The following is a 71,058-nucleotide window of genomic DNA, read 5'->3' as shown; positions in this document are numbered from 1 at the left end:
CTTACCAGGCCTAGATTTGGTGCATGAACAACCTAGGCTTGGTTCATGTGGCTCCAAAACATAGGGTTAAATAAAAATAATGCATGTATATACAAATAACAATTTTGCCATTGGCACAAAAAGTGGGCTCTAGAAGGCTGGATAGGCAATCTAACCACACCAGAGCTTAGATTAGGTTCCATTTAGGGGTGTGCAAAGTTTGACTGAAAAATTCCTCAATTTTCCCTGCAAATTTAGATCATTCAAAATTAACCAAGCTGAAATGGAACAGGTAAATGGAAATGTGAGGGGTAAAATGGAAAACAAGGATTTTTGAATTGATAAAAACTGAACACACTCTCCCTAAGTGACAATGAATTCATTTATATTCTCGGATTGAAAATTGGCATTCCAGACATCTCAAAAATTATATCAAAAGTTACTAAAGACAATGTTCTGGCATAGACACTATAAGAGAGATTAGAAAATTACAAATGTGCTCAATCTGAAATAGAATTGTTTGAAATGATAGCAAGAATAGTCAGATCCACACTGAAGAATATGGTTCCAACTCAATTTGGGCTAACTCACTTGAATTAGGTAGAAATATTGATCAGACATATAGAAATGGGGTTCCATTTCATACAAATGGTTGATACTAGAATTTGAGCTTGAAAGCTGGAAATACTCTGCTAACACTTGAGAAAAACCTATCATGGGTCTAATCAGGCCTGCAGGTTGTAGACATATCAAATTTTACATAGGCCAAAATGGTTGTTTTGGCCTTCACAATATGAATTTGAACTAGTTTTCAAAGCAGGATTTTTTCAATAATTGGGAGCATTTATCATTTCAAAGCTCCAAGAACATCATCCCAGAACTAGAGACCTAGACTCGATCACATAGGTTGCCATCATCTTCAAAAAGATCGTTTTGCCCTTGTGATTACCATTTTTATCCCAAAATCAAGAATTTCAAACAGAAACTCTTAGAATTGGCTATCACATGAGTAATTAGGATAATTCTCACCTTCACAATACAAGCACTCCTAAATTTATCATCATGTCAAATGATCATTTTGCCCCTAAATGTTGGAATATCTCAGAAACACTGACAGTTATTTAGAATAAACTCAAAAGGGTGATTCTTAATTCTACAATCCTCTAAGGCTAGTTGAAATCACCTTACTAGCTCCTTGACTTGCTTACATTGGCTAATCAAAGCTCAAACGCTTCAATGAAAAGAAAGTATTAATTCACTTACTTTAGGTTACCAAGCCCAAATTTCAATCCTAGAGAACTTGCAAGTTTCCAATGCGACAATCTCTATCCTATTTAGCATGGTTTAAGCTGAATTTGAGCTCAACCCTATAAAATGAGCTAAAACCGAGTTAGGATCATACTTATCATGTAGAAATCAATCTTCTTTTAATTCAGGTTGAGTTTATTCATCCCGTTTTGAGTTCAATTCAATTTCAAAGGCCCTGGAGCTCTCTCTCTCTCTTATGTTTTCAAGGATTTCAACCTGATAGAGCAAGTTGACACCAAACTGAAATCATGTTTATCATATATAAATCAATCTTCTCTTCGTGTGGTTTGAGTTCATTAATCAAAGTTTGAGTCTAAACTAGTTCTAAATGTTTTGGAGCTAACTTCCTCTCATGTATTTAGGGTTTGAACTAAACTTGAGCTCAACCTAGTACTATGAGCTAAAAGAGCTAGGATCATTTTTATCATGTACAAATCAAATATTTCCTTAGTTTGGTTTGAGTTCATTCATTCCGATTTGAGTTCAATTCAGTTCCTAAGTTTTGGAGCTTTTTGTAGTACTTGCTAACCCAATAGAGGGAGTTGACACCAAGTTGGAATTATGTTTATCATATACAAATTAATCTTCTCTTTGTTTGGTTTGAGTTCATTCATCTTAGTTTGAGTTTAAATCAGTTTTGAAGGTTCTAGAGCTAACTCTCTCTCTTGTTTTCAAGGATTTGAACTAAATTTGAGCTGAACCCATAGAGAGAGCTGAAAGCGATCTAGGATCATGTTTATCATGTATAAATCAATGTCTTTTATTCAATTTGAGTTCATTCATCCTGATTTAAGTTCAATTCAGTTCTTAAGGTTCTCAAGCTTTTTTCTTAGCACTTGCTACACACTATAAATTTCTATCACGCTCAATTTAGCTAAATCAAATCAATTTTTTATTTTTCAGCATATCTTCACCCTTAAGTGGTTTATCTAAGTACTCCCAGCTGAAATAGTGAAAATTTCTATGATAACCTAATTTTTCTGGCCCTCCTCAGTTTTCCATTATAAATATGATATTTATGGCTTGTAAATTTTAAAAAAGTTGATCTCTAAAACAATCAAAGAAGAATTTTCAATGAAAAATTTTTAACAAAAGCTGATCTAGAAGTAGGCCCACCAGCTGGCCCAATTAGAATGAGAAAACTCATTTGGAGCTCAAGATTTATGTGAAAGGGAAAACAATCATTAATTTTGAGTTATATTCTTCTGCATAAACATAGGCATGTGCCACATATACCTTAGTTTATGGCTTTATTTTATTTTCAAAACCTTAGCTCATGTCAAATCTATGATTTGAGTTTGTTTGAATCAAAGGTCACAGCTAGGGGTAAGACAACCATTTTCTTCTTACCATATGTACTTCACTTGAACCTAGGAATATATGTCACATATGCCTAATTTCATCAAGCTTGTCATCTTCAAACCTTTAGAGCTCCAACTTGAAATCCATTTTTCATTTCAAACACATAACAAGTAATTTAGAATACAACCAAGGGCAAAATAGTGATTTTCTTTTAAATCTCTTGCTCATGCCCAAGCGAAGCACAGTCATTTCACTTCAATAATATCATTATATACTTGCATTATATGTCACATATGCATAAGCTTATAACATTTGGAACATTAATTATAATCTCTTCATCCTCATTTTTAGATCCATGAAGTATTGTCACCTAGTTTTCTTATCTGGAATTTTGATCCAAATCTCATATCACGTCCAAAATCCATTCTCTAGAACTTTCTTTGGATTTAGACTGTGATATAAAACAGAACCATATCAAGAATCCATTTTCTAGAACTTTCTCTACATTCAGATCTTTGTTCTAAATCTTATAACTATATGCATAATCCATTTTCTAGAATTTTCTTTTTATTCAAATCATGATCTGAATCTCATAACCATATATACCAATCTAAAGTCTAAATGTGTAAGTGTGCATATACAAGAAAAATGTCATGTTTGATTTTGTTCAGTATGTCAGATGTCAATCCAGATAGTTGCTCATGACTCATATAGAACTCTGAACTGAGCAAATTTAGTATTCATATGGCTCTGGAATGAATATTTTTTTGGTTGACATGTAACATAATATATGGTTTGATATGTGCTTTCTCTTCATTATATTTGCATCAAAATCTCATTATATGTAACATATCAACATGAACAATTGTTTATGAATCATTCAAAACTTTGAAATGTTTAGCATATTTCAGACAAAATTGATTTTCACAAAGATTTGGGTCCAGAATGAGCAAAATACATCAAAAATATATGTTTTAACATATGGTTTTTGTAGCTACATGAGAGGAGCAAAAATTTCAATGCCAAAAGTTTAGTCTTGTTTTGAAAGTTTTAGAGGAGTTATTCCCTCTCCTCACACTGTAAAAAGGGGTGTCCCCCTCCCTGCTAAGTACACCTATCTCCTTTGATAAATTCCAGTTAAATGCTTGGAAAAACTCAAGTAAAGAGAATTATAATAGTGGCAACCAAGCTAATTGACTAAGGCCGGAATGAGTCAACTTAGGTTATGGCTTAGCCTAGTAGCGTCACAAGTCAAGTAAATTTCTTTTTCCATCTTCTCTTTTTTCCCTTTTCTTTTTAGTTTCCTTAGTTTATATGCTTAGCATGTTTAAGGCAGTTTATTTTTGCTTTGCATGCTTAAATTAGCTTATTTTTTTAGTGCTTTAGCTTATTTTTGTCTTAATGTTTAGCTTGTTTTCATTTTAGTGCTTAGAGTAATTTAATTTCTATTAAGCATGTTGTAGTTTCATTATTTTCTGCGTTCTAAATAGATTTATTTTAAATGTCTCCTAGGTTAGGGACATGGCAGGGTAACCCATTGCTATGTCTATCATGTTTCTTGTAATGTTTTCAAATTTTAATTCATATATGTCTCCTTTAGAAATTAATACATGCCATTAATATAGTTTATTTTCTTGTTTAATCATATATTAGGATCATGCAAATGCATTACTTTTCAAATTAACACCTGGATCTAGGACAATGTTGCAGCTAGGCTAGATCAAACAGTAGCATGCCATGATACAAAAGTCCCGGCATGTGAAACCTCAGCTCAACCCAAACCCATCCTGGGCTCACTCTAAAAAAAAGCATAGTTTTCAAATGCACATTTTCTAAATTCCAAATCCACTTTTCAAAATTTGACATTGCAAAACCCAAGTTTAAGCATGGTCATGACATAACTTAGAACCAAACCTATCTTAAGTCTTCTAGGACCTAGTTCAGACTGGTCCTAGGACCCACTATATCTTAACCTAGACCATTTCCTAGTTGTAGAACCGGAGCTAACCAATGGGACCCTACTCAACCTACTCAAGGCTTGAACTTAGACTCACCTTTGGTTGAGCCCTAACTAGGTTTTCTCTAAATCCACACATCCAAGTGATTTGGATTTAGGATTAATCAAGATCAATTAAATCAAATCATGTTTTGAATCTTAGAATTTTATTTAACTGTAATTCTAGATTGGTTATAAATGTTTGATTGAATCCCAAACTTTGGATCTGCAATGTAGAACTTGGATCATGGATATGACAATTGGATCAAAACATCTTCTAAGAATGAACCATGTGGACTTATATAAAGTCAAAGTTAATTGGATCAAACCTTATTTCTCGAATCTTTGAACTCAAATTTGGATTTAATTTCAGGTTGAATATAGATATTGGATGACATCATTATACTTCGGATGTAAAACTTTGATCTTGGATCATGAATCTTAAAATTGGATCAAGATAACTTTGGATCTTAAACTTGGATCTCAAACCCTACTGCATTTCAAACTGGACCTAGATCATCTCGATTTAACATTCGATCAAGAACCATTTAGTATTGGACCTTTGATATTATTGGCCAAGATCTACTAAATTCAAATTTGGATTATGAATCATGGTATTGGATTTTGATATTAGACTTCAAGTCTTGGACTTGGATCTTAAAATTATTGGATTTCTGATTTTACACCTTTTAGATCTGCACCCTAACACCCTAGAAACCAAGTCTCATCTATGTTTCAACTTAGTTTTTCATGCATCATATTAGACTTAGGTTTCCTTTGTATGGACCAATGATGATTAATAACATGAACTAAGTCCATCAAACGTATTATATATTCATGTAAATCTAAAGTCTGAATGATCTACATAGATCTAAAATAAGATTTTCTAAATCTAGGGCATGTTTATTTCTATTTCAATATGTCAAGACAATAATTTGAACCTACACTTAGGTCAAAAACTTAGATCTTGGTCTGATTACCCCTTAGAGGTGCTAGGATTGGTCCGACATCATACCGACAGATTGGGTCTCATCTCTTGAATTACCGCACAATGAAAATAAACGCAAGAACAAATTTTATTCCGCAAATAGATGGTCTATATGCAAAGTTAAAAATTTTGCATGTAAATATGGGTGTTCTAATACTAAGAAATGATGAAAAATTTGGGGAAATTGACCAAATCTAAACTATTTCTTATCAAATGTAAACTGATAAACTTGTTCTAAGAGTTCCTGGTGACTTGTAGGGATGAAAATAACCCTGATTGATCTTGGTTAAAGCAATTCCCAATATTTTAATAATTATTCTATAGAATTAGAGGGGAAATGGGGCAAAATGGGGTGATATAAACCTTGGTGTCTATTGCCTAAAGTATATGCTTTGATTTGGTGTAGTTCATGCCCCCTACACTTGAAATCCTCATGGAAATTAGTTTAAAATTTCATTTAGGAGGGATTCGATGGTCATTTCAAGATGCAAAAATTTGGGTTGTCTACACTATGTAAATGATGAGTTTAGTTACAAGTTATGGGATCCTAAGAATGATAATAATGTTCACAGGAGTTGTGATCTTGTGTTCAGATAGGATAAAGCCATTGAAGATGTCGTAGTTGGTAGGTAGTCAAATGTGAGTGTTGATGATGTTTATGGGTCAACTGTAGATTATTCTGATGACCTAAAAACTGAAAAACAGTTTATGCACATGGTAAGATTGATGAGGACCATGAGTAAGAAGAAATAGAGGTAGGGGAATAACATATTGATGAGTTTCCTATGGAGACTCAGGTTTATTATGGGCATGAGTTGAAGGGGGGCCTTCCTTCTCATGAAGAATCAATCATAGGACAACCTAAAGAGCAATATGGCAGAGGTAAAAGAACTCGTGTTTCATCCTCTAGATATTCTCCTAACAAATATATTATGCTAGAGAGTTACCAAGGGGCATCAAAGTGTGAGCAAATTGAAGGCGATGCAAGATGAGCTAAATTTATGGAACCAGATGTATGATTTAGTAAAGTCACTAAGAGGCACAAGAGTGTGAACAAAAGCAATAATGGTTGAAGGTGATGTAAGAGGAGATAAATGTATACCAGGAGAACCATATGTATGATTTGGCAAAGCTACCAAAGGGTAGAAAGGCTTCTTTTACTATAGAAAACTCTCACTTTTTATGTAAATCTCTTTCACTTTTAAAATGTCTTCTAGTCTTAACCATTCCTTAGAATTCAATGGAAGCACTTTCTTAAATTATGGTGTTCTCTCCTCCATTCAAAACATTGTTTTCTTTTTAACATACAACACTTGATTTTTAAAATCAAGTTCTTTTTGAACTTGTGTAATATTACAAAGCCCCTCCCTTCATCTTATGATGAATATAAACTATGGTCGCCGCCCCTATAATTTAAGAACTTATTTTTCAAAGCAAAGCTTGAAAATCTTGCTTTTACAAAGAATAACAAGTTGAAGTTATACTTTGCAAAATAAACTTGTTTTCCAATCATGTTTTTTCAAACTAAAAATACGTTCAAGCATAAATTCGCGTTTACAAATGGGTTCTAATGACAATATTTGAAGGGCACAAATTGCTTTAAAGTATCTGCATTTGAACAATCTGTTTTCTAAGCTATTTAAGATTTCTACATTACAAGCACATCTTTCTAATATCTCTATCATTTGAAGTTTATTAAAATACACCTAAGTCCTTAGTTCTACCTTGACAGCACTATAGTTTAGACCAAAGTACATTTAAATCTCTTCAAAATCTCTCAAAATTTTGTTTTACTTGAGCATACATGCATATAGGGGTTGATCATTGTAAAGCAAAGAGGCTAGTTGTTGGTTTGGTTACTCCTAATAAAGGTGTTGGGAATGGCCAAACTTCATACTGATGGGTGAGTCTCTTTTTCTTGCTTTTCAATTAAAAAAAAAACTTTTTTTCTAATGCACTCCAAAAGAATCAATTTTGGGATGCAAACAAGTATGTTGCTTTAATTACTACAGATGTAGAATGCATTGATATCACTAAAACTTATAAGAAGTTGGTTTAGATGGAAAGGTTCTTGGCAGAGTTAGCCATTGAGCAAGAAAAGTATTTGCTCTATTGTGATATCCAAAGTGCTATTCATTTGGAAAATAATCCCAGCTTCCACTCCAAGTCCAAGCATATAGACATTAAGTACCATTTTGGATAAGATATGTATTTGAAGACAAACTGCTTCATCTTGTAAGGATTGCCACAGAATGCGGAAGATATAGACTAAAGCCATACCCATGTCCAAGCAAATTGATTGTTGGCACTTAGCTGGCATATACTACAGATGATATGATGAGATGAAGTTACCCTAGGCTGGAGGGGGAGACTGTTGTGCCTAGCCTAGGTCTTGGACCTAGCCTTGGTCCTCTTTTTGGAATAAAAAGGAGAGCCCAATGTCTCTTGGAGTAGAGAGAGTGTCTGCGTAAGAGAGTGAGAAGTGGTAGGGTCACCGAGCTGCCCATCTTTGTTTGCTTCATGCAATGCATGAGGTTCTTGGTGGAGAATACGAAGGACAAGAAAAGAAAAAGAAAGATAAGATAGAAGAGGAAAAATGTTGAGATATGGTGAAGAGAATGGAGTCCCTTCTTAGTCAAGCCACAAGTTGTCTTTGTTTCCTCTTCGTATTTCTTTTCTATGCTTGTAATGTTAAGGTCGTTGATTGAGGACTGCGAGTAGTGTGACACTTCTTGCGTTGAGTTGTTTTTTCTTTGTAGTGGAAGCTTTCTCCCATATGTTTTTCCCAAATCATGGGTCTTTTCATGTTAAATTTGTGCATTATTTGGTTGTTGTGTTTATGTTATATTTCTACATATATTTATTTTGAAAAAAGGAGTAGTAAGCACAAGATCACAATTTGTGAATAGTCTAGTACCGGCTTGCATAGAAAGTGAAGTTTGATAGCAGTGCATTGTCAGTCTGTAGATAATACATTGTTGGTTTGTATAACTATATAGTGTTGTCAGTGTGTTACCGATGTTTGCCAAATGCGCTCGAACACAATATTAGATTTGCATACCTTCAATTGCATTCCGCTTCCACAACAAGTGGTTCCAGTTTACAACTACTGGCATAAGTTTACAACTATAATTGGGATCTATGTGTGACAACTTGATATTGAAGTCAGACAAATAGTGTGCGATCCCAACCAAAATCAAAGGGATTTGCCTGCGATTATAATGGTGACAGTATACATACATTCTCCATCATGATTCTCCATATTTTAAATGTCTCCTAGGTTAGGGACATGGCAGGGTAACCCATTGCTATGTCTATCATGTTTCTTGTAATGTTTTCAAATTTTAATTCATATATGTCTCCTTTAGAAATTAATACATGCCATTAATATAGTTTATTTTCTTGTTTAATCATATATTAGGATCATGCAAATGCATTACTTTTCAAATTAACACCTGGATCTAGGACAATGTTGCAGCTAGGCTAGATCAAACAGTAGCATGCCATGATACAAAAGTCCCGGCATGTGAAACCTCAGCTCAACCCAAACCCATCCTGGGCTCACTCTAAAAAAAAGCATAGCTTTCAAATGCACATTTTCTAAATTCCAAATCCACTTTTCAAAATTTGACATTGCAAAACCCAAGTTTAAGCATGGTCATGACATAACTTAGAACCAAACCTATCTTAAGTCTTCTAGGACCTAGTTCAGACTGGTCCTAGGACCCACTATATCTTAACCTAGACCATTTCCTAGTTGTAGAACCGGAGCTAACCAATGGGACCCTACTCAACCTACTCAAGGCTTGAACTTAGACTCACCTTTGGTTGAGCCCTAACTAGGTTTTCTCTAAATCCACACATCCAAGTGATTTGGATTTAGGATTAATCAAGATCAATTAAATCAAATCATGTTTTGAATCTTAGAATTTTATTTAGCTGTAATTCTAGATTGGTTATAAATGTTTGATTGAATCCCAAACTTTGGATATGCAATGTAGAACTTGGATCATGGATATGACAATTGGATCAAAACATCTTCTAAGAATGAACCATGTGGACTTATATAAAGTCAAAGTTAATTGGATCAAACCTTATTTCTCGAATCTTTGAACTCAAATTTGGATTTAATTTCAGGTTGAATATAGATATTGGATGACATCCTTATACTTCGGATGTAAAACTTTGATCTTGGATCATGAATCTTAAAATTGGATCAAGATAACTTTGGATCTTAAACTTGGATCTCAAACCCTACTGCATTTCAAACTGGACCTAGATCATCTCGATTTAACATTCGATCAAGAACCATTTAGTATTGGACCTTTGATATTATTGGCCAAGATCTACTAAATTCAAATTTGGATTATGAATCATGGTATTGGATTTTGATATTAGACTTCAAGTCTTGGACTTGGATCTTAAAATTATTGGATTTCTGATTTTACACCTTTTAGATCTGCACCCTAACACCCTAGAAACCAAGTCTCATCTATGTTTCAACTTAGTTTTTCATGCATCATATTAGACTTAGGTTTCCTTTGTATGGACCAATGATGATTAATAACATGAACTAAGTCCATCAAACGTATTATATATTCATGTAAATCTAAAGTCTGAATGATCTACATAGATCTAAAATAAGATTTTCTAAATCTAGGGCATGTTTATTTCTATTTCAATATGTCAAGACAATAATTTGAACCTACACTTAGGTCAAAAACTTAGATCTTGGTCTGATTACCCCTTAGAGGTGCTAGGATTGGTCCGACATCATACCGACAGATTGGGTCTCATCTCTTGAATTACCGCACAATGAAAATAAACGCAAGAACAAATTTTATTCCGCAAATAGATGGTCTATATGCAAAGTTAAAAATTTTGCATGTAAATATGGGTGTTCTAATACTAAGAAATGATGAAAAATTTGGGGAAATTGACCAAATCTAAACTATTTCTTATCAAATGTAAACTGATAAACTTGTTCTAAGAGTTCCTGGTGACTTGTAGGGATGAAAATAACCCTGATTGATCTTGGTTAAAGCAATTCCCAATATTTTAATAATTATTCTATAGAATTAGAGGGGAAATGGGGCAAAATGGGGTGATATAAACCTTGGTGTCTATTGCCTAAAGTATATGCTTTGATTTGGTGTAGTTCATGCCCCCTACACTTGAAATCCTCATGGAAATTAGTTTAAAATTTCATTTAGGAGGGATTCGATGGTCATTTCAAGATGCAAAAATTTGGGTTGTCTACACTATGTAAATGATGAGTTTAGTTACAAGTTATGGGATCCTAAGAATGATAATAATGTTCACAGGAGTTGTGATCTTGTGTTCAGATAGGATAAAGCCATTGAAGATGTCGTAGTTGGTAAGTAGTCAAATGTGAGTGTTGATGATGTTTATGGGTCAACTGTAGATTATTCTGATGACCTAAAAACTGAAAAACAGTTTATGCACATGGTAAGATTGATGAGGACCATGAGTAAGAAGAAATAGAGGTAGGGGAATAACATATTGATGAGTTTCCTATGGAGACTCAGGTTTATTATGGGCATGAGTTGAAGGGGGGCCTTCCTTCTCATGAAGAATCAATCATAGGACAACCTAAAGAGCAATATGGCAGAGGTAAAAGAACTCGTGTTTCATCCTCTAGATATTCTCCTAACAAATATATTATGCTAGAGAGTTACCAAGGGGCATCAAAGTGTGAGCAAATTGAAGGCGATGCAAGATGAGCTAAATTTATGGAACCAGATGTATGATTTAGTAAAGTCACTAAGAGGCACAAGAGTGTGAACAAAAGCAATAATGGTTGAAGGTGATGTAAGAGGAGATAAATGTATACCAGGAGAACCATATGTATGATTTGGCAAAGCTACCAAAGGGTAGAAAGGCTTCTTTTACTATAGAAAACTCTCACTTTTTATGTAAATCTCTTTCACTTTTAAAATGTCTTCTAGTCTTAACCATTCCTTAGAATTCAATGGAAGCACTTTCTTAAATTATGGTGTTCTCTCCTCCATTCAAAACATTGTTTTCTTTTTAACATACAACACTTGATTTTTAAAATCAAGTTCTTTTTGAACTTGTGTAATATTACAAAGCCCCTCCCCTTCATCTTATGATGAATATAAACTATGGTCGCCGCCCCTATAATTTAAGAACTTATTTTTCAAAGCAAAGCTTGAAAATCTTGCTTTTACAAAGAATAACAAGTTGAAGTTATACTTTGCAAAATAAACTTGTTTTCCAATCATGTTTTTTCAAACTAAAAATACGTTCAAGCATAAATTCGCGTTTACAAATGGGTTCTAATGACAATATTTGAAGGGCACAAATTGCTTTAAAGTATCTGCATTTGAACAATCTGTTTTCTAAGCTATTTAAGATTTCTACATTACAAGCACATCTTTCTAATATCTCTATCATTTGAAGTTTATTAAAATACACCTAAGTCCTTAGTTCTACCTTGACAGCACTATAGTTTAGACCAAAGTACATTTAAATCTCTTCAAAATCTCTCAAAATTTTGTTTTACTTGAGCATACATGCATATAGGGGTTGATCACTGTAAAGCAAAGAGGCTAGTTGTTGGTTTGGTTACTCCTAATAAAGGTGTTGGGAATGGCCAAACTTCATACTGATGGGTGAGTCTCTTTTTCTTGCTTTTCAATTAAAAAAAAACTTTTTTTCTAATGCACTCCAAAAGAATCAATTTTGGGATGCAAACAAGTATGTTGCTTTAATTACTACAGATGTAGAATGCATTGATATCACTAAAACTTATAAGAAGTTGGTTTAGATGGAAAGGTTCTTGGCAGAGTTAGCCATTGAGCAAGAAAAGTATTTGCTCTATTGTGATATCCAAAGTGCTATTCATTTGGAAAATAATCCCAGCTTCCACTCCAAGTCCAAGCATATAGACATTAAGTACCATTTTGGATAAGATATGTATTTGAAGACAAACTGCTTCATCTTGTAAGGATTGCCACAGAATGCGGAAGATATAGACTAAAGCCATACCCATGTCCAAGCAAATTGATTGTTGGCACTTAGCTGGCATATACTACAGATGATATGATGAGATGAAGTTACCCTAGGCTGGAGGGGGAGACTGTTGTGCCTAGCCTAGGTCTTGGACCTAGCCTTGGTCCTCTTTTTGGAATAAAAAGGAGAGCCCAATGTCTCTTGGAGTAGAGAGAGTGTCTGCGTAAGAGAGTGAGAAGTGGTAGGGTCACCGAGCTGCCCATCTTTGTTTGCTTCATGCAATGCATGAGGTTCTTGGTGGAGAATACGAAGGACAAGAAAAGAAAAAGAAAGATAAGATAGAAGAGGAAAAATGTTGAGATATGGTGAAGAGAATGGAGTCCCTTCTTAGTCAAGCCACAAGTTGTCTTTGTTTCCTCTTCGTATTTCTTTTCTATGCTTGTAATGTTAAGGTCGTTGATTGAGGACTGCGAGTAGTGTGACACTTCTTGCGTTGAGTTGTTTTTTCTTTGTAGTGGAAGCTTTCTCCCATATGTTTTTCCCAAATCATGGGTCTTTTCATGTTAAATTTGTGCATTATTTGGTTGTTGTGTTTATGTTATATTTCTACATATATTTATTTTGAAAAAAGGAGTAGTAAGCACAAGATCACAATTTGTGAATAGTCTAGTACCGGCTTGCATAGAAAGTGAAGTTTGATAGCAGTGCATTGTCAGTCTGTAGATAATACATTGTTGGTTTGTATAACTATATAGTGTTGTCAGTGTGTTACCGATGTTTGCCAAATGCGCTCGAACACAATATTAGATTTGCATACCTTCAATTGCATTCCGCTTCCACAACAAGTGGTTCCAGTTTACAACTACTGGCATAAGTTTACAACTATAATTGGGATCTATGTGTGACAACTTGATATTGAAGTCAGACAAATAGTGTGCGATCCCAACCAAAATCAAAGGGATTTGCCTGCGATTATAATGGTGACAGTATACATACATTCTCCATCATGAGCTCCAAGATCGCTGTCTCTATGCTTCCCATTATGTTTGAGCTCCTCTTTGATGACTGCTTCCAAATACATTGTAGGATGTAATGCTTTGGGTGTTGTACTGTGAGACGCTAGAAGATTTCTTTGTCTAATCCTAGATGGAGAAATTCAAGAATCTTTATATATATATATATATATAGTCACTAAATGGTTTACATCGCGTTGCCATGATGGAGATCCAAAAGGACAGAGGATTTCACTTCTTTCGCTCTCTTCTATATATATATATATATATAAAACACATCAAAAGGGACATATTGCCCCATCCAACATATCAGATGAACGTAATCGACGGTCAGCATTGCGTTCATCCAACACAAGTTAAAAAACAAAAAACCATGTTCAAAAAAAGGGAAAAGACGTGGATGCAAAATTGCATTTCCCCCTTTCCCCTCTTTTTCTCCCTCTCCCCTCTCCCTCCCGCTTCCCTCTTTCTCCTTCCACAACCCACCCTGCCCCCTCTCCCTCCCCCCTCCCTTCACCCACCCGGTACCCTCCTCACTCCAAAATGCACCCCCCGATGGCATCCTAAATGTCTTCGCACTTGAAAGAAGCAGAAAACAGTGGTGGGCAAGCCCATTCCCCTTTCCACTCATTGTCCTCTCCTCTCTCACTCTCTCTCTCTCTCTCTCACTCTCTCTCTCTCTCTCTCTCTCTCTCTCTCTAATCCACCGATCTGGTGTTGGCGGAAATTTTCTTAAATAGCAAAATGTGGGAGAAACTTTTTTGTTGCATATATTTCGTATGTTTGTGGCAGTTTCAAAATTCTCTACATTCTATCGTTGATAAAAAGGGTTTTGTTCTTAAATAGTCGACAACAACAGAAATTTTTTCCTGTTGTGGTAGATATATCTATGTGGCTATCAATATATCATTCTATGTTTGATTATGGTTTGAACCAAATAATACCATTAAAATTGTTTTCAGATCCAAATGGTACTATTTGATCGATCTAATTTAATTGCATTTATGAGTTTTTTATGAGATATTCTAACCAACTGGAACTAGATTCTTGGCACACATCTACATGATCTACATTGTTCCAAATGCCAATCACAAGCAGGTCCAGGCAGCTGATTAAATGAAGTGTATTGCATTTGCTAAAGAGCATCAAGTCCAAGTTAATTAATAGTCCAAGTTAATTAATAAAAGCAATGAAGCTTTAATCTGAAGCTTTGGCCTTTGAGGCTTTTTTTTTAATGCTTAAGTCAAAACTGCAACGTGCTAAAGTTTTGCTTTGTGTACCATTTCTTTTTCACCTAAATGATTTGCCAACTGTCATAGTAGTTATAAAGTTGATTTTTTTTTTTTTTTTGTTGATGATGAAAGAAAGAGACTATTTGTTACATTTTAGTTGGTGTCCTCATTCTTTTAAGTCTATTATTGGAGAAAAAATTTATAAGACTGCGAGCATGTACATATGGCATGTACATGTGCTGAAGTTAACTTATTGGAGAAAAAACTTAAAAAATTGTGGTGTGTACAGGTGTTGTAGTTATTATCTTCTACCTGGTATAGATGATAGATCAATAAATAATTGAGGAGGAAAATGAACAACTTTCAATAGAGAGATACTTCTAATATCTTGTGGAAAATGCAAACTTCAATTTAAATTGTTACATTATATTAATTGTGGATTTGTTTTGCATTATTCACATTTTATGATGTTAAAGATAAAGGCTTCAAACAGTTCTATTCTTATAATAATGGAGCTTCTGTGGCTACCTTTCCTATGTAAGTTTCTCTTTTCTTGGAATAAGGAGATATAATATTTCATTCTAGTACAGCTATGCAGTCTTCAACCCTTAATTAGTTTCCTTCAATGTAAATTTTTTTAGTTAAATTTCAACTTCTTTGATGTTTCCTTTCTACTAGGTTAATTTCAGCCACACAAAACCAAAGGTTTGTCATTAGCTATTTGTAATATCCATCTTTCAACTCTTATGCTTTTGTCTTTTGGCTTTAAAAAAATGTGATTCATCACTTTCAATAGAGAATGGCGAACTGTGCTGTTTATCAAAGTTGCATTATAAATGTGGATTGTCTGCAATCATTCGGATAGTAAAAAATGGTCAAAATTCATGGATGTTGTTTTATGGATGCCTCAATTAATGCCGGTGTGTTCTTTTTAATAATGAATTCCTCAATCCAGTAATTTATGTGACAGAGTGCAAGCATGGTGTCTGCACCCATCAAATTATGGATTGCTGCTCCATCAATTGTAATGTCATGGACATCAGCTTTGGCCTCAAGCTGTGGACAAACGATGGCCCCCTCCATTATGCAGTCATACTGATATAATCTGTTTTTGAGTAAGTTAGCCCATAAATATCTGGACTTTCATTATTATAATAGTAATAAATATATATATATATATATTTTATGTAGAGATAGTAAAACGGACTGATGCAAGGCCATACCCCTTGACTCAAATCTATGTCAAACCTAAATGTTAAACTTGGTGAATCGGTTTCTTGAAAATGTCAAACTTGACCTGTTCGGAACTACATGTAGAAATGAGTAAGAACACATTCATATCTTAAAACCGTGGCCACAAACAACATGCAGAACAACATCAATATATTTAGCAGAAGTTCACACATATATTAACAAAATATATTCAAAAAGGGATTAAAGAGAGAGAGAGGAAAGGGGGATTAGCACTCCTGCACCCTCGATTCCCCCCCTTTTACGATCATGGTTTTTGTTAACTTGCATCTAACGAATGCAACACCGACTGTAGATAGTTGCATCATCCGAGATGTCAGAAGGGGCGATATGTCACTTCTGATGTTCTTATATATATATATATATATATATATATATATATATATATATATATATATAATCTGTTGTTAATTTAACAGTGGATTGATTCAAGCAATTAAATTTTTAAAACTTTCATTGGAAATTACTAAAAATGACTTCAAAAAAAAATTATTAAGAATAAATCTTTTCAGACAAAAATGTTCAAGCTGTTGATTTTGCAACTCTTATAAAATCTTATCCATGTATTAAAAGACCACATCATTTTTTTATGGATCTATAATACCGCAGGCACGAAGATCACAGACACATAGCGAAAGATAGTGAGATGTATGTGTGTTTGTCTGTCATCTTTTAAAGAACAGAATTTTGCAGGAAGTATTGCCGATAGAAACATAAATGAGTCAATAAAATATTGGATGTCTTAAAACACAAAAATATCATGATATTTTCATGGCCCGACAACAACTTGACCCTTTTATGGCTGGCAAAAAGTGGCAGCTTTCCTGCATGTTCCACAAAATTCGGTGGTGGGCAGCATTTGTCAAGAAGAGGACAGCGGCAGTGATTGAAATCAACCTTGTCCAACTTGGACAGTTTGCCACAATTATCAATTGGCACCGATTTATGAACAAGATTTTCTGTTCGGCACTGCTAAGGTAAGCGGACGGTAAGTACGAATTTACAGGCAATATGGAAATAAAATATGTTCATTCTATATTAACAAGCAAATTAAGCAAATCGAGTCGAGGCTTCAGCAATCATACGCTGCTCACTTAAATATAGAAATGAACGGAGTCATGTCTACCGCTTTGCCTTTTTGTTGATCACGAACCAGCAGTTTCACAGGCCGATCGACCGAAGCCGACGAATTCAGAGCGTACCAGTTCATCTGCTAAGGGTTGTCAGTCTAATATTGCCAGTTGAATTTCCTTAAGCTTTGATTGATTTATAACATCAGAAGAATTACCTATTTGAGTAGTGGAGATTACATCAGAACGGTTCAGTTCCTAACGACAGCCACTTCTTTATTATTTATTTTCTCCAGTCTTTGAGGAAGGAAAAGCCTCAGAAACACGTGGAGCAGTATGATAAAAAGCATGAGATTTCACAAGATGAGATTCAATCGCAATCAACCAATCACAACTCTCCTGCTATCCGGTAAACCTCCACACGCACTCTCTCTTTCCAATTATATATACACCAAGACCACTTTTTCACCCCTGGCTCTTTCTCTCTGCATCTCGATTTCTCCACGAAACATGGCCGCGGAGATGGCTCTCCTGAAACCCATCTCGTTCAGGCCAGAGAGCAACAGTGCTGCCACCAGCACAAGGGCAATCTTCGGATTGAAGGCAACCACAAAGCCACCAACATACGCCAGATGCTTCCCCAGGATGAGCGCCGGCGCCGCCACGCCGGCGAAGGGGAAGCCCGCTAGTAAGAAGGGGAAAACGGCAATCAAGGAGACGTTGCTGACACCGAGGTTCTATACGACGGACTTCGACGAGATGGAGGCGCTGTTCAACAAGGAGATCAACAAGAACCTGAATATGAAGGAGTTCGAGGCGCTGCTGCAGGAGTTCAAGACGGACTACAACCAGACGCACTTCGTAAGGAATAAGGAGTTCAAGGAGGCGGCGGATCAGATGCAAGGCCCGCTTCGCGAGATCTTCGTCGAGTTCCTCGAGAGGTCCTGCACCGCCGAGTTCTCCGGCTTCCTTCTCTACAAAGAGCTCGGCCGCCGGCTTAAGGTACTTAAATTTCCCAGACTCGTCGCCCCATCATTGGTTATGTTTGCCGTCTCCTTGCCGTCCCCATAAAAGAAAAGATTAAGAAAAATAAGTTACTGAATCTTTTGGTGGTCGTTCTTAGTGGGAGACGCTCTTTACAGGGGAACCTTTTTGAGAGGAGTATGGCCTTAAAACCTTTTTGAGAGGAGGAAGAATAGCTATCCTTTCATATAAAATGGGCTTAAAATTCAAACCGATCACCTTATGTCGTCATTGTATGTTCAATGTGGATGGCCTTAAAGTTCAATTTTCTAAACAGAAGAGAACAAATAATTTGCACTTATAAATCTCATTTGTTATTTCGATGCTGAAACAGAAAACCAATCCGGTAATTGCTGAAATTTTTGCACTCATGTCAAGAGATGAAGCCAGACATGCAGGGTACGCACGTTGACCACTTTGTGCTTCTTGCTTCAAAGGAAACAGAACCATGTAAGAAATTGTAGAATCTGGTCTCTCCTCCTTCCTTCAACTTGTATATTATTCTGCAGGTTTCTTAACAAGGGTCTTGCTGATTTCAATCTGGCACTGGATCTGGGTTTCCTTACCAAGGCTAGGAAATACACATTTTTCAAGCCGAAGTTCATTTTTTATGCAACTTACCTGTCTGAGAAAATCGGGTACTGGAGATACATCACGATTTACAGGCATTTGAAACAGAACCCAGAGTACCAAGTTTATCCGATCTTCAAGTACTTCGAGAACTGGTGCCAGGATGAGAACAGACATGGTGATTTCTTCTCTGCGCTGTTGAAAGCTCAACCCCAGTTCCTTAATGACTGGCAATCCAAACTATGGTCAAGATTCTTCTGTCTCTCCGTAAGTCCTTTCTCTTGTACTGAAAACTCACAACCTTCTGTGTATGAATACATGGATGACAGATTCTCATCTCTAGCTCTCTTTCACCAGTAGACATGCACATGCAAAAATTATCTGAAACATTTTTTTCGTTTTTATGAAACAGGTCTATGTAACAATGTACCTAAACGACTGCCAGCGGACTGCTTTCTACGAAGGGATTGGCCTTAACACTAAGGAATTTGATATGCATGTTATCATAGAGGTAAGCATACCATTTCAGACATTTGTCCAAGCGATATGGAATTCTCTATCTGTACACATGCAGACATCAAAGTTTCAGAAGTCAAAGTTCGCTCAGAGCTTTCTTTCTTGAATCATGTTATACCCTGTTTCACCAAATCTAGCTCAAACACCAAGGGAGAGACAGCCATTATTCTACCCATATTAATCTTGAACCAAGAATAGCGGAAATGAAAATAGGGAAAACACAGCTAACTACTCACTTCAACAAAGATTGGGATGGCCTATTGGTGTAATAATCAATTACCAATTTCATCTGGGCATGTTCGCCATGAGGCCTTGGTTTTTTATCATGTTATTTCAACAACCGAAATCATTTCCTACTTTAGTAATAAGTCATCTATAGAATCCAATTAATATTCCTATCCTTTATCTGTTCCCTGTTTCAGACAAATCGGACAACTGCTAGAATTTTCCCAGCTGTGTTGGATGTGGAGAACCCAGAATTCAAGAGGAAGCTGGACAGGATGGTGGAAATAAACACACAGCTAAGTGCCGTAAGCAGCAGCGATGATCCTGCTTTTGTCAAGAACTTGAAGAAAATTCCCCTGGTGGCTGCTCTAGTCTCGGAGCTTATTGCAGCTTATCTCATGCCTCCAATTGAATCTGGATCCGTTGATTTTGCAGAGTTTGAGCCGCAAATTGTTTATTAATTAGGTGGAAGAAGTAGAACCACTTTTTTGTATTTGATGAACTTGAATACATAAAACTTGTCCGCATCAGAGGTTCCATTGGCCACTCCTTCCAGGTCTCTCTCCTCATATTTTACTGAATAGCAAACTAGCCTTAGAATATCAGTAGATGAAAGTATTTGAATTGGAGCAGCGACTCCGGCAAAATCAACCTCATAATTAACTCCACAAATAATGGGTGGAATTGTTGAACTAATCTGGCACCAAGTTCCAATAGAGCTGTCCCAAGTCGACATCATGATATGCTTGATGTTAAACGACAAGGTAATACAATAACGGCGGCCTTTGAAAATAAAAAAAGCTATTAGAGCTGGAAACTTTAAGCGAAACGGAAGAGATGTGGCCAGCACAAAGTGCATATCTGAATCCCCATTAGAAGTGGAAAATTTAAGTGACTGTTAAGCTCATTCCTTAAATGCTGTATCCGACAATTCAGTTCAAAGTTGATTTTGCAGGGTGTCGCACAATTCACTAAAGCAACACTATTAGCAACTCTTCCAACCTCAAATGAGAAGAAAAAAGTAAAACAAGAATAGCCAGATCTCAGGGATGATAAACATCAGGGAGCCGAAGACCAACATTAGCGGCAGACTTGCTGATTGTTCTCCTCATTTCATCAGCCCTATCCACGGCTATGTTGTAAGAGAAAAGTAGGTGCTGCAAAACACATTAACAAATTTAGATTCTGGCACATAAGCATGAGTTGCAGTACTTATCATACACTTCAGAATTCGGAGGTTCTCTGCACTGAAACATTTCACCTTAAGATATTTAGACAGCCTTTAAAAACTAATCAAATAATATTATGCAGTTGGATCTCCAAGTTTTTACATCATGCAAGGAAAAGGGCCAAATCAAGCATGCAAAAGGAACGACTATTTGGAAACAGCTACTTGAGCATGAAATAGAGTAAGATCCCCAAAAAACTCATCCTGACGGGCAAAAACATAACAAGTTTTTTTAAGATAAAAAAGAAGTCCAAAAGAATGACAAGAAAATAAAAAAGACATCCTGCAAGAAACAGAAAATGGTTGAATAGAAGTGTTCACAATAGGAACAGAGCTCAACAATAGATAATCCCGAAGTACCTTATGATGGTGTACACTATTAAGCATAAATGAGTAATCCTTTGCAAGCTTTATCTTCTGCTGAATAGCATGTTGATCTGATAGATTAATGCTTTTTCTGAACTCCTGAACTATAAAATCTCTAAAGTGTCTTTTAGTTCCTTCCCCACCAATGTGTTTGTCAACAGCTTTAAGAAGATGGCGGTATGCAGTAACAACTTCCATGATTTAACGGCTGCAGGTCACAAATACAAACATATTATACAGACAAATGGAAGATATTTCTGTGAATGTCACAGGCAACTGCAGTTCTCAAGTTGAGAAAAACATAGCAGCTACATGTACAAATACTCAAAATTTCATAATCATGCAATTTTAGAAGGTTTTATAAAATTAGAACTGTCTTTGTTGGATGAAATGATAAAGGAGTACGTGGACACACGTGCAGAAAACAAGAGAAGCTAACATAAAGATTAAAGATATAAAAAAGTGAAAAAAGAAACCAAAGTAAAAGACAAGGAGAACAAATTACCATTGGCAATAACGAGAATCACATTTTCCCTCTCACACAAACGATGGGTAAGAAGACTTGACCAAAAATGTATTAGACCAGTAAATTTTCAGTAGACCTGGATAATAGTCAGTAAATTTTCAGGCACTGCACTACAGCTTCAAAATTGTACTTGTTCCCAAGTTTACCCCATACATTCCATTTACATATAACACATATATGTATGTGTTTGGGCCTTTGGGGTTAAATTAAAATTTCATGTGATTCAGCAGACGGAATATATGGCAAAGTCATAGTCTTATTTTTTTTTCAAGTCTCTACAGTTAATGTCCCCTGCGAATTTGTTAAGTTTCAAAGATGCTTGCCAGAAAGGAAGGTGAAGAAGATGAAGGGCATGTGGTTCGAGTTAGTAACCTTTTAACAGTAAATGTACTGCCAGTAGGGCAAGAAGTTACATTTCCATCAAACCTATAAGTAAAACATAGCAAAGTGAAGTCGCTAGTTCTCTTTTATGCTTAGCAGATACATTTACATATTAACAAGCAAAAACATATATCTTGCATTATTTCCATGTATGATGCTGCATCCTTCTCTCGATTCCTGAACAAAATGTGAATATGAGGAAGAGAGTGGCAAGTCCCACTGAGACTGATAAAGAGACCCAAAAATTCAAATCACCTCTGTACGGGGCTCATTCCTTGAGGATAAGCCACACAAACAGCTTGCCAACCTGCCATGAGCAAAGCAGAGCTGGTTGATTTTCTGAAGTATATTCTTTTTCAGACTGATTCTTAAAATCTAGCAATATACATGCAATCATGCATACGCAGTGTAACTGATACCTACCAAGTATCTATCCACCTTCCTCTCTGTTTTAGGTCTCTATCTTAAGCACACAATTAACACAAAGCCCAGCTTCGGTAGTAATCTCATTCATTCATTAGGGTTTTAATTCCCCCTAAGGTGTATATATATATATATGTGTGTGTGTGTGTGTGTGTGTGTATGTATCTTGTGCGAGTGGGTGGGTTTATACCTGTGAACTACCTGTGAGTACTGAAACAGACTCAGAACTAAAAATGTAAAGACGTGAGCAAGGCAGTGTTAGGCCTAACAATTCCCACACACCACCCTCCCCCCACAACCCTTTTCAAAAGCACCTTGTCCTCAAGGTGTGAAACTGGGAAAGCTGGCAATCTCCTCCGCATGCTCCCAGGTTGCTGGCATGTCTTCATTGTGATTCCATTCAATTAGCCATTCAGTGGTGCAGGAACCATTATTGCTGTTCTTGCAGATGCCCAGACGCCTAAAGGGTTGAGGTGTGGTATGGTCCTCAACAATGGGAAGAGAAGCTACTGCGTCCTGAGTAGTTGGATGGTTAAAAACCTTCAGTTTTGAGATGTGGAAGACAGTATGAATGTTACTTCCTTCAGGGAGCTGCAGTTCATAGGCTAAAGTTCCAATCTTCCTAACGATCTTATAAGGTCCGATGTAACGAGGGGCCAGCTTATTGTATCCTTTGGGTAGGCGAAACCCTGCACCATGAGTGGGTCTGCGCAAGTATACCCAATCTCCTTCTTCAAAGTGCTGCTTGCAATGTCAGCGGTTGTATTGGAGGACCATTGGATTGCGAGCTGCTGCTAGGTGCACCTTCAGGCTTTAAGTCCTTACGGACTGCATCTCGACACCTGAGTCGAGTGTTCAACCTTTTGTTCCCTGGTAGTCCCAGGTTGGCAGCAACGAATATCTGGAGGAGGCCTGCCATAGAAAGCTCCGAAAGGGGTGGTTCTAGTGGATGAATGTCAGGTGGTATTGTAAGAAAACTCTGCCCATGGTAAGTGATCTACCCACAGTCAGGGTCTCTGCACTGGAAAACAACGTAGTAAGTTTCAAGACAACGGTTTACAACCTCAGTTTTGCCTGTTTGTCTGTGGGTGACAACCGGTGCTCATCTGCAGCGTTGTGCCTTACATGCAGAAATACTCCTTTCAAAAGCTATTGAAGAAGACAGGGTCCTTGTCACTAGTTATCGTTCATGGTATTTCATGAAGTTTTCCCACATTTTTGTGGAAAGCAATGGCCACAGTCTTGGCGGTATAAGGATGAGACAGGACAACGAAATGGGCATATTTCAAGAGGCGGTCTACCACAACCAGTACGACTGATTTGCCTCTGGACAAGGGTAATCCTTCTCCAAAATCCATGGAGATATCCTCCCACATGAGCTCGGTGTGGGAAGAGGCTGTAGCAGTCTACCTCATGGTTTCGTATTTATTCCTTTAGTAGACGTCGCAGGCCCGTATGAAATCCCTTACAGATCACTTCATCCCTGTCCAATAGAAAGTTTGGTGCATCCTCCTATAAGTGGCCTCCACTCCTTCGTGCCCAGCAGCTCTGTCATTTTGATAGTGCTCCAATAGCACTTGAGGTAGGGATGTTTCTGGTGGTACATAAATGCACCTTCTGTGATACAAATAGGGGGATTTCCATTCACAGTCGTATACCTTGAGATGATTGGTTGCTAACTGATCCTTAAGTCGTTGAACAGACACAGCTCCTTCTTGTGATCGTAGGATCTGATACCACAACTGAACCTGCACTTGAGACAGAGTTAGTAGGCTATGCATCGGTGATGGTACTGACCTGGAGAGGTTGTCAGCTGCAGCATTTTCTTTTCCTTTACGGAAGTGTACCTCAGGTCAAAGCCTATTAACTTGAGGAGCCATTTCTGTAGCGCCAGTGTCAGCGCTGGTTGTTGCAAGCAATACTTGAGAGTTTGATGATCTGTTAGCACCATGAATCGCTGTCCCAAGAGAAAATGCTTCCACTTGAGGACTGCGGGACAATGGCGATCAACTCCCTTCCTCTCATTGCTTTACTGAAATAGGCTATGGGGTGGCTGTTCTGGCTCAAGACAGTACCCATGCCTAGGTCTGATGCATCTGATTCCACAGTGAATGGCTGCTGGAAGTTGGGTAATTGTAAGACAAGCACTGTGGTGACTGCCTGCTTCAGCCGTTGGAAGGATTGGTCTGCCTTCTCAGTCCACACAAATTTTCCCTTCTTTGTCAACTCAGTGAGGGTTGCAGTTACTGTGATATAGCCATAGACAAACTTACGATAATATCCGGTGAGTCCCAAGAATGCATGCAGTTCTCTCACTGATTGGGATGTCCTCCATTCCTTAATAGCCTGAACCTTTTCTCTTTCCATGCTAACTCTGCCCTGACTGATCATGTGGCCCAGGTAGGAGATTTCCCTCATTCCTAATGAGTATTTTGATGGCTTAGTGTGAAGCTGGTTCTGCTGCAATATGTTAAGCACAGCTCGCAGGTGCTGTATGTGGTCTGCCTTTTCCTGCTGTAGACGATGATATCATCAAAAAAACACCAAGACAAAGCATCGCATGTAAGGGTAGAATAGGTCATTCATCAGTGACTGAAAGGTCGAGGGAGCATTCATTAGGCCGAAGGGCATGACAGTGAACTCGTAGTGCCCATTGTGAGTATGGAAGGCAGTCTTGGGAATGTCCGCCACTGCTACCCTAATTTGATGGTAAGCGGAGCACAAATCCAGTTTAGAGAAGAGGGGTGTTCCCTGTAGTTCATCGAGCAAATCCTCAACCACAGGGATGGGATACCGGTCCTTAATGGTGATGGCGTTCAAGGCGCGGCAATATATGCACAACCACCAGTTGTTGTCCTTCTTAGCCAACAGGGCAAGGGACGCAAAAAGACTCTTGCTTGGCTGAATGACCCTTGATTACAGCATCTCTTGCACTAGTTGTTCCACAACACGTTCAGCTATAGCGGTAGGGCCTGGATGGACTGGATTTCACTGGTTTCGCCCCTTGCTACAGTCACACTGGTGAGTGGCAAAAAGACCTGTTGAATTTCCTGGAGCAAACCTTCGAGGGCTGGGATACAAAGGCTTGTCCGCTGTGGTCGGGGTTCACCGGTCCCCTGTTTCGGCAGTAGCAGGAAAATAGCTGCTGGTCCTTTCAGCAAATACATAGCCGATTTTTCTTTGCAAACCTTCTTGGGAGCCTCCGCGAGTGTTAATTTCTCCTCTCCCAAGCCACGGAACCGCATCTTCATGCCAACGAAATCCCAGACCACTTTTCCAATGTCACGCAACCATTGGATTCCCAAACCAAGTCGGCTCCAGCCATGGCGAGTGTGTACAGTTGGACAAGAAAGTTGCGGCAATGTATTTCAAGTATTTCCTGGTGGGATCTGCCCTTGCACTTGAGTGTACCGCGTCCCCAACCACCACATCGAAGACGGGCTGCGTCTCGACACTACACCCCATAGCATGACAAATTTCTCAGAAATGAAGTTGTGTGTTGATCTAGTGTCGATCAACACACTTACCTTCCTGCCACGAAATCGCCCTTCAATTCTCATCAGTTGGGAACCTCATCTCCTACGAGCACATGCAGGGAGAACTCCGTTAGTGCCTCTTCTGCCGGAGTTGTTGTGTGTTCAGTTGTGGGGGTATTTTCTTCTTCGTTAGGGGGCTCCTCCCCTTCTTCAACCAAATACATATGTAACCATCGGCAATTATGCCCTGCTGCCCATGGGCGATCGCAATTGAAGCAGATAACCTAATGCCGCCTTTCCTTTATTTGCTCGGGCATCAGATGCTTCACGACTTGTTAAGGGAGGTTCCTCGCCTTGGCCCCAATCGCTGCATAAGGGAGAGTTTCTGCCTTTATCGGGCCTCGCTGAATGCTCCTAGTGTCAAACCAATTCTTGTCGGCGATGTGCAATCGTCCGTATTTTTCCTCTACCGTGGGAGCAGTTTCGAAACATTCTGACAAAGTTTGGGGTTTTCATCGTTTGTACTTTGATTCGTAGCTTGTCCTTAAGAACTTCGACAAATGCCCCAATAAAGACCTGTAGGGGTGTTAACACTCCAAATTTTTCCACCTCAGTTGATGGAAGCAATGTCAAAATTTTACAAAAGAATTTCACAAAAAGATTGTGAAAATTTGAAATTTTAAAGTCAATTTCAAATCTAAGCACAATTTAGGTTCAAATCATGAATTTGACTAGTCACACGAATCCCAAAGCATGATTACGAGCCTAGATCCTAATTCAGTACTCAAAACCGGATCCAAATTACAAGTGTAATTTGAAATCTATATCCAATTACGAAATTTAAATCCGGATTTAAATCCAAAATTACATTCAATTCAAGATCTATAAGGCTATGTGGGACCCACGTGTGGCCTCCACTGGCTCGTGTGGTCAGAAGCCCACCCAAGAGGTCACGCACCCCCCTTTTCAAAATATATTCTCTCAATTATTTCTAACAATCACCACATTGTGTTATCTGAAATAGAGGCCAGGTGAGAGGGTCAGAGATTTCATTCAAAGATAGAGGTCTTCTTGCAATAAGATGAGAGAACCAATCTCTCAATCCCATGCATTGGCACCAACAATTTGACACGACCACTAAGGAGCCTCATTTCTAATGCTCCAATCAAATCTTTCATTGATCTCACTGAAAGTGTAGAATGCATCGAGGCAGGAATTGAAAATGAAGTTTTTGATGTTGTTATCCCGATAAAGTTCAAAGATATAAAGAAAAGCAGCATGAGCTATGTCACATGGGTGCGGGTACGATACGGGTATGGACATGCCAATTTTGAAAATTTTGAGTATGACAAATTTTATATTCTCAAAAACGATAAAATGAAAAAAAAAACATTAAATTAATAGTTCACTCTTATAATCTCGTAAGAATGTTTGTTTTATCACAAAAGTGCTGAGTATTTGAAAGGATTGTTCATGGAAATAATTGGATGCATCAAAAAAATGAAAAAATGAAAAAAAAACATTAAATTAATAGTTTATTTTTTGGCATGTCCCACCCGTGTCTTGTATCCAGATCCGCGTGTCAGCATATCAGAGCGGGTATGTGGGCTAAACCCATGTATCTGTGTGATAGACAGCAAGAGTCAAAATGCTCCAATCAATATCAAAACGCTGCCACCTTCAAAAGGGAAAGAATAAAGGAGTAGCACACAAAGCCAACAACAGTGGCACTAAGAACAAACATTCCGGATGGGGATATGACAAAAAATTCACCCTGTTGGAACAAAGTTACGAAGAAATCATGCACGAGCTGATTCAAAGAGACACTCTGTTTCTCCCAAAAGTTTCTAACCCACCACCAATGATGGGAAAAAACAAAGAAAAATTTTACAAATTTCATCGTGCTCCAGGACATGATACAGAGGATTGCTTTGTGCTAAAAAATATTGTACAAGATGCAGTTGACAAAAAAATAACCAAGGAAGTCAATGAACAACCAAACATCATCAAAAACCCTTTTCCTAAACATGGAAAAGAAACAGCTGCAATGATCGGATTTTCAACAAATTATCAAGTCATGGTGACAAACAAAAGGGATAAAGCATCCTTGTATTTCTTTAAATTGTTTTCCAAACATGACAAAGGATCCATCAATGAACTAACTAGACAAAGCAAGCAAAACAGTCATATAGAGGTTGATCAAAAGAAGCAAATATGAGATCCTGAACCTTTGGAAGTTATTTTCAAGGAATTAGACCACCTATCTCAAATCAAGAGGGAAAGATTTAGCCCTAACCGGAGAGATGAATGGGCTTTTGGACTATACGAAAATGATCCAATCACATTTTGCGACAAAGATCTACCAAACGAAGGCACATTGGATAATGATGTCTTGCACATAGTGGTTGAAACAAGATGCATCAGAGTCTTCCATGTTTTAATTAACGGAGGAGCCGGCCTGAACATTTGTCCACAGCAAATAGCTCGTGCATTAGGAATAAAGCAAACTGACTATACCCTATCATCAATTTTCATTCATAGATATAACGGATTGGGACAACTTTGCATAGGCTGTGTATGTCTTGATCTGAATATCTCTGACACATATCATCAGGTTTTATTCATAGAATCCTCATTCAACTTGTTGCTCGGAAGACCATAGATTCATGCTACAAATGCGGTTCCTTCCACTCTACATTAATGTGTCAAATAGACTCACAACATGAATACTATAACAATCTATGTAGAGGACAGGCAAAATCGTCTTGTGCATCTAATGATTCTGGTACCAACACATTGTTAAAATATAAATCCTTCACCAGCACGTTGAAGAGGAGTCTCTTAGGATTCCACCTCCTTGTAGAATGTGTTAAGATATTTAATGTCCTTGTAACATGTGAAGAGTCTCCTAGGATTCTATGTTGTAGTTAATATCCTTGTTATATGGGAAGTCTCCTAGGATTCTATGTTGTAGTTAATATCCTTGTAATATGTGAAGTCTCTTAGGTTTCTATGATGTAATTAATGTCCTTGGAGCTTGTGAAATCTCCTAGGATTCTACGATTGGAGACTCTTAGAATTCTGGAAATGAGATTATAAATAGAGGTCGTGCAAACCATTTTTGCTACGGCTTCTTCTCCTCAGTTTCTTCTTGTTTTCATTCTCTCTCTCCCTCTCTCTCTCTCTCTCTCTCTCTCTCTATCTCTATCTTCCTGCGTGAGTGTTGTTTTCTGGTTACAGATATTGGTGCTAGATTTCTATCACATATACAATTGAAGTACCTAGCATTCGGATCTACAAAAAAAAAGAATTATCTCAAGGTCTCAATGAATTGGTTATTCAGAAACCAAAGAAACAGATACGGATGGAAAAAGATACCAAGTCAAATTTGTCTGAAACAAATTACAAGAGTCACATTCATAACATCGCATGACAATAGGTAGTGCCTCAATTTTTGACATATTCATACCAAGGCTAAGCAAGTTTTTTCCATGTGAGAGTAATCCTTTTCATACTGCACAACTTCTTCATATTGTGCTAAAAATTCACCACGGCCTGAATTGTTGACTGTAATGTAAAGACATACAAGTTTCGCCCAAATTGGGGGTTTTTAAATTGGTGGGCAAAGAAGATATTTCTTGATCTTTTCGAATGAGGCCTGACATTCATGTCTGCATTCAAACTTTACTCCTTTGCGCAGTAAATGGCTAAAGGGTTCACATCTCATGACAAGATTAGATATAAACCTTTTGATTGACTGAATTTTGTCTTGCAAGCTACATAACTCCTTTAGATTTGTATGCAGTGACATCTCAATGATCGCCTTTGCCTTGCAGGCTACGTACCATTTTCATGTTTGCCAAGGTCAGCGAATGGCCAGTAGCCCTGATGCAGGAGCAAGTATAAACCTTTCTCATTCTGGCATAAATTTATGAATAATGGGTGACTCTTGTAACTTGTTTCAGATAGATTTGGCTTGGTATCTTTTTCCATTCATATCTGCTTCTTAGGCTTTTGAATAGCCAATTCGCTGAAACCTTGAGATAATTCTTCTTCTTTACAAATCTGAATATTTGGCACTACCTATTGTCATGCGATGTTAAAATTTTATTAATCCACTCAAATATATCCTCGAGCAGCCATTTCTAAATGAAAAGATAGCAAAGTAACAACTTCTGTTGATGCAATAGGATTTGGAATATGTATCACAGAAATCAATCAAGGGTCAAGCCATTGCAGATCAATTCTGCCTTGCAGGCTACGTACCATTTTCATGTTTGTCAAGGCCAGTGAATGGTTGGGAGCCATGACGCAAGAGCAAGTCTAATCCTTTCTCATTCTGGCAAAAATTTTTGAATAATGGGTGACCCTTGTAATTTGTTTCACACAGATTTGACTTGCTATCTTTTTCCATCCATATTTGTTTCTTTGGCTTCTGAATAACCAATTCGTTGAGACATTGAGATAATTCTTCCTTTTTGCATATCCGAATGCTAGGCACTTCAATTGTATATGTTGGTACCAGAATCATTGGATGCACAAGACGATTCTATTTGTTATCTGCATAGATTGTTATAGTATTCATGTTGTAAGTTCATTTGACACATTGATGTAGAGTGAAAGGAACCACATTTGTAGCATGGATCCATGGTCTTCCGAGCAACAAGTTGAATGAGGGTTCTATATCGACCACATGAAATAAAACCCGATGATATGTTTCGGAGATATTCAGATCAAGACATACACAGCATATGCAAGGTTGTCCCAATCCGTCATATCCATGAATGAAAATTGATTATGGGGTATAGTCAACTTGCATTATGCATAATTCGCTAGCTATTTGCTGTAGACAAATGTTCAGGCTGGATCCTCTATCAATTAAAACATGCGAGACTCTGATGCCTCTTGTTTCAACCACTATGTGCAAGGCATCATTATGCAATGTGTCTTCGTTTAGTAGATCGTTATCATCAAATGTGATTGGACCATTTTCGTATAATCCAAAAGCTCATTCATCTCCTTGGTTATGGCTAAATATTTCCCTCTTGATTTGAAGTAGGGGGTCTAATTCCTTGAAAATGCCTTCCAAAGGTTCATGATCCCATATTTGCTTTTTTGATCAACCTCTATCTGACTTTTTGCTGGACATGTCTAGTTGGTTTATTGATGAATCCTTTGTCATATTTGGAAAACAATTTAAAGAAATTCAAGAATGTTTTATCTCATTTGTTTGTCACCATGACTTGATAATTTGTTGAAAATCTGATCATTGCAGTTGTTTCTTTCTCATGTTTAGGAAAATGGTTTTTGAGGATGTCTGGTTGTTCACTGACTTCCTTGATTATTTCTTTGTCAACTGCATCTTGTACAATATTTTTGAGCACAAGGCAATCCTCTGTATCGGGTCCTGAGGCACGATAAAATTTACAAAATTGTTCTTTGTTCTTTCCTATCATTGGTGGTGGGTTAGAAACTTTTAGAAGAAACAGAGTGCCTCTTTCAATTAGCTCGTGCATAACTTCTTCGTAACTATGTTTCAACAGGATAAATTTTCTGTCATATCCCCATTCGGGATATTGTTCTTAGTGTCACTGTTGTTGGCTTTGTCTGCTACTCCTTTATTCTTGGAATAGTCTATTCTTTCCCTTTTGAAGGTGACAGTGTTTTGATATTGATTAGAGCATTTTGACTCTTGTTGCTTTTCTTTATATCTTTTTTGAACTTTATCGAGATGACAACATCAAAAACTCCATTTTCAATTCCTACCTCAATGCATTCTGCACTTTCAGTGGGATCAATCAATGAAAGACTTGATTGGAGCATTAAAAATGAGGCTCTTTAGTGGTTGTGTCTAATTATTGGTGATCAGTCCCAATGCATGGGATTGAGAGATTGGGTCTCTCATCTTATTACAAGAAGACCTCATCTTTAAATGAAATCTTTGACCCTCTCACCTGACTTCTGTTTCAAATAACACAATGTGGTGATTGTTAGAAATAATTGAGAGAATATATTTTGAAAATGGGAGTGTGTGACCTCTTGGGCTGCCCACACGAGCCAGGTGGGGCCCACACGTGGGTCCCCAGAGCCTTTTAGATCCTGAATTGGATCTAACTTTGGATTTAAATTTCGTAATTGGATATAGATTTCAAATTACACTTGCAATTTAGATTAAGATCTTAAATCCTAATTTGGATCCGGTTTTGCGTATTGAATTAAGATCTAGGCTTGTAATCCTGCTTTGGGATTCATGTCACTAGTCAAGCTCATGATTTGAATCTAAATTGTGCTTAGATTCGAAATGGTTTTAAAATTTCAAATTTTCACAATCTTTTTGTGAAATTATTTTGTCAAATTTTAACATTGCTTCCATCAACTGAGGTAGAAAAATTTGAGGTGTTAACATGGGGCCAGCCAGGAACAATGTTCATAAGTGCCTCGAAATTTTCCTGATACTCTAACACCATGCCCATCTGCCTAATTCTCGAGAGCTCGACATTATAATCAAGGTACCCTGAGGGCCCAAAGCGGGCGGTGATCTCCCTGAAGAGGGTTTCCCAATCCGGCTTCCCCTGGTGTGACAATAGTCAGCGATACCAATGGATCGCCGCTCCTTCGAAGTAGACGGCCGCTTGATTCACCCTCTGCTCTCCCACGATTCCCTAGCATTCAAAGTATTATTCCGATCGAGACACCCAGCTAATGGGATCATCTCTGGTGAACTTCGGAAATTCCATCTTTGAAGGTTTCCAGGCAGATCCCTCTGCTCCATTCAGCAGCTAGGTATTTCCCCATCGATCATCGGTCTACGTCTACCCTGAACTATGAGAGCATTGCGTGCCTTGTCGGAGGCTTTCACATAGCAGGGTCGCCATTGTCTGTTGCTCATCGACCAGGGTCTCCAAGCGTGCATCCATTCCATCCACGTATTGGTCCATCAGGTGCATCCGCACCTCGAAAGCTCTATCGCCGCTTCCACCTAGTTCCGGTGGTGCTCCAAAGCCGCCATCACCTCCCTTGCCGTGATACTCTCTGCCATGGTGTTTGCGGTCTGATAAATTGATAGCTACCAAGTAGCTATCCACCTGCCTCTCTGTTTTAGGTCTCTGCCTTAAGCACACAATTAACAGAAAGTAACATAAAGCCCAGCTTTGGTAGTAATCTCATTCATTCATTAGGGTTTTAATTACCCTTAAGGTATATATATATACATATGTGTGTGTGTGTGTGTGTGGATCTTGAGTGGGTCTATTACATGACCTAACTAGTCACCCGACCCGTGAACTACCTGTGAGTGTTCAAACAGAAACATAACTAAAAACGTAAAGACATAAGCAAGGCAGTGTTAGGCCAGCAGCTAACAGTGATATATAAGAAAGTGTATTTATGCATGACAAATGTTCAAAGTACATGTAAGATACATAATATAACATCAATGTCACAGAAAAGGCGTCCTATTGGAAAAAACCGCATATGATATGCCAAAACATAGTCAGTCGTATAAAACATAAAAAACCGCATCTTTTCAAAAAATGCCAGAAAATAAAAAACGTGTATTATAAGCATATTATACGCATCTTTTGTATTTTTATGATTTTTTATTTTTTTATAATTTTCAGGATTTATTAAATGTTTTAAACTTTTTAAAAATTTGTCAAGATATTCCTGAGATATACAACTTTGTCGTATTATACCCAAAAATTCCTCGCCATATAATACACGTACACGTTTTTTATGACAATGTATAACATACATCTAAGATATGCAGTATGTTTATAACGGATTGCACAACCTATATGAACAGAGCATATAAGAACAATTGTGGCTCATACTTTGCTCTTCTCCACATGGTGAAGGGTCTTAACACCGCTTGCAAAAGCTTTGAACGAAGAATGAGTTTTCTCATGATACAAGGCAAGCCAACCAATGAGATGCTCAGCCTCGTAAACCACCTGAAATTCCTACAACTAGTGGCAAGCTCTACAAATTTTAAACATCTTCGCCCACAAATTCCAATAAGCAATCCATTAGTGTACATATCATACAAGCCTTCACTAGAAGACCTCGATTGTACAATCTCTAGAAGATGCCATTTTGCCCAAATAAAATAATCAAATCCTTTTCTCCGTTACTAAGAAAGTAAGTGGATCTTATTCCAGATTTGTTTGAAGCATTTCGTTGAACTCTTCCAGGCATCAAATATAATGGCCAGAGTTCTCAAACCTTCTGCCAAGAAATATCCACATGAGAAAGAAAACTATAAGGGTCTTTTGCTCATATAAGTCATTATTGAAGCAAGCAATGGAAAACAGGCATGTTAAAAGAGTAACTCCACACAAAATGGGCCAAAGACTTAGATACCGAAATAGAAAACATAGTTGCAGGCCTTTTGTCTGCACGGGGTGGCAAATTTTGATGAAAATTGATGTAAGTTCAACCTAGAACCTCAAAAAAACAGGAATTTCATTCACAGTTGCACGAGCCAAACTGGTCGAGGATCATTCATTCATTCGTTTAGCAGGCATTTGATACCTTAGAATTATAATTCTGGAAAGAAAATTCCTGAATCAACATTCCAGTTGTGGAATGGGATGAAAATTCCAGGTTTCACTTTCCTAGTGTATTTGATGGCCTGGAATTTTCATTCCAGAATCAAAATTCAGATGCTTGATGCAATACCCATCAAAATTCTGTAATTATTTTTTCTGTTGCTTCTGGATTTATGAGGTGTGGGACACCACGAACATCTTACACAAGTAAAAAAAATGCTGACCAAAAAGTTTAACTTCACAATACAATTGCAAGCTGAAAATCAACGTTCAGCACCATCCAGCTTTAACAAAAATTGCAACGAAATTTTTTAAGAGGTCAAAGAACATGCCCTTAGGTTGGTAAACGACAGACCAATTAACCAGTGTTTTAACTGCTCATGTTTCACTTCGTTGTTGGTTCAATCTAATAAATTAATAATCTAACAATAGAACCAAGATGCACGTTTCTGGCCTAGAAACTTCGTTCTTTTCCTAAACAAATAACGTTTTAACTGAACAAGTTTGATGAATTTTTCTTTGGCAACAGTAAGCTGCAAGCTTATGAACTTTGTATTAGAAAATTAACAAAGGATCGCGTTTAAAAGGTGAGTCAAATACTGTAGTTGGTTTCTCTGAGATATTTCCTCAAACACTTTAAAGTGTTCATAGTGGACACAATCAGCAAGAAATTTTTTACGCAGGAATTTTTCTCGAACACTTTTCTATGCAAGAATTTTACTACGCACAAACTCTTCATTTCTGTGTCACATAGGTGCGGGATGCAGGGCACGCGTGCCGGAGCGGCACATCTCAGAAAATTTAGGTGTGGTGGTGTGATGAGGGTATTTATTATTATTATTATTATTAATTGATTATTATAATATAGATATATATATGTGTATATCTACTGCAGCTATTCACAATAAGGGAATAAATATTCACTTCATCAATATAAAACAAAAAGAAGTAAGAAACATCATTAAAACTTGCTCGACAATTTTTCTCAATGTAGCATAACTGAAACCAGGAGAAGAAGACCAATGATGGCCCTGGATTAACAATTTAACACATATATGTTTCACACTTCACAGAAGCCAAAATAGCCATCAAGCAAGTGGCGGTTTCATTAACACATTTTAAGAGCTAACGAACAGTACTTTGGCTGAAAGAATTAAACAGAAGCTAGATGTTCACATAAGCCAAGTATATATACATAGCTATGCTGCCTGCGGCAGAGAGAGACGAGACAGAACAGAGAGAAATCAAAATCGGAGCGCGATATCAGAATCAAACAATAAAAAGAAAAAAACACACTGCTCCAAAGAGTGAAAGAGAGATTTTGCCTTCCTAAAATGCAGCTTCTTTCGTGAGTGAAGAAAAGTGGAAAGATGTGAAAGAAGAATAGAGCACGGGAGCAGTCAGCAGTCCGATCGTTCTTCTGAGGACAACCAACGGCGATTAAGCCATTTCAGGACGGAGAAGATGCCGCCGGTGAAGGTAGAAATCGGATAGAGAGCAGCGGATGCCGGACGGAGAGGATGCCGCCGGTGGAGGACACGATCGATCAGAATATGGAGAGAGAGCAGCGGACGGAGAGAGAGGTATGTGTTTGTCTAAATCAGGACGGAGATGATGCTGGCTGTGGAGGTAAAAATCGGAGAAAGAGCAGTGGACCCGGACGGAGAGGATGCCGCCGGTGGATGACACGATCGATCAGAGAGAGCAGCGGACGGAGAGAAAGCAGCGGGAAGGGGGCAAAGGGCACGATCGATCGTGCCGGAAGTCGATTTTCGTCAAAAATGAAAATTGAAAGAAAACCTCAAAACATAGAACAAAATGTCAAACCGCCCCTGACTCGCGTTTGACGCGAGGGAAGTGCCCGTCCAAAAATGACGATTATAGTGGGTGCGGCTGACCGCACCCGACTCTATCTAGAGGAAAAAGAGCTGTCTGCTTCACTGTTCTGCGCTTTCATGCTTGAGACTTCATGTAAAGAAAATTTTCTCCTGTTGAGGGCCTCCTGCCCTGGCTCCGTGTGAAATAATTTGTGCTTTGTCTCTACATGGCAGCTCAAAACCGTCCTTTTCAAGTTAAACACTGTAAATTTGTTGTTCACCCCTCCTGGTATCGAATCCAATTTCTTTCTTGCATAACAAAGTTTTGATTTGTTCCAATTCAAGGCCCTCCAAATGCCTCCTCATTCCTTAAATCAGAAGTTCCAACACCCAACACCTCAAACCATGAAACAAGGAAAATGACCAACGTTGGCAATGGCAAGCCAGTGTGTGTGTGTGTGAGAGAGAGAGAGTGTGTGTACCAGAACCTCACCTCACGCACACTGCAAAAGAGATGAGTAGAGCGCAGCACGTGTATCTGGCTGGTTGTTCGTGCGAAAGAGGGAGAGGCGTTCCAATTTTATGGTTCGAGGAGACGGAGAGGGAGAGGCGTTCGCAGAAGGAACCCAAAACAGGAATCACGATTTCAGAATGAAAATCCTACCGCCGAAATCCCATTCCGGTGTTGGCACGTTATACGTATTTTGACACCATCGAGGACGGTCGAAGGCAGGTGCAAGAGCGGAGCCAACCAGCGGTGTTAGTAGCAGTTGGGTACGCTGAGTTGGGTACACCGATTACCACCTGACAGGCTTATGTCCTCCTTACCTGAGGTTAATTTCGGCGGAGAGTGCCGAGAGCAGTAGGACACGGCATTGCGCATGGCCGAGGATGAGCGCAAGCCCAAGAAGCGACTTGCAGGTTGGGCACTAGCACCTATGTGCGTAGGGCCAAGTGCACGCGAGTGAGTTGGACCACACGACACCTTGGCATGGTTCAGGGTTCGACACTAGAACCCTTGGGCATTACTTATATGGCTGCAGTGGGAAGAGCGGGTGGAACAGCTAAGGTAGAAAAAGGTGAGACAGGGTTCGGATCCGTAGAGAGAGCGGGCGCAACCAGATCCAATCCAGACACTCTTTTGTTTATGTTTATTTAATCTTTTGTACCGTCTCGGTTTGAGACATGTTAGAATCGTTTTTTTTTTAAGTTCTTTGTATTGTCTCGGGTTATGAGCTAAGTGAACCGAGATGCTTCTAATGTATATAAGCTTTGAAATTATGGCTTTTTTTTATTACCCTTGAATGAAGAATGAATTGATTTTCGTTTTGGGCATCACTCTCTCTCTCATCCCATCTTCTCCTGAACCAAGTCGACTCGTCTTCCCGACGGCGGCCGGATTGATTTCTTCTCACCCTTGACCAGTGGCGGCTGGTGTCTTTCTTCGATCCGACGGCGTCAATCCTCCTCTCATCCTCAATACTCTTTTCTTCTTTTCCCCAATCGACCGAAGGAACATCTGCCTCCCCTGTTCTTGCGATAAAAGGAGAAGCAGCGGCATATCAGAAAGTTGAAATCAATTTGCCTTGCTAAGCGTGATCTTGAGTAGAGATAGCACCTCGGCAGCGAGGTTCTATCAATTTGGTATCAGAGCCGACACTCACGGCGGCGAATTGAAGCTTCAGACTACAGATATCGTCTTCTCCAAGAAAAACAAGAAACACAAAGACAAAAACCATTGGCGTTAATTTTGTGGAAGGATTTACTGGTCGAGCACTAGACCATTGAATTCGTCTACATCTGAAGCATTTATTAACAAATTTTCAGAATTTTTGAGGCTGTGATTTGCGAGGAATCGATTTTTGAAGAGGCGCGGGTTCTCAAGCGCTGTTCTTCCCCTTCTCTGGTGACCACCAAGCACTCTGGCGTTGATTCCGATCACCAACAGAATCAAAACGTGTTGATGACAATACCAGGAGATTCTTGACAAGTTTCCGAGCAAAACGAGCACAAGAAGGCTCAATTTGGCCCAGAAACGAGGCTGGAATAGCGATTTGAAGTCTGCCGGAGTTTTCTGCACGTTTTTCGACGCAGAGGCGATTTTCCAGCGAAATCAACCTTTCCGGCGCCGTGTTCTTCAGTCACCGCCGAGGTGTCCTTGTTTCGTGTCTTGAGAAGTCGCGGTACTCACGGACACGCGAGTCCCGTTGAGGCCCGCATCTCCTGGAACTCAACGCTCGTCATGTCCCGCCAAGAGTCCCGCTCCACCTCGATGGTAGGCGACACCGAGTCCTGCACAACACGTGTCCTTCTTTCTTTAATGGAAGCGAAATCGTGTTGGCGTGTCCTGGCCTTTTGAAGCACGTCTCCTGGGTAGGACACCACCCGAAGCTCCACTGTTCATCCGTCTCAGACATCTAAAAAAAGCCGAATCTTCTCCAACTTTGATCGGCCGGCGTTGATTGCTCAGAACTCGGATTTATGCGATTTTAGATGCGTTGGAGTCGTCTGGATCTCTACTTTCTGCCCTTTAAATTTCAAAATTTTTGGATATAAATCCAGGGCTCAGCGAATTTTTGAAGGACGACTGGTCTAAGGCATTTCCAGTGGACTGACGAAGCCTAAAACTTGTCTGCGACCAGCAGCTGAGGCATGACTTTGGAGCTCTACGAATTCTGATAAGAACTGAATCTGGTAACGAGCTTGGATGCATTGGAAAGCTATGGAAGTGAAGAATTTTTCAGTCCAAGTTTCATGATTTTTGGACCTTCCAGCAGGGAGATATTGAATTTTTATTGAGCAAAGGTCCTTGGAGCGATTAACAGAGAATATGAGTGCAATGGACTTAGTTTTTGGCGTCTACGCGAGGAACAAACACCTACAAGATATAGTGCTGATTCCGGGTTCAGAAATCAACCAAGAACCGAGGATGGAGGTCTGGACGGCAGGAAGAAACCCTAATTGCGACTTGGTGTTCCAACACCCTAGCATCCACGGGTTCCACTTTGAACTCGAGGTCGACAAGGTGAGCCGACGAGTTTGGGTGACAAACTTGACGCTTACAGGGAAATTAAGTGTAGCAGAGATTGTGATAAGACCCCAATGCACCGAGCAGTTCTACTCAGGTGAGATCCTCAAGGTAGGAGACTCCAACCAGAGTTTCAAGCTAGAAGTGATTTCCTCGGTCTTTGGCCAAGAAGAAGAGAGCTATGACAGCAAGCACCAAGAGTCGTATGTGGACGGTTCGGCGCCACGAGCAATGCAGCAACTTTGTGAGAAAATCATTGAGACCATTGATGAGCTGCAAGCAAAATGGAAGCAAGCTGAATTCGCCATGGGTTCGACGGTTGAGCATGACACCACAGTCATGAAAGAGCCCTTGTTATCACGGTCCTTCAATCCTCAGTGTATGGTCAAGCCTAAGGAGGGTGGTAATGGTATTTCAGAGAGCTTGTTGAACAGTCTACAAAGGACATCAATGCAGAAGATAGCCACTAGTTCGATAAGTGACCGATGAGAGCAGGTCGAAGAGATTCCAGGTTGTACAAAGAAGAAACTTGTTCCAACGCCTTGGAAGGGAGGGCCAAAACATAGCAGCATGGGATCACATAAAGGGTATAGTCTGATCATCCAAGAAGATAACCTCATACGAGCTTGGGGTCAAGCTCGGTCTAAGGAGGGTGGATCTGATACGTGCCTTATTTTGACACCATCGAGGACGGTCGAAGGCCTGGACGAGGGTGCAAGAGCGGAGCCGACCAGCGGAATTAGTAGCAGCTGGGCACGCCGATTACCACCTGACAGGCTTATGTCCTCCTTGCCTTGTGAGGTTAGTCTCGGCGGGGAGTGCCGAGAGCAACAGGCCGCAGCATTGCGCACGGCCGAGGATGAGCGCAAGCCCAAGAAGCGACTTGCAGGGTTGGGTACTAGCACCTATGTGCGTAGGGCCAAGTGCACGCGAGTGAGTTGGACCACACGACACCTTGGCATGGTTCAGGGTTTGACACTAATAGAACCCTTGGGCATTACTTATATGGCTGCAGTGGAAGGAGCGGGTGGAGCAGCTAAGGTCGAAAAAGGTGAGACAGAGTTCGGATCCGTAGAGAGAGCGGGTGCAACCAGATCCAATCCAGGCGCCCTTTTGTTTATGTTTATTATCTTTTGTACCGTCTCGGTTTAAGACGTGTTAGAATCGTTTTATTTTAAGTTCTTTGTATCGTCTTGGGTTATGAGCTAAGTGAACCGAGACGCTTCTCATGTATATAAGCTTTGAAATTAGGGCTTTTTTGGATTACGTTTGAATGAAGAATGAATTGATTTTCGTTTTGGGCGTCACTCTCTCTCTCATCCCATCTTCTTCTCAACCAAGTCGACTCGTCTTCCCGGCGGCGGCCAGATTAATTTCTTCTCACCCTTGACCAGCGACGGCTGGTGTCTTTCTTCGATCCGACGGCGTCAATCCTCCTCCCATCTTCAATACTCTTTTCTTCTTTTCCCCAATCGGCCGAAGGAACATACGCCTCCCCTGTTCTTGCGATAAAAGGAGAAGCAGCGGCAGATCAGAAAGTTGAAATCGATTTGCCTTGCTGAGCGTGATCTTGGGTAGAGATAGCGCCTTGGCAGCGAGGTTCTATTAGCACCCCATTTCCATCTTTTAATGGAATTTAATGTAAAAGTTTCTCTGAATCCGATCGGTCAAACGCCGTAAAAGAGGCAAAGAGCAGATTTGTTCTCCTCTTTGGATGAACGATTCGGATCAGTAGTGGATAATGAGTGATCCAAGTATATCTTAATGACGTAGAATGCCTCTTTACCGGGTCTTGATATGAGGTTGTCACTTGTATATGAGCGATCCAAGTATATCTTAATCACGAAGAAAGCCTCTTTACCGGGTCTTGACATGAGGTTGTCACTTGTATGGGAAGGAACACCTCATCCCATGATTTTGAAGGTCATTACCGAGTGCTTATCACTCATCGTCTAGTCTATGGTTCCAAAGAATGATGAAAGCTTCCGCTATATTGAGATTGAGTTAAGGCTGACCGAAGGCTTGGGGAAACATTTGGCGCCGCGTGGGGTAAATAGGCTTGAAAAAGTCAGCCCGTGACATTGAGAATGCTACTTATTATTTGGCATCAAATCCAACAGATTATGTATCCACTGCCCTCAACCTTTCTTCACACCCAGTTTGGATGGAGGAAAATAGAAGGAAATGAAAAGAAATGAAAGGAAAAGTAATCGATCCTATGTTTGGTTGGCTAAAAAGTAAATCCAATCCTTCCAACTTGGATGGAAAGGGAAGGACCGTTCTTTTCTTTTCTTTTCTTTGTATTGTTTAAAAAAAACACATCATTTTAATAATTCATTTTATTTCTATTCAAACAAACTTTATGATCATATTTCTCTTTCTCTTTCCTTTCTTCATTCTCTTTTCCTTCCTTTTCTTTCATGTCCTTTCTATCCCTCCTCCTTCTTCTCTTCCTCTCCATCTAAACAGCGTGTCGTGTTTAAAACCATTACTCCAGTATTGGCATAAAATGCAAAAAATAAGTCATTGGTCTAAAAACTTTCATTAGACCACTTAGGTGAGGAAAAACATATCTAGAACAAAGACATGCTTAGTGACAATACATGACCCGATGTGTGAAGAAGTTATTTTTCTATAACTAACAAATCAAATGACTTGTTTTCTGCTCACCGCTGTTACAAGGACGTCCTGACCTGTTGATTTTAGTTAGAATATGTTATCTTTCTACGTTCCATGAACGAAAATGTAACAATCTCTCAACGACACATTGTTTAGATAGTTCACTAGTGATGCCTTACACGAGAATGTTCTTATTCCCCATAAAAGTTATCTGAAAAATGAAGCATGTGAGAAGGTGATGCTAGACGTCAAAGATGCACGAAGGGGAGTTCCTTAGTCCTCTAATCCCTACCTCTTTGGCATCGGTAGCGGAGCTACTTGTTGGCTGGGGTAGGCCACTGCCCATGCCAGCCCACCAAAAACCAAAATTTCATTATAATGTGTTAACTTCACATTGTTATGACTTCAAATTTATATGCAGTGCCCACACCAAAGTTGTGTCACCTACACAAGTGCCCTAGTGGTGAAAAATCTTATGCAAATGTTTCTTTGACATTGGTATCTACCATGGGTGCCAGCTGATGCGGTTTTGGAGTGAAAATCATTTTCAAAGTAGATTTTATCATTAAGAACCTTAATGCACACAACACTAAATGAATTTTCTTCCTCTCAAATGCAGTGAGCAAGGGAACTTATTTATTGGTGCATGCTCTCAATGGTTGTTAAATGATAAAATCTACTTGATAAGGTTCTTAATGATAAAATCTACTTGAAAAATGATTTTCACTCCGAAACCGCATCAATAAAATGGCACAGTTGTCAGGGAATGAAGTGTGCCATGTAGACTATGTACTAAAAATTAAACTTGATTAAAGTTTGTGTTTTTAGGTTAGAAAGTTAGTTACATGTAGGTGTTAATTTAGTAAGTACATATAAGCTCACACATGGTTTTCTAGGTTTACATTTATGTAATTGCTTTATACTTATAATGACTGCACCAGCGGAAAATGCAATCAGACAAGGAAGGCCTAGAAGACATGGTAAAATTGGGTTTTAATTTGGTGTGTTTTTTTTTATATTGTTATTGTTTGTTGACGGCAGCATGCGAGATAATGGAAGTGTGATTTGAGTTATGTGTCGGTTTGTGAGTCTATGAGATTGTTTTTGGTTTTCAGCATACTGTAGATTAGTTTGCATATTTATCATGAGTTTTATTACATTTTAGTTGCATGTGAATTGAGAAAAGCTCAAAATTTTCAACCAGCTGAACTCTGGTTTTCAGCAGAATTTAGTCTGTTTTTAAAATTCGTTTAAAAATACTAAATGTGGCTAAAAAGCATGATTTTCATTCTAGAAATGTTTCAATGTCTGTGATATAAAATCCAAAGTTGGTTTTAGACAAATCTGTTGAGAAAATTGTATTTTGATCTGTACACTTGAACCTGTGCTAAAACAGAGAGTTCTGGCTCTGGCCTGTAGCAGTGCAGAACGTTTCTGGACACATTTCAGAAGGTTAGATATTAGGTTTGATTTTTGGTCTAGATTTTTGTAAGTATATTTAAAATAAGCCCACATGATTTCGGACTTTTTGAAGCTATGTTTGAATTGATATAGAATTTTGAATCCATCCCTGCTTCTGCCTTGCAGAAACAGAATTCTGAAATTTCAAATTTCTGAACTTTATCGTTAAAATTTTCATTTTTTTATTCACAAATGATCTTCGTGAGCTTCTTCTTCCTTAATTTACATTAGGGTACCTAGTTTTCATGTCACATTTTTTATGTGAATTTAGAAATTTTTTAACGTTATCGTTTTGATGAATTTTAAAAGCTTGCTTGACCACCAGATTTTAGGAATTTGAGAACTAGGAGATAAAGAATGTTAACCCATGTGTACATATAGTTAAACAAGTTTTTTTTTTTTTTCATTTTTGTTTTGCATAGGTATGCATGTTAGTAGGTTTAACCTAGTGAATGCAAGGTTGGAGATGGTTAGAACAGTCTTTCACCTGTAAGCCAGAAAAGATCTAGAGAAGAAGTTTGGATCCAATCTGCACCCAAATTTCACATTCACATCCAAATTTTGAACCTAATTTGGGTAATTTTCAAAATGTAAGGGCATTGGATATTTGATACTTATTTAAAACTAAATCTGATCTGAATCAACAAGATATTTATATATATTTGAATCTGAATCCAGATCCATTCATATGTCTTTTCTTATATCCGAATCTGATCCAAATTCATAATCGAAGATGTTTTTTTTTCATATCCATTTTTTTTATAAACAGTTTGGTGGATCTAAATCAAATATGTTGACATCCCTAGATGCCTGACTAACAACTTGATTTGTTCCAGTGTCTGAACGCTCCCACTGACTCAATCCGTTGCAAACAACTTTTAATCGACCAACTCCACCTGACCTAATGGCTCTAGCATTACTAGCCAGGGAAGGTGCAAGTAAATCCGGAGCAACGTCACCATTGACAACTGATTTTTTAAAAGGAGATTAGTGATAGGAAGTGCATTAGGTGTTCATGAGGTGGGCACCACAACAATTATAGTTTCGTTATGTCTGGTTTGAAAATGGTTTCTAATTTAAGCATAAGAAAATATTATAGAAGTAGAAGCAGTTGCATTGGATATTATGAGGTAAGAAAGTATTGTTGACATTTATATTCGTATATTGCATAGGTGACCTAAACTCACATTGTTTATCTCCACCTCCAAAAAGCTTATAATAATGAGCCTTAGATCATGTTATGTTATGTATAGATAGAGTCTCGAAGGATTTGAAATTAATGGTATGAATTTATTCAATGCTTATTTGTGCATCCGAACAATATAGTTTAATTGTTGCCTGGTGCAGTTCACATCTTTGTTGTCTTCTTCTGAAAACAATTGAAGACAATGAACGAGGAAACGACGTAAATGTGACTTAAAAAAAAGGGTCTGTGAGTTATTTTCCCTCAATATCATTCGAGTACCGGAATTATAAGTCGCATTAGAATCCGTTGCTAGTTGAGCGGAGAGGCCGGACTGCCGATGGGTTGAGACGTGTCCCTTATCCCCATAGTTTCCTGATCCAATACCCTTCCAAACCCCATAATTCATGTTTTTATCTACAGTATTTTTAATTTTTAAATTAATTTAAACAATTTCAAATAGTTTTATAGAAGACACCAAATATTTCATTAATTTTTTAAATGAAAAATAAACAAAATAAATGATCAGTACCGAGGATATTTTAATCATTCAGCGACTATCCCCCCACTGAAGAGAACGAAAGAACCCATTCTGTCCTGTCCGGCTGTTCCTGCCCCCTTCTCATTCGTCGAAGACTCCATTCAGCAATGAAAAGACGACCTGCCACTCTTCGTCCCATAGACGCAGGCGGCAGGCCCCTCCTCTCTTTCTCCCCTTCTTTTCCGAAATGCCCCCTTTAGCGCGCTCCAGGCCGCGGACGGCGATCCCTGCCCGCCGTCTTCTTCAGTTCCCGATGGAGAAACTGCTGTTGGTATCTGCAGATCTCTCGATCTCATTCATGTGGGTATGGGCGGGAGCCCTCACGAAGCTTTTCGTATATCAAGTTCTGGGGTTGGGGCACCACCCCGGCGGCGAGCTCGTCAAGGGGGCGCTCTATCTCTGCGTCCTCTTCTTCTTCGCTTGGCTGGGGAAGGCGAGCAGAGGAGGCTCCTACAATCCCCTCTCCGTCCTGGCCAGGTCGATCTCCGGTGACTGGGATGGCTTCTTCTTCACCATAGCTGCCAGGATTCCGGCTCAGGCGAGCAATTCCTTTCTCTGTCTCGGCATCTTGGTTTCTCTTTTCTAAGTATACTATCGTCTGGGTTGTGGTTTCCCTTCATCTAGTTCTTAGGAGAACCAAAAGGTCGATTCATTCTAGTTTTGACGACTAAAATAAGGTTGGTTATGTTTGTTCATGGTCGGGTTTCCGTTTCCCCTTTTTTCTCCTTTCAGAGTTTATGTGTGGTGGTTGTTTCTTTATAGGCGTTTTTATGTGATCAAGAAGTTGAATAACTTTTGATTCGTCGATGTTCGTGTTCTTAATTTCGATTCTCAAGAAAAGAGTCGGGATAGCTGTGATTCTAGCTCTTCCAAGTTGAAGATTTACTATGATAAAAGGGTTGATTAGTTCTAGATTTTCTTAATCAATGTTGGCATTTGAGGCACTTTCTTGTGAGTATCGTTGTCTCCAATTTTATTTCTAATTGGTGAACAAAGTTAAACTTGTTTTGCAATGCAAATGAACGCACAGTTAGTTGCTCCCTTTTCCTCCGAAAACTTGCTGCTTCGACACTTCAGAGCCTCTAATAAGAACTGTTAGATCCCTATGTACCATGGGAGGGAAGGCTGGGGTTACAAGGTGGGAAGACCAGAACCTGATTCAACTCTTCATTCATTTGGACCTGTTGGCACCTATCCCCAAACACCATATCCTGTGGCCATGAAAATTATTGAAGTCAAGTCAGATGAGCGTCTTCGTTTAACAATGTCCTCTAGTTAAAAAAGTTAGTGAAATGGTAAGTCTGAGTTCACAACCGTTTCTGAACTTGGTTTAATTTTTTCACGTGGAGGATCTTATTTGGCAGTCGTCGTCAAAATTAAGGTCCCTACTTAAGAAATTCAAGATATGGAGCCTGACTTTGAAGATTATACACTAAGGTGGAACGTTGAATGAAAATTTTTCTTGTCATTTTGGGGTCGCTAGAGTCATATGAATCTTTGGGGAGGAGTCGTCCTACTTCGGACTAGTGTTTATTGTTTCCTAAATTTTTAGTTTATTATTGCTTCTTAGTAGTTATTGTTTGTCTAAAATTTGGGTGGGGGTGGGCACTGCCTGGGCATGCAGGTGGTTGGCTCCGTAGTGGGGGTGATGGTGATAACGTTGATATTCCCTAAGGTGGCGTATGGGCCTCGGCTGAAGGTCGACATGAACCGGGGGGCGTTGACGGAAGGGGCGCTCACCTTCGCCATCGTCGCCGTTTCGCTGGGGCTCACCAAATACGATCCCCGCAATTTCTTCCTCAAGACGTGGATCCACAGCGTGTCCAAGCTAGCCCTCCAGATCCTGGGCTCCGATTTAACGGGAGGCATCATGAACCCCGCCTCTGTAAGTTTTCTCTTCTCTCCCTCCACCCTTCCTTTCCTTTCCTTCCAGTAGAACACCAATTTATGATAATTCAAAATTTCCGCATTTTGTTATTGGGAAATTCTTTTTCCTATTATTTAAGGTGAAGATTTTTTTTTTTTCTCACGAATTGTTACAGCAAACTTTTCCTGAAAAAATAAGTTTTTTTTTTTTTTTTTTTTTTTTTTAAATTAAGTTGTTTGGAAAATCCAGTCCTACACTGGTCGCATTTAATACCTAATCTGTTTTATCTCTTTTTGGGTGTTTAAAATATCTTCTCATAGATGTGAACCGAGTTACAATTTGATACGCCGACTGATTCGATGTCTCTTTCGTTAAAAATGTTAACTTCATTCGATGGAAAGCCTACTTCGATGGGCAGATTTTTTTGCTGACCTACTCCATTCATAAATCGATCTTAACAAGAAGTTTCGAATTTCATATCATGTTTATCGTACTCAACCTTATAAAACACCAACGGGATCTTAGATGTATCCATGTTCGGAGGGGATGAAATTTTTTGTATACGTCCGTCTTCAGATGCCAATTGGATGTTGTGAGTTCAATTGGGCCGTCCTATCCATATCATCAATGGACCCAGACCCTATTAAACGTGAAGCGCAACGTATGCGGTGCTGTTGTTGCTTCAAAAGTAGAGTGTGGTTTCTGCAAATTATTCATATTCAACTGGTTAGGGTCAACAGCCGAGTAACCCGTTCGACATCCTTATCGGTGTCTACTCCATTGTCGGTTACCGGCCAAGAGGACGAGGATAAGGTTGAAGAAGGGAAAGGGGCTTGCGTAGTCAAGCACTGGCCCACATTTGGAGGCTCCTTTTGAAAGAAAATCTCGGAGTGCCCACCAATGGAAAAGCTTTCGCTGAACTTTCTTCTTCTTCTTCTGATTATTATTAAGAAGAGAACCTGGCCCTTCATCATTTGATCGGTATGTCAGTATTCATTACTTTTATGTAATAGGTAGAAGACGGAAAATCAGTTTTTCTGTATATGAAATTGAGCTTGGGGGGGTTGCCATGACGCATATCATTTGCGAGAAATTTTTGTACATCTTGCAACAAAAAAAAATATCTGAAAACTTGGTTATGGATACCAACCTAAGTAGTGATAGACCACGAAACTGGCACTTTGATCACTAGTTAGATGTTGGAACTTGGGAATCTGGAACTCCTGAAATTCTTATATAAGCTTGTTTGTGCCCAAGGCTTCCTATTTCAAGGAATTCAATGGTGAGGGTGTTGTGTGAATTTTTCAGACTTCAAATTCAAGTCTAAAATCGCCGCTGTTCCTCCGTCAAAAGCTCAAAACTGTATCACCACCATACCTTATATTCATGGCTTTGCTCCCTGCACCAACGGCATCGATTTGATTTCTAACATAATCTGACATGGACCAGCCTCCCCCTGAGCATGCTCTGCCAAAAAAAAAAAAATTGAAAAAAAATGAACAAGAAAGGCGTATTGGCAAAGCACATTTAGATTTCAAAAAGAAAAAAATACACACGCAAACAAGGGCTTGTTGTTTGTTTCAAACGTTTGCTGTTACCTTGAGTTGATCAAAATTGCTCAAGGCGGCTTGAAAAGGGTCACCTAATTTAAGCGCATTAATCGTGTAAAAGCAAACATTACGTGTGTTGTTCTAGTGAATTTTATATTGCTAAAAATCTGGGCATATATTTCGAATTTTATATGTGAAATGTTTGGGGTGTGACTGATGGGGGTTGTTGACAGGCGACTGGGTGGGCATTGGTTTTGGGAAATCAGAGCGGGAAGGAGCTGCTGTTTGTGTACTGGCTTGCACCTTTGGAGGCCACCCTGTTGGCAGTCTGGACCTTCAGGTTGCTCTCTTCTCCTCCTAAGAAGACTCCTCAGTTCATGGTCTCTGTTCCTCGCCGAGTCGACTCTTCCAGCAGAATCCTCTCCACGAAGACCAAAAAAACGGAGTGACCACCATTGCGATACTTCTCACACGCATGTTTCGTCAGTCTGCCATACGAAATAAATTTTCTGTTCTCATGTATCGATCTTGCATTCTTTCCAGCGTCCAAAGAGCAACTTCGCACTAACAGCTTGTCTCCTACCTTCTTTATAACAAAAGTATCTGTTCAAAGGAAAGGAAAGGTTATCACAGGCAGCCATACCATCCACAGAAGCCAAGGGTTGACTCAACCCTCCAAACACCAAAAGGAACCAAAAAAACATCTATGAACAGTCGTTAGCCTGCACAAAAGAAATCGCTCCTCTCCTTTAGGCCACAGGAGATGACTCCAAAAAGCAACTTCAAACTGTTTATATCTCACTTCTCTCAACCATGCACCTCGATCTCCAAGGCTATTGTTTGTATATCATATGTGCATCTACTCAACCCTGCAAAATTTCGTATGCAAACCTGTGTAAATTTTTGAGCATATGATGAGCACACATTAGCCCGGTTGGTGGTGCGTAACCTGAGAGGCGCCACATAGAGGGCATAACCTCCTTGTGCACTTTAAAGCATTTCTGACGCGCATAATGTGTTAATTAAATTTCTTTACCAAAACTTGGGTTCAAACCATGTCAAAAGTCATACAAGTTTATGTTATTCAATCCCTTCATAAGTTGAGTTATATTACCTCTCTCCCCCTCCAAAATTTACTCCGAAGAGCATAGTGTAGCTCGTCAGGCAGGCTAGTGGAATGGTAAGCAGTCATTCCTTAATAAGATTTTTGTAAGCATTACTTCTTTGAACAAATGGTAGATGCATAATGCTTAATTGACAGGTAGCATGCTCACCAGTTAGGTCTAGAAGCAGCCTTAAACTATAGAAGCAAGAGAAAAGCCTTAAACTATAGAAGCTAGAAGCAAGAGAAAAGCGACAGGAACTTTGACTTTTTTGGATATAATAAAAAATCACACATAACCTTTCAATATCATTAGAAAAATCAAAACTTTTTGTCAGTTAAACTTATCAATAATATTTGTAATGAGATAAATGACCAAAATACTCATATAAATTATTTTCATGTTTATTAATTTGCACAGCCCGCATGCCCAGTAATAATACTGTTGAACCGTGTCCAAGATAGCATATGAACCTCTTAAAGCAGGGGTATTTGCTATAAGACTATCTAAATTAGTCAAGTCATTAATTTTCAAAATTTGCTACCTTAAAAAAAACAATGAAGTACTTTGTCGGCTGTGAACCTTTATATTGACCACTACAAAAGTTCAACACATATATAACAATGCGAAGCAGGTAACGTGCCTTAACCATCATCTCCAATTCCTTAGCATTGCCTTTAAAATGATTGTTTATTTACTAAAAAGGGCCGATGTAGCCGCGCGGAATTGGTCGATTGAGGCCGTTTGTCAGGTAATCTTGAAAGGGCACATGCCAACCCTTGCATAAGGGGCCAACACCATGCTGGAATTAAATATTACCTTGCCAAAATCCACTTTATGGCTTTGGTTACAAGCCGGATGTGGTGTGCAGGCGGGTGGGAGATTAGAATTCGCTCACACACACCTCAACCCTTCCCTTCACGAGGTCCTACTGAAAGGTGCTATCAAGCAAGTTCTGCTTCGTCAGATGTTACTATTTAAAAAAAAATGGATCTGACGGGAAAAACCAGGACTGAATCCTCGTGGGTGCAGCCATGATCCACATGGATGTACATCTTCAACCTCAAAAGGCATACGAAGAGCTTCAGCTTGTGTTGAAAAACAATGCCCATGAGCTGAATGAATCATAATGCCCATTTGACAGCCAGACTGTTTACTTTGCTAACTAACCTCCTTGGGCGAACCAATAAATGGTGATGCAAAGCAATCCAATAAAATTGGAACTCAGGTGATCTAACTGTTTCTGTAAAATCATATCAATCTTACAATCTGTTCCCCTCATGAAAATATCACTACGCAATTGGAAGCCGAGGATGGATTCTCAATGTAACTTCTAAAACGCGTAAAAAGATTTCAAACCACACCAGCAAAATAACTCCCATTAATCAGCATCCATTTCTTCTTGTGCAGCTTTGGCAGCTGCCTTTGCTTGTTCCAGCAGATCTTCGGGAACCTGCAGAAGTGAAAAATCTTTAATGCAAAGAACATTGCAGAAAAATAGCGAAAGTTCATTCCTCGAAAATGTAAGGAAATATAGAGTCAAGCGAATTACATAAGAACAAGACAGAGTCAATGACGCAGTAAATTATATACGAGAACAAAGTTGGATCACACGCTGGCAGAAGAGCAGCACTGACCCTAGAACAGCTTAACTATAAGAAATAAACGAAGCAAGTACTCAATTGATCTTAAATGGAAAGAAGAAAAAGGAAAGCTTTTTGTATGTTAACTGAGTTACCTAGATTCTTAGGGCCAACTAGCATAACCAGCAGAACTCTGGTTCAAAGCCTATACAACTTATCCATTAGCATATGAACCAGCAAAACCATAACAGGAGTTAATTCAATTGGCAATATGACGGTAAAGAAAGCAGCAAAAGACTATACCTATTCTACACAAATATTGTTATATAGGCATATGCAATGGTCACCAAATATGGACACTTACACATTTAACAACCTCATTCTCAGAATTGAGGCTGGGGACCTATCAAGAAACGCCTAGGCCAGGCCAAAGAAATCATATATGGCCATCCAAATGTCCCAGAAAAGCAAGGATTGGAATTTATATTTGTTATACCTTGGAAGTGTGCATGGGAACCAGACCATAGACCCCTCAGATCTATGAGCCAAGGCAGTCAGATGCAACCTACAAATGGTTAATCTGGTGGAGCACAGATTACATCAAGCAAACAGCAGAATTAGGTCATGCCAGCATTGGTACCATTTTGAATCCTAATGTAGGCACTGTGAAGTACATAGGAGCCAGGAACATGACAGATACATCAAAGGATAACCTGAAGCAATATACTACACATTTAAGATCATGCCTACAATCTCGTCCAGAATTGCACAGACTTTATAGGTCCTAGCCAATCAACTGGTGATAATGCTCATCATTCTCCTACAGGGCTCACGTTTGTCAATCAAGCCTGATTTTGTGTTTAGCAGGAATGAGTTAATTTGACCATGCGAAGGCACTTGATAAACCTATACCAAAGATCAGACTGACCATAACAAAGAAAGATTTTTCAATTTCTGAACTTGTAATGCTCTCTAAAGATTTTGCTTTTGTACTAGGAAAACCTAGAAACTTCAGAGACACATATGTATAAGCACGTTCATCAACAACGTAGATCTAAATTCTAATAAACCTATTCATATTTGTCACTTGGTGTTTCCTACCTTTTGATGCTGGCGATTTGACTCATCACAGACCCAACTCATTTCTAACTCAAAAGCTTTGTCCTTTGCCTCATCATGGACACTGTATATACTGCAAAAAGAAGAAAACATAGATAAATTTTCTCTTAAGAATTTCAAAACGGATAATGACTCATCCCTCAAAAGAGGAATGGACATGCAAATGAACTTACATTTTCGCAACCTCAATAACTCCTTCTCTACAAGTCATCTCAGACAACTTCAGCTTCTCAATTTCACTGCCCATCCAATTAACATAGCCATATCAGTCAATTTTGATAAATGGATGTACAAGCTACAGAATAAGTAATTAAATTATTAAACTAAGGAATTTAAGACATATGATAATATCATATCATACTCAACTCCAACTTACATCGTATAAAAGTTTAATATGCAACTCGAGAACCAAATCAGATGACAAAAAAGCCAAACAAGTAGAAAGAGCCTGACATTGCTCAAGGAACATGAATGATATAGATAGATAACCAAACAAAGATACATACGTTTTAGCAGCTTGGCGGCCTTTCCCAATTGCAGCTCCAAAATACCTCTGCAATCACACTTGGTTATAAGTCAAACTAAGAAATAAATTAGTAGAAACCAACAAAAGAAGAAACCAAAAACTAAAAAGTTATTTTGGTTTGAATTCATAATGTGGTGGTTGATATCTTAATTGAAAAAAAAGAACATACTCACATAGGAAACTCCTGATGGTTCCACCATGTAAAGTTGCGGACCATCTCTGTCATATCCCCCAAGGACGATCCCACAACCAAATGGTCTGTATTTGACAAAGAAAAGAAATTAAGGTATTAACTCCTCAACAGAAATTATTTACGGAAGAAACTCCCCTACCTAAGCCACCAATACAGTGTGCATAAGTGTACATAACTTGCAACACGATCTGCAAGTTCTTTGACAGGTATGGGTTCACCATAAACACTGCAATATTCCACATCAAAGGATGTTATTCTAAAATTAAGCAGAAGCATCAGAGTTTGTAGGAGCTTTTTCTCAGAGAAATATGTGAAGCGAAAACCAGTTTTCTCAAGGAGCATTTTATCAGTTGGGACAAGATGCTGGTCATGATTTTTAAAAAAACAAATATGGACAAGACAATGGGGAGAAAAGACTACCAAAATCTAGCAATAGTTTCTTCCCGTTCTTTCTTTCTCTTATGGGTGACTTGAAGGAGAAAGAGAGAGTCTCGAATTTTCCAATAACTCTATTCTGCTTGCACTTGCTAAAAGTGATGCAAGCAATACAAATTTCTCTCCAGCAACTCATTTGCCCACAAGAATGCCCTCAAAGATGTGAAGAGCAAACTGATTTTATTGTTAATAAATTGAGAACTAAAGTAAAACATGTACTTCTCATAGCTAGTGGCTTCCGATTTGGCCCGAGCAACAATCTGTCTTCCATCAGCTGCTAATCCAGCCACAGCCTGTATTGGGTTGCAGAAAAGAATTGCACACCTCATGACATTGAGAGTGAAAAAAAGTCCAAAAACATCACAACTATATTCACAAAAACAACACCAAACAACAGAAAATAAGTTGTTTTACAGGTATTGGTACTCTATGATTATGAGGTAATTTTTACGCAAAGTGAATCCAGCCACCAAAATACACTATCCATGCATATGGTTTAATAAAATAGGAAAAAATATTTTCCAAGAAAACTAAACGTGGTGTGGCAAGTTGACACAGCGCTATTCAGATCCAAACAGATTGGATCTGTTAATTCATTTCCCTTTAATTATTAAATTTGGACCTTTTTGTTATCAGTTTGGGATAATTTTTTTTGTTGGATCTGGGATCCATTTGTTTGGCAGCAACCCTATTTAAGGGTCACGTTGGTTTTATGTTTTGGTTGGTTGATTGAGATTAGTGAGAGTTTTAAACCTAATTTCCATTCCCTTTTCTTTCTTTCTTAGTTGTTTTCATTCATTGTGTTCTTTATTTGTTGAAGTTGCTTCCGTTGCATTCTTCCAAGGGGATTAGAACAACAACCTATAATCACTGTCTCAAATACTAATCCTATAAAAAGAGGGATGTCGAAGACTCAAAATAATGCATGTCTAATGTTCTCTTTACATTCAGAGTCTGAACTCAAGCAACAAATGTCATAAAGTGTGTCATCCAACCCAGTCAATACATGCCATGTAAAAACTTTTGCTCATTAATTTTTTAATTTAAAAATTACAACAAAAAAAGAAAAATCATGACTAAAAAAAATCAAGGAAATGGAATCCTTCCTATGATAAACATCTCAATACATCAACAGAACAAGCAAAAACAAACAGTCGACCAGTTTAGCATTAATCATCCATCAATGCAATTTAAAGTTTTAATCACCAACGAACAATTGTCCAGTCTAAAGGTTATGTCAAATTAACATTATTACGACACAAAAGCAAACCTAAAAATTTTGTTTACTGAAAAAAGAAAGTACAGCAGAATCATTTAAACAAGTGGTACATAGTTTAAAACTTTAAAGTACATTGCAAACCAGAAAAGAAAGTTTTTGAACATCAAACAGCAAACTATAAGTGACCAAATCTATAATCCCAAAGGACCCAAACCAGTACCTGCCTGGAAAAAACAAAAGGGTACACATGGCCTACAGCATTAAGACCTTAACTGTCAAAATCGAAAGTCGGACTCAGGTCGGCCAAAGCTCTAGGAAGACTAATCAGTTTGAGTCAGTCCATGTTCATTGATTAAAATAACATTAACAAAGAGACACATAGACATAACATTTAAAGTGAAAAAAGTCATAAAAGACAAAAAATATTATTGTGCATCATGCCCAACTGCATAGTTCACTGGTTGCACATAGCAGCAGAATGAATATACACACACACTTAGAATACATGCTTATACAGAACTATGTACATACATGCAAGAGAACACAGAATCCCTACATGTATACATACATACTACATCAGTTGTGTGCATATCGTGCTGTATTGCACAATACAAAACATAACTGTTGGGAACCTTGTAGCCCCATATCTACCTGTGTCATGCGATTAAGTGTTGTTTCATACAATAAAATGCGATAGTAATGATGAAGAAGCAGCAAAAGAAGGGGACCTGAATCCCTTTTTCCATTTTTGGGTTACAAAAGTTCCCTCACACTGGACTCCAGAACACTCTTCAGAGTTGTGCATGACAGAGCTTTTGTCTATTTGAGGAAAAAGAATGTGGATTTAAGACTAGATTTAACATAGGAGATTAATTTGCGGTTAATAAAGAGAAGTCCCCTTCTTTTGTACATGAAAAACTATTTCTACTGTGAAAAGTATAAAAACTTCCACTTTTATTATAAATTTTTATTTCTTTTGAAAATATGGCTTCAAATGACATGACTTGACAATGATGCATGAGTAAAATATGATAATTGACAGAAATTAGTTCATAATTTTTGTAAGAAAGAGACTGCCGCAGGGATCATTCCGTTAAAAACACTATCCATGAAAATATGGCTATGTGACCGCTGGAGATCTACAGAGTTGTGGAATAAGTGATGTACAAAAATGACTAATTTTAACCCAAAAAGTACAAAAAGAGACAAAAGATGCTGAAATAGGCTATGGTGAGCACTGAAAGGTGAGGAATGAAAATGATATTGAACTTCCTACTTCTGATCCTACTGAAGTTAGTATACTAAGGCTCATGGGTGCAAGTTAGGTATCAAGGTGCAGCTTAATACACATCAATTTTTAAAAATATGGGTATGGGGTACATCAAGGGGTGTGTGTGTTTGTGCATATATGCATATGTGTGTGCATGTGTGCATGTACATGCATAGGTGTGTGCGCACGCGTGTGTGCGCGTAATCCACAACAGTTCATAATTAAAGCAAAAGCATAATCTAGTCTAAAACTTATGTTTCAGGGTAGTGAAGCAAATCACTTATTTGAAGTATATTGAAAATATTAGCTGGTAAGTATTGCCTGTAATCGAGTAAAAACTTTTAGATGGAATACCTATTTGTAACATGGACACAACTGGAGTGTGTTTTATTAATGTTTTCATTTGTTTCCCACATTAAGGTTGTCAATCAGGTGCAGGAGAGAACAGGGTCTCCATCCTTAAAACTGGATTTTATCTTGGGCCTGTTTCACACAGCTTTGATGCTAGCATGCCAGGATCGGATCTAAACCTTGATAGAGGTGGCTCTAGCATAAGGGTCTGGCCCAATTCCTCATGCCCTTTAAATCTTGATAGAGCACCATAAATCTTAGCCTCTTCTTCAGAGCGAGCGAGAGAGAGAGAGAGAGAGAGGGGTTAGGGCTCTCTATTGAACTAGAAAGACTGCCACAGCCATGGTCATGGCACACGAACTTGTCATCCATCGGAGTTCAGCATCACCATTGTTCATGTCACCATTTAAAGGTAATGACCATCTACCCTTCTACATGCCGCCATTCTGTTTTCCTTACCTTTGTTGTTTGATTTGACTATGCACTAGCAAAATATAGAAGAAAAAAAACCCTAATTTCTGCATCTTCTTCTTCTTTTCTGATGTTTGATGTCAAACATTGCCTTTGCTTCATAAAGATCTTCCTGGATATAATATGCACAGTTTGTTCTTCTCACTTGATTGCGATTTAAAAGACTTTGGCATTCAAATGAACCTCTTATACCTATTTAGTTAGGCAAAAGGAGGAGTTGGGCTAAGTTACGCGGACTCTTCAAAAAGGTTTATGCACCCCTATGTCTCAACTGGTACGACACTAATATGGCATTGGGTACGGTCAACATACCCGAGGCCAAATCGGTTAATGTTTGGACAAGACTGTCTAAAAATTGGGTGTTCTTTTTAAGGCACCGTGAATAAGCACGGTGATTCTCCAACTTTTGACAAAAATCGAAGGGTTGGAGGAGCAGGCCATGGGCCTCTAGCACCCATCTGAGCACCGAGTGACATACGACGACCTCAGGTGAAGTGGTATCTTTTCCAATGAGTATATTTCTCTCTCTCTCTCTCTCTCTCTCTCTCTCTCTCTTACTTGCTCGCGGTGGTGTCCCTATACCCAATTTTTTTTGAAAATTCAACATACAGGTACTCGCACCCATACCCCTGTGACATAGGTGAACCTGAGTCACGCCAGATGCAGCTTGGGTGCAGCAATAAACAAATTGCTTTATTTTCCATCGAGTATTGATATTACATAGTTTGTTAATTGTTATTTTCATTACTTGTGAAAAATTTATTGCTAGTTTTATTGTTTATAAACAATTTTATATTTATATATGTACATAAATATAGAAGTATACCTATCCTTGCTACACTCCCACCCATGGCTGAATAATGCAAGACATGCACCTGTGCCCGCACCTCACACCTGCGTGACACATGAGTTGGGAGCTGTTTACTCCTTTATGATCAAGGGTCTCTCTCTCTCTCTCCCCCCCGCCCCCTTTTTCTCTTGCCATCAGGAAACTGTAAACATATGTAATCTCCAATAACGCCTTTGGTCATGCCATCAAAGTTCTGAGTTTAAACTTTAAAGATAACCAGTTATTTTAGATCAGACCTGGCGAATAACCAATCCAAAATGTACCCACTTGAAGCAGCATAGTTGTGTCTACACAAAACGACATACTGATTGTTAAGAAATATGATTTCTTATTGTTGTTATCTCTTAATTAGGTATTATCTTAGTTAAGAGCTAGTTTAGGATTAGTTAGGAATTAGTTTATTTCTTTCTTTTCTCTTTATTTTTTATTTTTTATTTTTTTATTTTTTATTATTTCTGCCGAACTAGCCGTTGGCAGTTCCAACAGCTCTATTAAGAGCTGTTGGAACTAGCCCAACGGCTAGTTTAGCTCATCTCTTCTTATTCTCTCTTATAAATATCCTTGTAACAGTCTTTGTAAAGTATAAGCTGTGTTTTACAGCCTTTATATTGTTTATTGAATGAGTATTACTCTTCTTCACTTGGCCTTAGTGCCTTTTTGGTATTATATGTATTCTTTGTGACTGTTATAGTCACTTTTCACATGGTATCAGAGCCATTGGGCTGATTCTCAAAGCTTGTTAAAGGCTGCTGCTGAGATTTTATGTTGCTGGTTTGATTGAAGAGATTCTTTGCTGGAGGATATAATTTCTTGAAGGCCTTTTTGCTGCGGTTGCTCACCAACTGTTTGGTGAAATTTCTAGAAGAGTTTTTTCTTGACTTCCTTGGAGATTATTGTTTCAAGTATTGCTCTCATGGAAGACTCCAAAGTTTCAATTGAAGGAGGAAGCTATTATGCTCCATACAAGCTTGACGGAACCAATTATACACTATGGGCAAAATGTTTGGAAATGCATATCAAAGGAAAATATTTATGGGGCTTCATAAGAGGTATGTCTATCCCTCCCACTCTCAAGTTGACCAAAATAGAAAATGGGATTGAAAAACAACTAGATGGAGTGGAAAGACAAAATGCTATGAATGAATATTACAAAAAATTAGACGATTGGGAAGCTAAAAATTCTAGGATTAAAGAATGGATTTATGGAAGTATTGAACCTAGAATTGCCCAAAATCTTATGTATTATGAAAAGGCTAGTGAAGTTTGGGAATATCTTAAGGGAATGTTCACCCAAAAAGATATGGCCCGAAAGTATCTTTTGATTCAAAAGGCCCAAAGTATCAAGCAAGGAGAGAAAAATGTTAGAGAATTTTTCATGGAAATCTCTAGTGTATGGAATGAGTTAGATCAACTAAGTCCCGAACTAGGGTTGGACTGCAAATGCCATGAGATTAGAAGAAATGAAATAGATGAATTTTGGTTTTTTCAATTCCTTCAAGGGCTACGGCCCGAATTTGAACAAATAAGGTCAGCCCTTCTTTCTTCATCCTCTCCTCCACTCATTCATGAACTTCTTACAAAGCTAAGTGGAGAGGAAACTAGAATGAAATTATCCAAAGAAATGGATAAAGATAGTGTTCTTGTCTCAAAACAAGAAGAAGAAAGAGCCTTAGCCGCCTCTAGACCTGGAAACAACATCAAGTCTTTTAGACCTCCTCACTTTAAGAATCAAATTAGAGGAGAATATAAAGTTATTTGCCACTTTTGTCATGAACCGGGTCACATAAGACCTAGTTGCCCAAAGTTGAACAACAATGAAGGACAATCGCGGAATCTTGGAGGAAATTTTCTCAAAGGAGGAACTTCATATCCACAAGGAGGGCAACACAACCGGGGAATTTCATTTCCTCAAGGTGGACATTACAACATTAGACAATTTGATCAAAGAAAGGCCGCAAATGTCACAAATGAAGGATGTGATCTATCATCTATATCCACAACGTTGAATCAAATCATGACAGCCCTTCAACCCATGATCAAGGAGTCAAATTCCGGAGCACTAGCAACAACAGCATCCATCTCCAACACTCCTGGTATGTTTTCTTGGCTTTTAGATTCTGGTGCATCTTTTCATATGACACCAAATATATCATCTTTGACCAAATTTGAAAGAACAAGAAAAGAATCAAATGTTGTTACCGCCGATGGAACTTCTTTAAGTGTTAAAGGGATTGGGAATTTTGAAAAAGAATTTGGAAAACAAAAATTTTTTGTTCCAAAAGTTAGTTATGTTCCTAAACTTAATCTTAACTTACTTTCTGTGTCACAAATCTCAGATCTTGGATTTGATGTTGTTTTCTCATCAAATAAATGTTTGGTGCAGGATCACCAAACCGGGAGATTGATTGGGGAAGGTTTTAGAAAAGGGGACCTTTACTACATGGACAATTTATGCATCCCCAAAGAAAAGTTTTGTCACTATGTTGAAAATGTGGACATCAATGTTTGGCACCAAAGATTAGGTCATCCAAATGTTAGAAAATTGTCTATGATGAACCCTACCAAGAATATTTGTATTGAAAATTTTAAATGTAATGATTGTATACATGGAAAAATGAAATCTTTATCTTTTGGAGAAAGGAACTTCTTCTCTTCTTTGCCTTTTGAGCTTGTTCATTCCGATGTATGGGGACCCTCTCCTATCATGTCAAAAGGAGGGCTATCATATTATGTGATCTTTGTTGATGACTTCACTAGGTATTGTTGGATATATTTCCTAAAATATAAATCCGAAGTTTTTGAGATATTCAAAAATTTTCACATGTTAGTACAAACACAATTCAATGCTAAATTAAAAATTTTAAGGACTGATTCCGGAGGTGAATACATTTCAAATGAGTTCGAAAGATATTTGAAAAACTATGGGATAGTCCACCAAAAATCTTGTCCAAGAACACCTCAACAAAATGGACTTTCAGAAAGAAAACATAGGCACATAATTGAAACAACAAGAACCCTTCTTATTTCCAAAAATGTGCCTAAAAACTTTTGGGCTGAAACCGCACTTGCCTCTGTTTATCTTATAAACAGAATGCCTTCAAAAGTTTTACATAATACCATTCCGTTTGAAAAATTATTCAAGTATGAACCCGATTTCAATAGACTTCGTATTTTTGGATGCAAATGTTTTGTTCTTAATGACAAGGCTGATAAGCTAAGTTCAAAAGTTATTGAATGTGCTTTTATTGGTTATTCTGAAACCCAAAAAGGCTACAAATGTTATGACTCAATTAAAGACAAGATCATTGTCTCAAGGAATGTAAGGTTTTGTGAAGATGAAAGTGGTTTTAAAAATTGTGGGGAGTCACAACACAATAATGATTATTCCTTTTTATTTAAGTTCCTTTCTCAATGTGATGATGAAATGCATGATGGTGATGATAGCAACACTGGTGGTAATGATAGTAGAATGGCCAAGGATATAATCACTTATCATAGAAGAAACCGGCAACAAGAAGTTGGTGAAGAAGAACATCATGAGACCATTGATCTCCAACCAACTCAAAGTGGAGAAAACCTTAGGAGATCCACTAGAAATGTAAGACAACCCAATAGGTTTGTGTCTTATGAAACTTTTACTCCATCTCATAGAGCTAGAATTAATGACATTCACTCTCACTTTGAACCTTCTACTTTTAATGAAGCATCCAAATATATTGAGTGGAAGAATGCCATGTTAGAAGAATTGGATGCCTTGAGAAAAGCCCAAACTTGGGAAATACAAGATTTACCTATAGGGAAAAAGACTATTGGATGCAAGTGGGTATACAAGGTGAAAACTAAAAGTGATGGATCCCTAGAAAGGTATAAAGCAAGGCTTGTTGCCAAAGGTTACACTCAAGAATATGGTATTGACTATGAGGAAACATTTGCCCCTGTAGCTAGAATGACTACTGTTAGGACCCTTATTGCTTTAGCATCTGTTAAAAACTGGAATATCTATCAAATGGATGTTAAAAATGCCTTTTTAAATGGGGATCTTATGGAAGAGGTTTATATGGAAGTACCACCAGGGTTGTCTGTTCCTCAAAGGAAAGTTCTTAGACTTAAGAAGGCTCTTTATGACCTCAAACAAGCTCCTAAAGCTTGGTTTGACCGTTTTAATTCTGTTATTTCTGATTATGGGTTTCATTCTTGCTTAACTGACACTGCCTTGTTTGTTAAGTATACTACTGCAGGTATCATAATTCTTCTACTGTATGTTGATGATATGATCATTACAGGTAGTGATAAGGAAGGTATTAAAGAATGTAAGAAATTACTACAAGAAACTTTTGAAATGAAAGATTTAGGTTTTCTAACGTACTTCTTGGGTATTGAGGTTGCATACTCTACTAGAGGATATTTTTTGTCACAAACTAAGTTTGCTGCAGAGATCATTGCTAAATCAGGCATAACAGATGATAAGGTCACAGAAACTCCTGAAGCAGTAGGAAGCAAGATGAAGATTGATGATGGAGTTCCACTTGCCAATCTCACTCCTTACCGACAACTTGTGGGATCCTTGATGTACCTTAGCATCACTCGGCCTGACATTGCTCATGCAGTTCATACTGTGAGTCAATTTCAACATGCTCCATCAACCGTTCATATGGGAGCTGTTCTTCGTATCATCAGATATATTAAGGGAACAATAAACAAGGGAGTATTTATGTCTTCCTCTTCCTCCTTGAACTTGATTGCTTATACTGATGCTGATTGGGGAGGAGATCCTAATGATAGACACTCAACTACTGGATTTTGTGTTTTTCTAGGAGAATCACTCATCTCATGGAAATGCAAAAAGCAACAGAAAGTCTCACTATCCTCTACTGAAGCTGAATATCGAGCCATGGCTTCTACAACTATGGAAATTGTCTGGCTTCGCCAAATGCTCCTTGATATGGGAATAAAGATAGAAGAACCCACTGATTTATGCTGCGACAACAAGAGTTCTATCTACATTGCCAAGAATCAAACATTCCATGAACGAACAAAACATATAGAAATGGACTGTCACTATGTTCGTGAAGAATTTTTGAAGAAGACTATCAAACTTCCATATGTCTCCTCCGAGTTCCAGCTGGCTGATTTCTTCACAAAGCCTCTATGTTCTCCCAGATTCAACTTTCTTTTAGATAAACTTTCGGTGATAGCACCGTAAGTTTAAGGGGGGTGTTAAGAAATATGATTTCTTATTGTTGTTATCTCTTAATTAGGTATTATCTTAGTTAAGAGCTAGTTTAGGATTAGTTAGGAATTAGTTTAGGATTTAGTTTATTTCTTTCTTTTCTCTTTATTTTTTATTTTTTATTTTTTTATTTTTTTATTATTTCTGCCAAACTAGCCGTTGGCAGTTCCAACAGCTCTATTAAGAGCTGTTGGAACTAGCCCAACGGCTAGTTTAGCTCATCTCTTCTTATTCTCTCTTATAAATATCCTTGTAACAGTCTTTGTAAAGTATAAGCTGTGTTTTACAGCCTTTATATTGTTTATTGAATGAGTATTACTCTTCTTCACTTGGCCTTAGTGCCTTTTTGGTATTATATGTATTCTTTGTGACTGTTATAGTCACTTTTCACACTGATATGGGCACCTAAGCCATTTCAAGTACCCATATTACATAGCTAGCATAAGATTAGACATTGCATGCTAGTTCGAGGGCAGAAAGAGAAGGATCATGTCTATAGGAGGTAATTTTCAGCACAATGAGAAGAGGTAGAACACATGAAAGATCTTGCAGTGAAGCACGCAATGGCATATTGAGTGTTTTTACCTCAATATGGAAGTTTTTTTGTTCTTATATTACTCAAGTATCTCAACCTGATACTTGGACAAATATGATTCCCAAACATTTGATAGAATAGGCAACTACTGCAGTTGGGAGATGGTTCTATAAGGCATGTGTTGCATTTGTTCAGCAAATTCATTTAATTTTCAGCTATTATAAGTGCAATTGCTTCTATAGGCTTATGCATAAAATTTTAAAATATTCTCCTATCATTAGCTGAAAGAAAAGAATCTACATTCAATTGTTAAAGAATAACATATCATGATGATTTGAGATTGAGTTGGAAAGAAACAAGGTGCAGTGTCGTGACAAACAGATATGAGGACAAAACATTGACAAATTTTCTTGCATATGTTTTAAAGGTACTATGTTTTTGAAACTCCAGCAACTACTAATATTTTGTTTCATTTTTTGTATGATGTTGTGAAAGAAACACAGCCTAAAAGTATGTCATGAAGTTCATCACAGATGACACAGTGAAGTCTAGAGATGCAGGTATGACAGCTTCAAAGTGTGGGAATTTCTTTTGAACTCTATATACTACCCATTACCTTAATCTTATGCTCCAAGATCTTAGCAAGATGGATAAAATGAAATCAACTATTGAATTATGTCAAAAGATCACCATAATAGATCTATAATCATACTTACATATTGAGTTTGATGAGAAAATATACACAGTTAGATGAGAAAATATACATATGGAAGTGAAGTAGTGAATTGATTTGGCATGCACAATTAAATTTACTACAAATGTTTTGATAATATAGAGTACAGTGAAATAGGAAAATGCTTTGAGACCGATGTGTTTAAGTGATCAATGAACTACATATCCATATGTTTACAAGAGAAAGTTAATAAACGTACAAGATATCCCTCGCATACAACTCCTACGAGTATACGAGAGTCAGATGTGAGGGTGTTTAAGACCGAAACTTGAGAAAGGGGGGTTCAAGCTCCCTCAAGGGTTTAACCAATGACTTATGATACATATACCATTGAAAGAAATAACCATAAAATGGAGTTGCTAGAGCTCATGATAGCTCATTTAACTTACAAGAGCCTTTCAAATAATGCAAGAGGAATACATTTTAATTCTTAGGGTGAATAAATATTATGCTGTTGTGCAGAGCTATTCAGCTAAGGCCTTCCAAAAACTGAAAGCATGAGTTTCAATGCATTCAAGGTAGGCTTGCTTCTAAACATAAACGAGATTCTTATATCCAAATAAAGTAGCAAGGGAATGAGAACATAGCATATAATCATCAAACACAGACCATACACGAGAACTACTCTGCAGATTCATGATCGCAATAAACTTAATAACATAATAAGTTTGCAAGGAAAACCATCTTTAAAATACCATGCCAGAGTGGCGATGAACAGAATGGATTCTCCTGTTGGATCCTTCCAACATCATTTTCGATGCTATTAGTTTCTCAACACCCTGATCAGCAAAGAGTATAAAACAAACAATCTCGTGAAAATCGAATCAATTATGAGGACTGCTGCAAGGCAGAAGCTAACAAACAATTGCCAGAATTTCCAAACTCAAATTCAATAAGTTCAGAGACAAAAACCAGTCAATAAGACGAGCGGATGGCATACCATGACGATCCCGTCCTTGCATTTGATCCCGATCACCGTGCTGCAAGAGCACCCAGTTAACAAACTCGAAATTATGACAATGAAAGGCATTAAGCCACACTAGGCAAGAGACAAGTTCAGTTTAACTTCTCCATCTAGGGACGATATAATTCCAAAACGGTAGAAGATTTTCAAAGCGGTAGCAAATGAGACACCTATACTTTCTCCACCCGGGACACTGAAGGGCACCAAAATTACCCATAAAACTCCTTGGTGTATTTGAGACATATCCAACATTGTGTGTCAGCGAAATCTTCATATTTGAACAATCCACGAACGGGGAGTTGAGCGGGAAACCGCTACCTGGATCTAAGTGAAATAACGGGTAGAGGGGACCAAGGGAGCGATGGTTTCTCAAGATTCGGTGCTTGAAGGGTTCACTTTACTCCTCAAATTCAAACAAAACAATTTTGGCACATCAGTAGGTGCTAACCACTAATTTAAGCAGCCGAAAAAAAAAATTGTAAAAACGGAATCCCTCCAACAGGAGAGAAAGAGATGGAGGTCAAGGGGCAACAATAGGTTCATCGGAGAAGCTCTCTTCCCCCGATCTCAGAAGCAGGGAGTGAGGCTGAGAAAAACCTCATAGGGAAGGACGTTTACCCGCTGTTGTCGACAGCCTTAGCGGCGTACTCGATCTGGAAGACGCGGCCATCGGGGGAGAAGGTCGTAACGGAGAGGTCATACCCCGTGCCTATGCTGCTCATCTCTCTCTCTCTCCCTTTCACACACACACACGTACACGGGGAACAAGCGAGAGTGGAAGAAAGGCTCTCTTTCTCGGCAAGGGAGGGGAAGCCTTGGATGTCAAGAAAACCACGCAGCAGCAGCAGCGATGGAGACGGGAACTGGAGAAGTTTACAATACATCTCATATCATTGGACTTATTCTAAAAAAGGGCAAAACGTTTAGCTATTTCGTCTCACTTGCCACATACAAAAATGACATAAACACTGAAGGGCCGTATGGATGGACGACACCCTCGTTAAAATCGGTTTTCATAAAGCCGAGTTTTTGAAAGAATTTCCAAAAGTTTGTTTGTATGAGTGGCACACACTTGGAACCTCGGTTTTTATTAATAACATGAGGAGAATTAAGTTTTTCACTTTTTTTTTATGAAACCAGTTTTGTCAAAATTGAGTTTTTCTCAAACACAAGTTTGATGGCACTCAACACTTAAAAAACGTAGTATAGGTTTTTTTTTACCTCCAAAACTAGATTTTATGTTGTCATTCATATTGTCACGGGCTGACAAGTTCGGCCCGTGTGGCGCGATAAGAACCTGATTGCCGCAGGCCTTCAAATCGCTGAATGGGGCGCAAAGGCAGTTTGAGAAAACGAGTGTATAAAGAATGCTTGTGAATAAAGAAATCTCGCAATGTATTTGCTTGAAAAATTAGTACATCACGAGAAAGATAAGTAAGGAGAATGATCTCGACTTTACTTATATAGGATGGCCAAGGCCTCTTACAGGATTCCCATGCCGACCACCCAAAACAAGAAATCCCAATACTTGACACTTAGACCGGTGGGAGGGTACTCCTTTACAAGTAAACATGCATAAGCAAATGACTCAGCATAAGCAAAGGAAGCACAATGCAAAACAAAGCAAAGGACTGTACAGACTCCCAAACACAGGGGAACACGCTCCACCCTTCAAGTCACGCGCCGTCCTCAGTACCAGCAGTTTCATGATAGGCCTTGACTTCCAGCGGGTAGCGCTGCTTCATGCGGAATTCATACTCCCAGGTGGGGTTGTGTTCGCCTATCCACTTCACTTGGTACTTCTTCGGCTCCCCTAAATAGTTTGTCTTGTGCTGAAGAATCTCTTCCATCTGACGGTCCGCCGTTCGCTTGGTCGACGGGGCTCGCTGCAGGATCGGGTCTCGTTCTAGAACGCTTCTTTCGGGGTCTTCCTCATCGACATAGAAGGGCTTCAGGTTACAAACATGGAACACTGAATGCACCTTGAAGTCTGGCGGCAAGTCTAGCTTGTAGGCTAGCTTTTCGATTCTCTTCAGCACTGTGAAGGGTCCCTCATACTTGCGGATCAATGAACTGTGTCGACCACGAAAAATGCCTGTGCGATCAGGATAGAGCTTCACAAAGACTTGATCACCCACTCGGAATTCCATTGGCCTTCGATTCCGATCTGCAAACTTTTTCATCTTTTTGGCGGCCTTGTGTAAGAACGCCTTAGCCATTTCCGTCTATTCCTGCCAATCGCGAACGAACTGGTAGGCAAAAGTGGGTCTTCCCTTTTCTTGGGCTGCAAGGGTATGCGGCATCAACGGTTGTTGTCCAGTGGCTATTTCGAATGGACTATGTCCAGAAGACTCGCTCTTCTGCAAATTGTAGCAAAATTGAGCTACATCCAACAATTTCACCAAATCCTTTTGATTCGCGCTGACATAGTGTCGAAGGTATTGTTCCAACAATCCGTTGATTGGTTCAGTTTGGCCATCCGTTTGAGGGTGGAAACTTGTTGAGAATAATAAATCCGAACCCAACAAGCGAAATACTTCGCGCCAAAATTTCCCTGTGAAGCGAGCGTCCCGATCACTGACAATGCTTTTCAGCACGCCCCAATGCTTGACTATATGCTTCACGAACAACTCTACCGTATTCTTCGCGGGACATTCTTTAGAGGCTGGGATGAAGGTGGCATACTTTGAAAATCTATCCACAACCACAAGGATGGAGCTGAAGCCGTCAACTTTGGGCAAGCTGACAAAGAAGTCCATGGAGAGGCATTCCCACAGACGTTCTGGGATAGGAAGAGGCTCCAGGAGACCGGCAAGCTTCTGGTTTGTTCCCTTGTGCTGCTGACAGATCAAGCAAGTTTTCACATAGGCTTCAACGTCGTCGCGCATGTGTGGCCAGTAGTAGCCACATTCGAACAGTACCAGTGTCCGCTCCTGGCCAGGATGGCCAACCCACAACGAGTCATGACACTCTTTGAGCAACTCTCGTCGGAGATTGCCCCATCTAGGCACGAACACTCGTCCGCCTTTTGCCATCAAAAGTCCATCTTGTAGCCAGAATCGTCACGTCTTTCCCGCCTCCGTTGTTTCGACCAAGTGCTTGGCCACTAGATCCTGCTTCATGCCTTCTCAAATCCGCCCGAGAAGAGCACCCTCGAGTTGCGCTTCAGATGATGCTGTCCGGTAGCTGCCAACTCCGCCTTCCGACTCAGTGCGTCGGCTATAACGTTTGTCTTCTCTGCCTTGTAGGGCGATGAGCAAGTGAATGCTCATCGTCGAGTAGGGCGATGGTCGGCCGCCTTACTTAATGACATATAGTCGTTAACTGGCTTCGGCTGTGGACTTCCTCCCAAGGAAAGTCTACCCCCACCCAGATTTCGTTTGGATGTAGATAGGCACTTGGAGGAATGACAAAGTTCTGACAGGGTCTCATGGCCACGGCTTGCCGATGACCGACAATGTGATAATCTTGGGTGATGGTGTGCCGAGTGCTTAGCACTCTTCGTCTAGTCCACAGTCCCGAAGAAAAGATGAATGCTTCCGCTAGCTTAAGAGAGAAACGGCTGGCCGAAGGCTTTGGAGAACGCCTTCGGCGCCGCGCGGGCTGGAGAAATTCGGCCCGTGACAAGTGGTATCAGAGCAGACGATTTCTCAAAGGGAACTTGAAAGATGAGAACACTACGATGATAACAAACAAGTGGTTCAAAGAAAAATGTTGGCTTGTTTGGTGCCCTAAGGGTTCGGGCATGTTCGTCGGACGCTGGTTCAGGTGACCGCGTTGGTGTTGGCCAGATGGAGATCACACGTTCCGAAGATGGTGTCTGGGCGTCAGGAGCAGAAGGGCCAAGAGAGCCGTTCGCTGAGACAGATAGAGTGAGACCCGACGTGGAAAAGGATTGTCCAGGAGGGCAAGTGGCCTTAGTGTTGACATGTCTCGAGAAAGGAGCATGTGCACGGGTTGGCAACACAACTTGGAAGTTTGAAACTTAGTGGTCGTCAGAGATGTTTCAGACTTTACTAAGGAAAAGTGCAAACAGTAATAGAAAAGTGGGATGATGCTAAGGAATGGACTAGAGGCACAACACCCGATAGGCGAGTAGCCGCGATGTGATGGGTGCGTCAATCAGACGAACGGACGAAGACTCAGTTCAAAAGAAATCAAGGGAATGATTGTTGAACTTCTCTTGCTCGGGGCAAAGTCACTGAGGACAGTGATGATTTTGGCGGTGGGAGAGTGTTGCCGGTCGACTGTGTCTGGCCCGACCAAGTTAGTAGATGGATATGCTACTTGGCCAGCTTAGGCACAGCTTGGGAAGCATGTGGGATCAATCAGTCGCCGAGTCAAGCAGAAAGTAATGCACGTGGAATGTGTAGCGCGGTGGTGCAGTGACAAGGCGTATAAATGCATCAAGGTGAACAGTCCCTTTGGAAGTGCAAGTCCGTCGTTGGGGAATCCAGTGGGTTCCCTACGCGTAGTGTTTGGATACACAAGGGGGTGCGCGTGGGTTAGGGGCAATTCTCCCAGTGGGCGCATACACTGCGTTCCACAACCACGTAGAGTCACGCGGGGATGAGCAAGTGAATGCTCATCGTCGAGTAGGGCGATGGTCGGTCGCCTTACTTAATGACATATAGTCGTCAACTGGCTTCGGCTGGGGACTTCCTCCTCCCAAGGGAAGTCTACCCCCACCCAGATTTCGTTTGGATGTAGATAGACACTTGGAGGAATGACGAAGTTTTGACAGGGCCTCATGGCCACGGCTTGCCGATGGCCGACAATGGGATAAACCTGGGTGATGGTGTGCCGAATGCTTAGCACTCCTCGTCTAGTCCACAGTCCTGAAGAAAAGATGAATGCTTCCGCTAGCTTAAGAGAGAGACGGCTGGCCGAAGGCTTTGGGGAATGCCTTCGGCGCCGCGCGGGCTGGAGAAACTCAGCCCGTGACATAGATAGCCCTTAACTTTTTTCAGTTAAATTCTCATGTTGCTTAATTCACTTAAAAACAGTGCATAAACGGGTCACTTAATGTAGTAAAAGCCCCTCATTTTTCTCCAATTTGAGCAAGTCTTTCAATCGTGACTATCTGATCTTTGATTGGACTCGTAATATTATCTATTTTTCTTTTTGTTATTTTTCATGTAGGGAAGGCTGACCCCAATCTCTCTCTGTCACCGTAGGAGCCTACGAGTGAAAGGAAGAGGGCGAGTTTCCCACTGTTTTCATAACAACAAAGCCCTATATGTCAACAAGGGACATCAAGTAAACTAGGAAGAAGAATATACAAAGGAGGACTTACCTCTGGCTTTGTAGTTGACTTGAGATCCGTAAACGATTTACAAAACTGCAATCAAATATATATCATTAATGCAAAAAATTGAAGCTAAAAGACTAAAAAATAAGCTAAAAGAAGATGGAGAACATATTAATTACAATGAAGCTATGGAAGCAGGAAGCAAGCAAGAACTAGTGCCAAGAATTAGCTTAAGCACAAGATAGATGCCCCACCAACAATAAAAGAGCAGCCTCACACTAGCATAACAAAGACTTCGCTTAGACAGTGGAGATCTATTAACCAGATGAATATAGTGCAAGAAGATCCAGTTTTATACAACATTCAATCTTTAAAACATAAAGGTATTTGCTTTCTAAAACAAAACAGCCAAGCTTATCCCTGTAGACAAACTGGCCGCTCTCAGGATTCAAACCCATGATCTTTTCCCAGTAGCAAAGCACTCTAACCTTGTGGACTTGCACCAAGCATATTACTCAAATAGTAACCTGTAGTCATGGAAAATGTCATATTAAATGAGGCAATAACCTTTGCCGCAACCAGGAATGTACAAGAGAATGAAAGACAAATTTTCCATATCATCCACATAATAGACTTTTTAGTGCTCGTGATTACCAACTTTGATAAGAAAAAAAAAGTTCTATTCATAATGGCAGTATAATACTAAAACTAGAAAGAATAAATGTGGAAGCGATCCCGAAT

General features: G+C 39.0%; 5 protein-coding genes across 9 annotated transcripts; 2 read left to right on the top strand and 3 right to left on the bottom strand.

Annotated features, from left to right (window-relative positions):
* Positions 1–17,593: 17,593 nt before the first annotated feature.
* Positions 17,594–19,996, top strand: LOC116259868 (magnesium-protoporphyrin IX monomethyl ester [oxidative] cyclase, chloroplastic-like). The gene is made up of 5 exons (XM_031637830.2): positions 17,594–18,137; positions 18,493–18,557; positions 18,668–18,995; positions 19,141–19,239; positions 19,667–19,996. Exons 1-5 carry the CDS (start codon positions 17,646–17,648, stop codon positions 19,928–19,930), a joined length of 1,248 nt encoding a protein of 415 aa, XP_031493690.1. The 5' UTR covers positions 17,594–17,645; the 3' UTR covers positions 19,931–19,996.
* Positions 19,997–20,307: 311 nt separating this feature from the next.
* LOC116259869 (uncharacterized) lies at positions 20,308–37,021 on the bottom strand. Of its 3 annotated transcripts, none has more exons than XM_031637833.2 (3): positions 36,718–37,021; positions 21,058–21,271; positions 20,308–20,626 (listed from the first exon to the last, which is right to left on the bottom strand). In XM_031637833.2, the coding sequence occupies exons 2-3, from the start codon at positions 21,259–21,261 to the stop codon at positions 20,513–20,515; spliced, it is 318 nt and encodes a 105-aa protein (XP_031493693.1). In that variant the 5' UTR covers positions 21,262–21,271; positions 36,718–37,021; the 3' UTR covers positions 20,308–20,512. The 3 variants fall into 3 exon arrangements, with proteins under 3 accessions (XP_031493693.1, XP_031493692.1, XP_031493691.1); XM_031637832.2 differs by having other exon boundaries at positions 36,729–37,019; XM_031637831.2 differs by lacking the exon at positions 36,718–37,021 and adding an exon at positions 35,744–36,396.
* Positions 24,335–25,638, bottom strand: LOC116260568 (uncharacterized mitochondrial protein AtMg00860-like). Its single transcript, XM_031639024.1, has 2 exons — positions 25,582–25,638; positions 24,335–24,904 (listed from the first exon to the last, which is right to left on the bottom strand). The coding sequence occupies exons 1-2, from the start codon at positions 25,636–25,638 to the stop codon at positions 24,335–24,337; spliced, it is 627 nt and encodes a 208-aa protein (XP_031494884.1).
* An 8,069-nt stretch (positions 37,022–45,090) lies between the features above and the next one.
* LOC116261520 (probable aquaporin SIP2-1) lies at positions 45,091–49,006 on the top strand. 2 transcript variants are annotated; one of them, XM_050079767.1, is made up of 3 exons: positions 45,091–45,605; positions 46,692–46,952; positions 47,511–48,677. In XM_050079767.1, exons 1-3 carry the CDS (start codon positions 45,255–45,257, stop codon positions 47,808–47,810), a joined length of 912 nt encoding a protein of 303 aa, XP_049935724.1. In that variant the 5' UTR covers positions 45,091–45,254; the 3' UTR covers positions 47,811–48,677. The 2 variants fall into 2 exon arrangements, with proteins under 2 accessions (XP_049935724.1, XP_031496177.1); XM_031640317.2 differs by lacking the exon at positions 47,511–48,677 and adding an exon at positions 48,718–49,006 and having other exon boundaries at positions 45,092–45,605.
* A 1,793-nt stretch (positions 49,007–50,799) lies between these two features.
* LOC116260800 (proteasome subunit alpha type-3) lies at positions 50,800–65,920 on the bottom strand. Of its 2 annotated transcripts, XM_031639300.2 has the most exons (10): positions 65,685–65,918; positions 65,043–65,082; positions 64,798–64,881; positions 53,663–53,736; positions 53,148–53,234; positions 52,989–53,073; positions 52,796–52,842; positions 52,463–52,528; positions 52,272–52,362; positions 50,800–51,040 (listed from the first exon to the last, which is right to left on the bottom strand). In XM_031639300.2, exons 1-10 carry the CDS (start codon positions 65,786–65,788, stop codon positions 50,969–50,971), a joined length of 750 nt encoding a protein of 249 aa, XP_031495160.1. In that variant the 5' UTR covers positions 65,789–65,918; the 3' UTR covers positions 50,800–50,968. The 2 variants fall into 2 exon arrangements, with proteins under 2 accessions (XP_031495160.1, XP_049935518.1); XM_050079561.1 differs by lacking the exon at positions 53,148–53,234 and having other exon boundaries at positions 65,685–65,920.
* Positions 65,921–71,058: the final 5,138 nt, after the last annotated feature.

This window comes from Nymphaea colorata, chromosome 9, assembly GCF_008831285.2.
Source record: "Nymphaea colorata isolate Beijing-Zhang1983 chromosome 9, ASM883128v2, whole genome shotgun sequence".
Lineage (NCBI taxonomy): Eukaryota > Viridiplantae > Streptophyta > Magnoliopsida > Nymphaeales > Nymphaeaceae > Nymphaea > Nymphaea colorata.
This window is presented reverse-complemented; position numbering and strand designations above follow the sequence as displayed.

What these genes read in the sequence shown, in the direction of transcription:
- LOC116259868 (XM_031637830.2), top strand. Translation starts at nt 17,646, where the DNA reads ATGGCCGCGGAGATGGCTCTCCTGAAACCCATCTCGTTCAGGCCAGAG. An exon ending in AGCTCGGCCGCCGGCTTAAG is followed by an intron (nt 18,138 to 18,492) that starts GTACTTAAATTT and finishes ATGCTGAAACAG; the next exon opens with AAAACCAATCCGGTAATTGC. An exon ending in CAAGATTCTTCTGTCTCTCC is followed by an intron (nt 18,996 to 19,140) that starts GTAAGTCCTTTC and finishes TTTATGAAACAG; the next exon opens with GTCTATGTAACAATGTACCT.
- LOC116259869 (XM_031637833.2), bottom strand. Translation starts at nt 21,261, where the DNA reads ATGGAAGTTGTTACTGCATACCGCCATCTTCTTAAAGCTGTTGACAAA. An exon ending in ATAGTGTACACCATCATAAG is followed by an intron (nt 20,627 to 21,057) that starts GTACTTCGGGAT and finishes TGTGTTTTGCAG; the next exon opens with CACCTACTTTTCTCTTACAA.
- LOC116260568 (XM_031639024.1), bottom strand. Translation starts at nt 25,638, where the DNA reads ATGCGGTTCCGTGGCTTGGGAGAGGAGAAATTAACACTCGCGGAGGCT. An exon ending in TCGCGGAGGCTCCCAAGAAG is followed by an intron (nt 24,905 to 25,581) that starts GTTTGCAAAGAA and finishes CGTCTACAGCAG; the next exon opens with GAAAAGGCAGACCACATACA.
- LOC116261520 (XM_050079767.1), top strand. Translation starts at nt 45,255, where the DNA reads ATGCCCCCTTTAGCGCGCTCCAGGCCGCGGACGGCGATCCCTGCCCGC. An exon ending in CTGCCAGGATTCCGGCTCAG is followed by an intron (nt 45,606 to 46,691) that starts GCGAGCAATTCC and finishes CTGGGCATGCAG; the next exon opens with GTGGTTGGCTCCGTAGTGGG. An exon ending in GCATCATGAACCCCGCCTCT is followed by an intron (nt 46,953 to 47,510) that starts GTAAGTTTTCTC and finishes GTCCGTCTTCAG; the next exon opens with ATGCCAATTGGATGTTGTGA.
- LOC116260800 (XM_031639300.2), bottom strand. Translation starts at nt 65,788, where the DNA reads ATGAGCAGCATAGGCACGGGGTATGACCTCTCCGTTACGACCTTCTCC. An exon ending in GCAAGGACGGGATCGTCATG is followed by an intron (nt 64,882 to 65,042) that starts GTATGCCATCCG and finishes TTTGCTGATCAG; the next exon opens with GGTGTTGAGAAACTAATAGC. An exon ending in TTCATCGCCACTCTGGCATG is followed by an intron (nt 53,737 to 64,797) that starts GTATTTTAAAGA and finishes AACCCAATACAG; the next exon opens with GCTGTGGCTGGATTAGCAGC.